The 72,089-nt window shown below is 37.4% G+C and overlaps 1 protein-coding gene and 1 long non-coding RNA gene across 2 annotated transcripts; one reads left to right on the top strand and one right to left on the bottom strand.

Annotated features, from left to right (window-relative positions):
• The first annotated feature begins 20,994 nt into the window (after positions 1-20,994).
• On the top strand, positions 20,995-26,486 carry LOC147619365 (uncharacterized). The gene is made up of 2 exons (XR_015261909.1): positions 20,995-21,154; positions 26,086-26,486. It is a non-coding gene; the product is annotated as an uncharacterized LOC147619365 (long non-coding RNA).
• Positions 26,487-28,223: 1,737 nt separating this feature from the next.
• Positions 28,224-30,759, bottom strand: LOC147619364 (cytochrome P450 78A4-like). Its single transcript, XM_086772990.1, has 2 exons — positions 29,450-30,759; positions 28,224-29,163 (listed from the first exon to the last, which is right to left on the bottom strand). Exons 1-2 carry the CDS (start codon positions 30,479-30,481, stop codon positions 28,531-28,533), a joined length of 1,665 nt encoding a protein of 554 aa, XP_086629116.1. The 5' UTR covers positions 30,482-30,759; the 3' UTR covers positions 28,224-28,530.
• Between the last annotated feature and the right edge of the window lie 41,330 nt (positions 30,760-72,089).

The raw sequence follows: 72,089 nt of genomic DNA, 5'->3' as shown, positions 1-72,089 counted from the left end.
AACTCTTCATCTTATGTGAGAATTTACTCATTTTTGGGTATTTTTTTTATTTCTTCCATTTATCTCTTCCACACATTCGGATGAATCTTATTGGCCCATAGGAACCTTAATTTAAATTTTTGAAAAAAACTTGACCCTCAAGATAAGGCCTCTTGAGCAGATTATATTTGATTCCTAATGCACCTTCTGGAAATCTTTTTGAACTTCTGTTTCAGGGGAACTTATTTTAATAAGATGAGAAATTTTTCTATCCAAAAATATTCAAAATCTGAATAACCTCTCTCTAGAATATTTTCTCTCTCTAGACTAAAACAGGCAGAAACAAGATCTTTTATATTTCTGAAGAGGGGATTGAATACAAAGGAAGATACTGGACATCTTGAGAGGCTGGGGAGGAATCTTACAGTCTCTTTATGTTATGATTGTAGAGAAGAGAAGAAAAAAGAAGAAAACTCAGCCATTGTGCACTTGTCTACTCTTGTGTGTGTGTGTGTGTGTGTGTGTGTTTGTTTACAAAAAGGAGCTCAAGCTCAGCCTTTCCTGCACATTTTTCTCATGGTATCAAAGCATGGGTTTGTGTGATCATGTGAAGATCTCAAGAGGCAAGAAAAGGAAGCAGCATATGGGTAAGAGTAGCTTCATCTCTTTCCCTTTGATTTAGAAGCAAATCTCTACATAAGGTAGTTACTCAACAAGAGCAGCAAGCAAGTGCACAAGTAACGTGCATTGTCACATCTTGAGGCATTGAAGAAGGGGTATTATATTGTGTAGGTGTGCTTTTAGTAAGACCTCAGTGTGATATTAAAATTTGGATTCGAGGGCATTTGGGCCCCATTTTAGCTCTACAAGTTCTCCGTGGTTTGTGAAAGTGCTGATTTTGATACGTATGCCCAATTTCTGGTTCGGTACAAAGTTGTGGAAAAACTTTGGTTGTAGGACAATCTCTCTAGAGAATCTAAGATTTGCAAGTGATTGGTGGATATATGTTTATGTGACTGTTACATATGCAGTTACAATATAACAAGTTTACAATGTTGTTGTGTTAAAGATTGTAGGTCTACTATAAGTGAAGAATCTTTTGCACAAGTACTATTTGGTAAGTTGCTCTGTAGGTAAAGATGTCAGACACCTTGTCACAAACTATGAGTGAGAAGTTGGAGAAGAATAATTTCTAGGCTTGGAACTTCAGGATGAACAATTTTCTTATGGGAAAAGGATATTGGGAGTTCATCACACATGATAAAAAGAAGCCAGAGATTGCTGAAGAAAATCCCACTTCACAGCAGGTGCATGCATATAAAGCATGGCATAAAAGATCTAGAAAGGTTTTGTATTGGTTGTCTCTATGAGTGTGAGAGACTCTATGATTATTGTACATATACAGGATGCACAAAATGCCTAAGGAGGCTTGGGACACCTTGGTGAAGATGTATACTCAAGCTCAAAAGATGCGGCTAAAGCTAGGGTTGTATAATGTGACCAAAGGGAAGCTGCGTATAAATGATAACTCAGTGAAGATTTAAGGGTTTGCAGATGTCCTTGCTTCTATTAGACCATCACCACAGTAGGTGATGATGATGGTATATTAATGAATGGTCTTGGCAAGGAATACAATTAGATTCAGACGTCCATTAGAGTTTAAGAGAACTTTCTAAATTTTCAAGAGCTGATTGCTCTCCACATCCATGAGGAGATGAATATTGGGAGAGGTTCCACCTCTATAAATTCACATAAACAAGACTTCCACTTAGATTTAGGTAGTGGTGGAGGTAGATGTTCATCTAGTTTGTAATGCAGCACATGCTTAGTTCCATGATAGGAGATGTTTCAGGAGGATCAGGAGATATTTGGTATGTAGATTTTGGTGCCTCTATCACATGATCAGTCATTGGTGAGTGGTTTAGAGATATGTAAAAAATGAAAAACCTACGGCATGTGGAAATAGGAGATGATACTGCACACCCCATTATTCATGTTAGTAAAGTGCTATTGTTTATGCAGGAGGATGGAAAAATGAAGGACCTATGGCAGATGTACTTCATATTCCTAATATTATAAAAAACATAGCTTCTGTTGGACATATGGTTGAGTAGAGTCTACAAGTGAGGTTCAATCCTCAAGGGTGCTTCAATTCTCAAGTGAGGTTCAATTCATAAAAGCATGCTTGAGGTTCGATCCTCAAGGTTGCTTTGCAAAAAAATTCAATCAGTGCTGCTTAGTTGCAAAGGGTAACAAAAATGGTAGGATGTTTAGTGGGATGCTAATATGCATGAGGTAAAGGCAGAAATGGCAAGATGTTTACTGAGATTCTAATATGCATGAGGTAAAGGCAGCCATGTTTGCACATGGGACAGGTGTCATCGAAGATATTAACATATGGAACAAGTGCATTGGTCATGTTAATATATAGCAAAGCTGAAGTCCATGTAGGCCGAAAGTATTATTACAGGTTTGCTAAAGTTTAAGGTTAAAGGAATGCACAAAATATTGTTTATAGGTTTGCTAAAGTTTCAGGTTAAAGATATGCAAAAAGTATGTGAAGCATGCCAGCTTGGTAAGAAGGCTAAACATGCTTTTCCATATGAAAAGCGTGCAAGTATAAGGCGATTGAATGCTATGCATTTTGATTTATGGACTGAGACCAAGACTATAGGAATTGCAAGTTGAAGATACCATATTGCATTCATCAATGAGATCACACTAGGAAAGTGTGGGTTTACTTCATAAAAGAGAAAAGTGAGGTGTTTGCTCACTTTCAGGATTTAAAGTCTTACTTGAGAAGTAAAAGTTATGCAAATCAAATGCCTAAGATCGGATGGTGGGGGACAATAGTTCTTTAATGAGTTCAGTGATTTCTTGAGAAAGCATGGAATCAAGAGGTAATTCATATACATGTACACTCCGTAACAGAATGGTGTTGAAGAAAGGAAAATCCCACACATTGTGGAAGTTAGAGTGTGCTTACATTATGAACAAAAGGACCCTTACTATAGTTTTTTATAGAATGTCACCTTAATAGAAGTTTACAGGTATAAAACTAGATGTGACTCACTTGAAAGTGTTTGGATGTATTTCATATGTGTTTGTTCTTGATGAAGTGAGAACCAAGTTGGATCCAAAGGCAGAGAAATGCACCTTCATTGGTTATTCTTTAGAGCCTCCGATATGGAGGCTCTAAAGAATAACTTGATGTGACTCACTTGAAAGTGTTTGGATGTATTTCATATGTGTTTATTCTTGATGAAGTGTTAACCAAGTTGGATCCAAAGGCAAAGAAATGCTCTTTCATTGGTTATTCTTTGGAACCTCTGATATATGAATGCACTAGAGGCCCACCACAGTGGATACGGAAGCCTATACCACAGTGCCCCCTCACAGTAGGCCCATGGGGGTCACATCACATCGAGCATGCACACTTCTCAAAGCTAGATGCCCTCATCTCGTCAGACCCCGACCACCCCCAGCTCATTAGATGTCCCAATTTTAGGAGATCCTAGCCCATGGCCTCATCCTCACAATAAACTATCAACATCTCTATCCTCCTTGCATCACCCATGGTGGACATCATGGGTGACCATTGTCCGGTATATAGGGTTAATTGATTGTTTTTATTTAGCTCTCCCATATCCCATCATTTAATATCCCCTATACCGGGTACAGTAGGTTCTAGATTTTTCATCTTGTAAAATCTCAAAGTTTGATATCTTAGCTTTTAGTTTTAGTTTACTTTTTCTTTTTTAGTTTGATATCTTACATGGCACAGTAGTTTCTAGGATTTTCATCTTGTATAATCTCAAAGTTTGATATCTTAGCTTTTAGTTTTAGTTTACTTTTTCTTTTTCTTTTTTTATCCATGAGACGAGATTTCATGGGCACCATCATTTTTGGTCTCATAGACCCTTTGGGTCTTTTGAAGACGTTAATATAACTCTCTCTCTCTCTCTCTCTCTCTCTCTCTCTCTCTCTCTCTCTCTCTCTCTCTCTCTCTCATGCACACCATGGCTATCCATTATCTACCATAGTGATGGCTTGATCCTTCATCCCTCACTTTGCACATGCTCCATCATGGCACCATGAATGCTAACATGGTATCAAAGCCACCTTAGCCACATCTACTTAATGTGTTTTTCATTAGAGCTTCTTCCATCATCATGCCATGTAGCATTGTCTTTCCATATGAAGCTTGTGTTTTTCTCATACTCTTGTGTTTTTTTCTCCATATGAATCTCTGCATTTTTCTCAACCTCCTATAATGCATTTTATTTTCTACGACTATGTGATGCCCCATATACCTCTTCATGAGACACTTGTTGTTATCCACATAGCATGCAGCCATCTCTTATTAATTATACACACAATAGGGTAGCCTATAGAGTAGAAAAAACACCATCAAAGGGTGACCATGTCATAGCTATATCATCTAGTTCCAAACACAAGGCAGGGGTTCTCCTGGCATCTGCACAGCAAAAGATAACACATCACATCAATGTAGCCAATAGTGTAAAAATGAAGCCCATATTCAATGCAATAAAATGACATTTAAATGTAGAAAGTAGGGTAGTCATCTAGGGCATCCAAGTGCATGTACATTTCTCTTTTTCTTGCTATTACATCTCTCTCTCTCTCTCTCTCTCTCTCTCTCTCTCTCTCTCTCTCTCTCTCTCTCTCTCTCTCTATCTATCTATCTATCTATCTCTCCACACACTCACCATGGCTATCCTCCATCCACCATAGTCATGACTCAATCATTCATCCCTCTCTTGCACATGCTCCATCTTGGCACCATGGATGCTAACACATAGTGAGATGATCGTGAATGATCAACATGAATGATAAATCATGAAGATATGTAATTATCACATAATAATCCACCACCATAACCCATTTTGAGTACTCTGGAATGTAAAGACCAATTATAAGTACTTCCACCAAGGGTAAAGATCAAGGGTAAGGAGAACTAAGAAACTAAGACGTTCAACTTGTAAGAACACAAGGAAACCAAAAGCATGGGAAGAGCTAGGGAGGTAGGGATTCCAAGTCAAGATAATCCCGAGACTTGAGGCAATAAAAGACAAGGAAAGTTGTATGATTAGTTTTAATATTGGTAGAAGAATAGGTACCAACCTCAACCCAAGATCAGTTTCACATTCTATCTTCTCAAATGCATTGATGCCCAACCTAATAACATCATTCCTTGGGTACTTCAACAACATTAAGATAGAGGCACCATAAAAATGAAACCAATTCAACAAGTAAATATAGCTAAGGATAGAGCCTCCCAAATCTAGTTGCCTTCATTGGTTTGCTTCATTGATTGACTTCTATCTTCTTTACTCACTTTGCTCATCTACATGAAAGTTGGCCAACGTATAATTTGTGTCATATTATTGTGAAGGAACATAAGTATCCTAAGCACTCCATGTAATTCTAGTTGCACAACAATTACAAAGGGGAGTATGATATGTTGGGCTTGGGAATAGAATAGTATGCCAGTTGTAGTCATTATCAAGGGATTGATGTTTTACAATGTAACAACAAGGGTCAAACCTCTTCTATAAAGGTGCTAATGCTCATGATATATAATGATATACATCAATAATTTATTGCTTAAATACCTAGCAAGCAAAAAACCATGTTATAATTTTTAATACTTACAATTAGTGGTGCAAGGCCTGTGAGAGGCTTGACTAAAAGAATAATGTTCTTGTGACTTTTATTGATGGAAATATTGGCTCTTTTATGGAATATCCCCAATCTATACCAAGATTCTATTTGATCATATGTCCTACTAATAAGCCCAAACTAGTCGATTTTTCACCTTCATAAAGCTAATGAAAGAGGTCTAAGCATGGAGGGAAGGAATAACATTAGAAGAATTCAAAACTCATTTTGGGGCCCTGTAAGAAATTCTCAAGTGGGGGGAATTAGCCACATGCAAAAGTGTTGACGAAACAAGACACATGCAAAAAAGGCATCTTCCTCGAGATCAACGAATAAAAAGTGCATTTAATGCTTGCACATGTTGCTCGCTTTTTTCACCGTGATTCATGCTTACATTATCATGATTTCAAATTGAATGGACGTCGTTATTCTCCCATGCAGGTCATTCTTTCTCACACCTTTTGCTACTCTTCCACCACTCATGCTCACCATCTCCTTGCATTAACACAACTAGACAACCAGCTCACCAACTGGACATCCACCTCCCAATGCCTGGGCTGACTCTAGATTGACATCCATCTTAATCTGTCTATCAAGGGAGACATAGGTAAGCTCCTCCTCAAGTTTTTGCAAGATCTGGTGATAGTCAAGGATTGCATGTGCTTGTTGCATGTATTCATGGTGTTCTTGGATGCATTGGAATGGTTGCACATAGGCTATTAGAGAAAACAATATAAGGAGCCACACATTGCATAGAGTTTGGTGAACTGCACAGTTAGTTTTCAAGTTTGATGTAGGATGCACAGATTAGAAAGTGCTAAAGAATGCGATATAGCACTTGCAAGGTCTTTCAATCACTGAAATCGTGTTCTTTGGCGTGTTTCCAAAAAGACACTGTAGAGCAGAAGGCGATTTGGGCATCTGAAATCAAATCGTCTAGGCATATTGTGTTCTTTGGCGTCAAATACCAAAACTTGTATGTATTTTCTCTCATAGGTACAAGTCATTTTCTGTGATCAATAGCAACAAGGACTAAGCAAACAGTTAGGGTAGAGGGACAGGGTCCTCCTATTGCAAGGGTTTCCACATGAAGGGCACCAGCACCATCCAATTTTAGAGCCCCCACATTAGGAAAGTCCATGCACATCCTTGGTTTACACACTACAACTTTCATAGAGTCAATACCATCCTTTTTCCCTATCACTTAGAGTAAGTGAATGCTACCTATCATCTTGATCTTTTTACCAACTCTACTTGAAGAATGACTGATTTATGTCTTTCTTGTAGTGGGCATTTGATCTTTGTATGCATTGATGTCCAGTATCATGAATGCTTTCTCTTCAACTCCTTATATGGGACCCATGTCTATATGTTTCCCTTCTACAAGTTTTGTTATATTTTGGTAAGGTTATTTTGGAATTGCTTATAAGTTCATCTCTCTGTTGTAGATCCTTAAAGAGACTGTTCAATGCTCTTGATCACATTCCCCCCAATGTCAATCTTCTAGACTCTGTTAACCTCTTTTCATGCCTGTAAAGTGTTGCCCTTCCCTCTACACATGCTGGTTTTCACTCAATATGATGTAATAGATTTCTTATGATTTTTAATGCATATCCATAGTCCATAGCAAAAAGTTGGGTACTCTTGTGGGATGGAGGACCTTGATATATGCAAAATACATGTTGGACACTTATTATGATTTTGAAAGACCAGACATTGTAAGTTCAGACACCCATTCATTTATAATGACACTATACACACTGATCAATATGGGATCAAAAGGTAACTAAAATTCATTAATATTGATTACAGCTTGATGAGGACAATTACAATGTAGAGTTTGTGGACAATTTTAGAGCTAAAATTGTAAATTCTCTCCTAAACCATGCTCATAGAGCACCAAGAGAAGAGGTGCCTGTGTCAAAAAAAGGAGAGACCTCAGGTGAGAAGATCAAAGAGAAGGAAAGCATGGCATCATCTGATCTAGAGATAGGGGAAATTTTTGAGGAGGAGACCACAGAAAAAGAGCCTGATGCAAAAGAGGGGTCAATGGAACAAGAGCCTGCTCTGCAGAAGAGGATCCCATGGTACATGAAAATGCTGCTCAAAAGGAGTTCATGGAAGAGGGGAGCCCTTGGAGCATGAACCTGTAGTTTAGCTCTATAAGTCTTTGTAATAGTGGCATGAGGAATGGGCCAATCCATACTATGCCATTCTGGAAGATCTACCCTTCTCAGGGCACCATGGGTGTTTCCTTTGTCCAGTAAGGTAGAAATGATCTAGAAGAAAATACCTGATTGGGCTAACTGGGTGGCAGATCTATTTTGGTATTGTAACTCTCCAATGCTAGAACATCCACCAATAGTCCCAAAATGCACTCTACTGGCTTCCATTCTTGATAGGATGATGGATGAGTATATCTACAACAATTAAATTCTATGGTTAGAAAGAAATCAATAAAAATTCACCCAAAATAAAAACATTAAGGTTTACAAAAAACACTTACAATTTGGTCTATGTTGTTGGAAGATGGTCGGGATAATCATGCAACACAAGTTCTTTGTGCATGTACACATGCTGGATTAAAATCTCCCTAACTTTTTTCTCCCTTCTACAGTTCTAAAATCCTTCACCCTACTTTTGCATGCTGCCAAAAATTGATTCTTTGATCTTTACTTTTTTCTCCTATTTGGTTGCATCAAAACCTAGCTCCCTTTTGATACAATAAGCTTTTGGCAGCAACACCCAATTGCACAACTTCTATTAGCAATCTCAATAAAGTTAATAGAAGAAGCAGGTCGACGGGGCAAAGAACTCACCTCCCTTCTTTGATCCTCTGCATTTGGCTCTACACAGCATTTTGCACAAGCTCGGTGATAGTTTTCTATTGATTACCATATTGAAGAATTTGGAAAAATCCCAAGACTTTGGGAATTTTCTTGTCAACCTACTTTTTGGTGTGTCTTAAGCATATCAACTCAAAATTTGTCAGAGGATGTGCATTTAGAACCTACTCTTTAAGCTCTTTCCAATGATATGTCACATGAGGGGGTTTTGACAAAAGCTTAAAAAGGTTCACCATGGTCCATGGGAATTGGGATTTTTCCAAATTCTCCAATATGGTGTTGTTGCCATTCTTGAGAGCATGAGATAGTAAGAGAGATGGTAGAGTGTAGAAAATTGAAAAAGCTAGAGGAAGATGTTGTTCAAGCAAGAAAATCGATTTAGGAGGGAACCTTTTTTTGTGTCTTTGATGATATAACTGTAATCCTGTCGTCAAAATGGAAAAGGATCTCTTCATTGAATGCAAACGGTTGTATATTCAATAAAATATGATTCTCATTTCTTTTTTTGTGAATTTTACTTTGTTTTTGCAATTTCCCCAACGTTACGTTGGCCTTTCTCTGATTGGTGGAGAGGGATTTTTCGTTTTGGGCAAAAGGCCCCAAAATGACTCCGTTTTTCTCTAATGATGTGAAGACATCTTGTGACAAAGCTAACAAGGACGTCGCACCTAATATATAAAGAAGATATACGAGCATATATGAGAAACCAAACTGAAGAAGAAGAAAGAAGAAGAAGAAGAAGAAGAAGAAGGAGGAGGAGGAGGAGGAGGAGGAGGATCATGAATAGAAAAGGAAAGAAAAGAAGGATAGGAAGAGGAATTGAAAAAGCAAGGGGATTGGTGTCTTCTGTCGAAAAGTATTCCTCTAAGAACAATCACAAATAATTTTAATGTATGGACCTTCTAGAACCAAGGAATCTAACTGAAATAAAGCATTGGTCTTTGAAAGAAATGTGGCATCTTAGAAGGAGGGGGATTTTTTATCCCTCCTTTTTAGATTTAAATATGACTTCATCTTAGTGCAAGCTAAGCACCTCATTAATGATATTAGGACAATTCTTTTGAGTCTACCTTATCTTCTATACATTTGTGCATTAAAATAAGCAAAACATGTATCTTATGTTTTCTTTTATTTCATCAAGAAAATAAGTGTAGTGCCAAAAGGGAATAACAATAAACAATAAGAAATGTAGCTCATAATTTGTTGTAGAGCAAACATATAATAAGAAATGTGTAGTTCAAATCAACAATGAATTTCGTTGTGCTACAAAAATTTATGCCTCCCACAAATTGAGAGCTTCCCTAAAAAAACTTATTAACTGACCAAATATTAATGCATCTCACCATGCTCCAAGGATCTCTCTCTCTCTCTCTCTCTCTCTCTCTCTCTCTCTCTCTCTCTCTCTCTCTCTCTCTCTCTCTCTCTCTCTCTCTCTCTCTCTCTCTCTCTCTCTCTCTCTCTCTCTCTTATTATTAAGTTGGATGAGATCTCGCAAGAAACAAGGCATTGGTGATCAAGGAATTTCAATAAAAATGTGGGAGGCTAAATATTGCAACCAAGCATAGGTGGCACACCTAGCTCAAGAAAAAAAGACTATAGTTGTATATTACAACCAAGCATAGGTGGAACACCTAGCTCAAGAAAAAAAGACTATAGTTGTATAACAAGATGAGCATTGACATCAAAAAAATAGGTGAGGACTAGCGTGGATGTGTGATTGGATGTAACTAGGCCAGAGCACACATGTGGGTTGGAAGCACAAGTTGGTGGAGTTAGAAGTCTAGCCAAGCTGGTTTGCCACTAGAAAAGGTGGTGAGTGCCTTAAGAGGACACAACAAGGATGGCATGATGAATTAGCCTAATGAGAAAATGAGCTTTGTATTTTGATGATTTTCTTATTCTAGAGTGAACATATATCCTAGTCATTATGGTGCTAATAGGTCTAATTTCAGTGTTGGGGTTCAAAAAATATTTTTTAAGTTTTGGTCTTGATTATAAGCATGTTTAAGGCGGCAATGTTTTCCAAGAAGCCATAAATTGAGCAAAACATCTTTTACTATGACTTTTTAATGAAAAATACATTGGCCTCAACAATAAGTAGGTTTTTAACATTGTTCAAAGTCTAGTGTTTTCAAGTTAACTTATAGATTTGGGGAAGGTTTTGCTCTTCCTAAATCAAAAAGTTTTCTTTCATGGTTTTCTTAATTAGACATGCAATTTGTTTCACCACATTCAAGCAAATTACCTTACACACATTGATGATATGTATGGGAACCGTGTGGATTAGGTTCGACTAAGAGGGTAATGCTATATAATGGGCATGATCACAACATGATGCCCAAAAAAGGGAGTGTGAGTCAAACCTAGACACCTAGATATATAGAGTGTGTTTCTATATCCAAGACAACATTACTCGGTAATTTATTGTTTCATATTTCACCTAGCTATTTTTAATTTATTGTTTCATTTTTGACCTCCCTAGATCTAAGTGTGGTTAATTCAATATTAAGTGGTGTAAATTTTTTACACTTATTGATAAATAACAAGTTGGTAGATGATGTCAAGCCCTCTTATCAAGGTATGATGGTGCAGGGAAAGGCCATGGGGAGGCCTTTCCCTGGAGCAAAATGGGGAGCTGGTGCTAGCCAGTGACTCATTTTCCTAGGGAAAGGCCAACCCATGGCCTTTCCCGACCATCATGGTCTTGGAGAGTGGAACACTTTTTTTTAAATTCTCCTTGTTGATGTGTTAAATTTTTATTAGCTCTCTATTTCTTAACATTCCACGTGCTGATGTGGCAAGGTTTTATTGGCCTTCTGTTTTTTAACATTCTCACTGCTTATATGTCATCAACTCATTCTTACTTTCATTTGAGTAAAATTCCCAGCGCTGATGTGTCAATATCTTATGGTGTACTCTTCAAAAACAAAGCTTGCTGATTTGATGGCTATGATTTATTTTCCCAAGACCCAAGAAGACCATGATATTGGAAGAAATGGCCCCCAAAGTTCACATAACGCGGTTTGTAGTGTAATTTTTCCTGTTGAAATGTAAAAGTCTCGGTGAGGATTCGACATTGCCTTTAATTAAAAGGGTTAAAATTGGTAAATTTTAGTTATAAATCACAGCATTTGTACGATGGCTAGTGATTTTCTAGCCTAAGCATTGTCTTCAATTTTAAAGGGCTGGAAGAAGAAAGAAAGAAAAAAACTCTTTTGGGGAGAAGTGGGAATGGCGGCTAAAGTGACAACGTGCTCGTCGGGAGGGAGGGGGAAACTCTTTTGTGACTAAATTACAAAACGACATTTTTTTAAAAGGTCGTCATGATGACGAACTCATCGTGTTGTGTGTAAAGCGAGGCTAGTGGTGATGCTTGTGATGAAAAAAAGAAAAAAAAAGAAAAAAAAAGTGGGCTGTGAAAATGATGGGTGAGAGCGAGCTGAGCTTTACTCTCTTGCATGAGGAGGAGGAGGAGGAGGGCCACGTGAAAGGAAGGTGGTGGTCATACGCTCCTCCCTCGCAAAGTCATTTATAATTTATGTGTCGCTAATGATATCACCCGTGCTCCTAATTCGGTTTTGTACAATGAGAGGCCCCACTTTATCCTTTGCTATCGTGGGCCTTCATCCTCCCCTCCCCCCTCAGATATTTTTATATGCATCACCCCTTTTATCATGGGTGCATAATTGTCATCCCAATTGCATGCCCCTTTTAAGATTGTGTGTCTTTACTTTCACTTAAAAGTGGGCCTTCCTTGGGGCCTCAGACTCCTCGGTCAACATCATCAACCAAAGAAGTCAGCATCATCAACCATCTTTGGTCCTTGATTTGGAGACGAGGAAATCGCAAAGTGACATCCAACATGTAATTGGTTATTGAGTGCTTTTACTCGGTGTCACAAGTGGTATTGACCCTTTTTCCTTTAAGATGAGGCTCATTCCTTATCCTCATAACTATCGGCGCACCATCATCAATGCTTCAATTTTCTAGGACTACTCTCAATTGGTACCTTAGGCCATCACAAGCAGCAATAATTTGAGTTGTAATATGCACCATTGTTAACAATACCTACATCAAAAAGAGAACTAACTTGTTTTCTTAAGGGCACACTCAAACATGCATTGTGCATGAGATTCTATTGTAGAAGCTATTTCATATGGTAATATTTTGTGCTTTAACTAGAATTATTTCATATTTACTTAGCTCTATAGCATTCATTGTACATGGACCTTTATTCTTATCACATGGATGGTGAGTGATGAGACATTCCAAGATTCTACTTGCCCACAGATAACACTTATCACATGATGTCATAACATCAACATGTGCATGAAGATAAAACACACGTTTGTGAAATTATTACCCTAAAAAAGGGCACCACTTATTTGTTGAAAAATGCATTACTAACTTGTCATCATGCCAAAGTTATACATCCTACTTCCGACCATAAATTTTATTTCTTTTCCACTCTAGCAGAATGCTAAGCATAAAGGAAACGATTTACATTTTTAGATAAAATCCTTAGACCTTTTATCTTTTTTTGGTTCTTGTGTTAGTAATCATCTCAAAAGTCGAAGAACTTAGAAATCCTCTCAAAAGATGTATAAATATCTCAAATGAAAGTTCTTGGACCCATTATCTAGAAAAGTTTATCCATTTACCTTAAGCTATTAAAGTTTTAAAATTCGTTTAGATCAAGGTACATGTATACTGTGATGGTTGTGTTTTGGACAAGTACACTATAGCAAAGAAAAGTGAGAGAAAAGTAAAGCACTTTAATGTAGAGCCATTATGAAGTAAATAAAATTTGATGCAAAAAACATATTTTTATAATACATTGACATTTAATTATAAAGAGCAACTTAAGTTTATTGATTCACTTTTTGTATTGCTTATATTTCTAATCAATCATTGGTAGAAGGGTGAATTATTTTGTATTGTATCACATTGATTAGCAATAAATAGATAAATAAAATATCCAAAATTATTATCAAGCAAAGTGATATTTTATTTAATCTAGAAGTTTTAAACATTCTCTATGAAAATGTGGATAAATGAATGTAGATAACCTAGAACTACAAAAAAAAAAGTTGATACCTTAATGATTGAATACCAAAAACATGCAAACTTTGTCATATTTCTTTATTGTATATGAGACTCACTTATCCTTGTATTCTTCATGAACATGATAAATGGTAATGAATAGCTCTAGGCACTAGCATTTCTTTATGGCCTTGACATTTTAGTTGTAAAATAGCATATGAGCTTACTTACCTGTTTTGTTGGAGCCCCTTGTATCAGATAAGTGAAATCTAAATATTTTTTATTCAACCCATGGACTATCTTGATTATTTTAAAAAAATCATGTAAATGACTCATGGCAATTAGGTTTGTAATATGTTAAAACCATAAAAGAAACAATAAATAGAACAACATTGTCCCTTTTGGTACGAACTCAACTAATAAGCTCTTTGATGTACTCATATATGGTTGTACTAGGCATCATCCTCATCAATACTATGCCAAGCTTCTATAATACTACATTATAGTCTAATCTTGTCATAGTCGGATGACGATGTGGTCAGTTGGTCATTTTGGACCGTCATGGGTTGGTAAGATGTACAAGTCTTAGCTTATTAAAAAGATATTTGCACATGATGGCAAAGCATTTGACATCCTAGAGACTTTTGCCCCCATAGCCACATTGACCACAATTCATATTATCCTTGCCTTAGTAGCACAATCAAGTTGGCCAATGTATGTGAAGTCTAATTTCCTCAATGAGAACCTTAATAGAGAAGAATCTAATGAGAAATGCAGTTCCTCATTTTCAAAAAGCATTGCATGGATTGAAACATACTTTATAAGGGTCAATGGTTGGTGTCACTAGAGCCCTTTTGATGTATTTGTATTTTCTATAAGAAAAGAAATTACATATGTATGTGGATAACCTCATCTTGACAACGAATCATTAAGGGGATCCGCTCATCTAATGTGTGTGGCATGGAGAAATAGTATATGTACAATGGGTAAGAAGAAGGTTGTTATGTATAAAACTCTTGGGCATCTCATTAATAAGGATATTTAGTTGAGGGTTCTTTCATGTAGAACATAGAAACTAGAAGCTAGTTGTGTACACAAGGGTATTTTTCAAAGGAGTTGTGCATGTAGGTAGTGTCCCTCACATGTACTAAGTGGATCTCATGGGGGAAACTTAAAGAAAACATGTAACGCGTGCTTGGTAAGAGGTTGATATGACATGTCTTAGGCTCATACACTTATTTTTAGGGTTCAAAGGATGGTAAAAGATATAGTAATGGAGGTAAAATCTACACTTATTTTTAGGGATCAAAGGATGGTAAAAGATAGATGTAGGGAGATAGTGATGGACTCGGGAGGTAAAATCTAAGTCATCTCCCACAATTTATTTTTAGGGATAAAAGGATGGTAAGAGATAGATGTAGGGAGATAGTGATGGAGGTAAAATCTAAGCTATTCATTTGAAGGCATTTCCTAGTGATGGATAAGTCATTGTATACTGAAGGTTTGTGGGAAGCCTAATGTTGTAAGTTATGCTACACAATGCCAACTCACCCAAACATTAACTTTGTAGTTGTGTATTGAAGATCCCCTTAGAGGTAGGTATGTTCTAATTGTACCAATGGTACGATATCATGTACACTTGGGCAAGACTTGATTTAGACACCAAGTGCTCACTCTTGATTTAGACACCAAGTGCTCTCTCGCCTAGTTCCATTCTTATGTGATCTTGACATGGATGGAGAGTCAAATATGGTCTACCATCCAAAATGGGTAATTATGCATCTTCATGAGACTCTTGGAAGAGATCCACTAAAGAAGCACGTCATCAACTTGGCATTAGGCTGACAAGCTGAATTTTTAGAAGAGGGCTTTAAATTGATGCCCCAAAATCTTGCCACATGATTACATGGTAGATTATGTTTGTAAGGTCCTACCACCATGTTTGAGCTACTCAATTGCCTAGTAGAAACCAATTTTTAGAGAAAATGGCCACAAGGCTTTTGATAGAGACTTCTAGATCAGTTTAGCATATTGCCAAAGACATTCACATGCAAGTGTAGATATATATTCCCATATGAGCCACACCAAGGTTGTGAAAATTTTTCCAACACTTCTTATTCTTGGGGTGTGGGGTTGAAACAAGCATAAATAGATGTTCACATGGCTTAGAAGCGACACCAAGGCCGTTCCTTATGTTTAATCTAGCGTTACCCCATAATGATGTTGGTCAATTGGGTTATTATGGACACAGCCATAATTAGTCACCATGGCTAATTTATATTTAGCCTAGTTTTTTGTCTACATATAGCCCCTCTACCATCACAAACACTTATATACTTTCATTGTATGTGCATCCTTATATCCTCTCCGCATACATCCTCCATCTTAGTATTTTTTTATCAATCATAAAAGCTTTCTAGATAAGATCACAGAAGTGGGAAGAAGAACCCATCTATTTTAGTTACTTTCAACAACAATTATTTTAGTACTACTCTCCATAAGTGTTCATTTCAAATTTTGATCGTTTTTTTGCTCTAGCAAGTTTCTACCTTTATGAGTTCAATTGTGTGTGTAGTTTCTTACATCTGCAATATTTTCAAACATAAAGAAAGTAAATGATGAGACCGTGTTTATAAAGAAAGTAAATGATGAGTCTTATGTTGGTGTTAGCTTTTATTATCCAACCCTATTAATTATGCACTTTGGAATATAGAAAAAATACATAATTTCTTATATCACATGTGGACTACATTAGGGGCCTCATTTAGGGTAGTAAAAATAATGTCTTTAAACATCGCATATTGGTCTTGGCACGCACTGATTCTTTGGGCATAAATATAAATATCATTTCCCATATGTATACACTCATTTTAAGATGAATATTCAACATCCTTATTAGAAAGAATAGAAATATAAAAGCATTTAAAAAATTAGAACCTACATGTCTAAAAAGAAGGAGAAGAAGAGCTTTCAAAACACAATCCAAAAGATATATGTATTTAGTTCTTGTTTTAAAAAATGCAACCTAAATCTTAGAAGGCATATTAGAAACATAAATCATAGAAGACATATTAGGAAAAATAATGCAAAGTGAGCTATGCTCAAGACTAGCCTTAAAAACCATTCCCTCTTTCCTTGCAAAAGTTTTGTTATGTTGACACATCTATTCCAATCAATGGTATATGTCCATATTAATCTTGGGATGGATTAATCTTGGAGTGTAGTAGTCCCCACTATCAAAATGATTGCCTATGGAATATAATTAGTTTCTTGCGTTGTATCTTTGCCATACTGATCTTGGCACGTACCGATTCTTGGGTCATGTTAGTGTATCAATTATTACTGGTACACTGAGTTTGGGACATTCTGTTCCAAATGACTTGGCCTCTTTTTACCCCATACATAACCCTTGGGTCCATTCTAAAAAATGTATATTTGCATATCATTTGGATGGACATGTTTATATTGAAGGTATGTTTTGATGAATTTTTCTATAGGGATCCTTATAATTTTGAGACATTGTAAAGATGGCATGGAGCTATTCATTGGTTTTACTTTTTAATTCATATACATAAATACACACATACACACACACACATACATGTGTGTGTGTGTGTGTGTGTGTGTGTGTGTGTGTGTGTGTGTGTGTATGTATATATACTCACACATATACATAAATATGTGTGTGTGTGTGTGTGTGTGTGTGTGTGTGTGTGTGTGTACATACACACACACACACACACACATATATTCACTAATAAAAAAGAAACAAATAAGTAACTAAAAGGATTTATGTTATTTGTATTGCTTTTACAAACATTAGGGGTAATGTAAAGGGATAAAAATAAAGGTATTTGAACAAGTTAAGTACACGGCAAGTACATGCCACCTTGTCTAGATAGAGTGGAGGATGAAATATATATAAGTAGTTAAAGAAGATGAACCTATAAAAAATAATTAATATTTTTTGAACTCAAATGATGATAATTACAGTTAACCAAGACAAAATGATGTTAATTAAACTCATAACTCCCTAATGAGCTTAAGTGGAGAAAATGTGCAAAACCTTGATTAGCAATGTAATATTTGTTTATGGTATCAAAGATCATATATTTAGTCTTTAAAGATCATATATTTGTTTGTGGTATCAAAGATCATATATTTAGTCTTTAAGTGAGTAGTTACACTCATGGAAATGTGAAAGACATTAATTGATAGTAAAACAACTTCTCTTGGGGAAACCAAGAGTAGAATAGATCATATACCAAATGGTTATGATGGGAGATAAGCACACTCAAAGAAATGTGCAAGACCTTGATTGACACACCACATGTTTCTTTTTAGAAGAAAATGGTAGAAAAGGTTACATATCAAGTGGGTATAAGTAAATCTAACACACTTTTTGCCTCTCAAGCTAAAACATGGAGATCTCAAATTACAAAGCTATTAGTTGATATTATTTGAGATCATTAAAGCTATTTTAGTTCAAATGATGCTTATAAAGTTAATTCAACTCAACTAATATTACATGAGTGTTAAAGAGGTCATGTTCATCTTAAATTATAATCAATTTAGGTTATTTAAGCTTGTTTGAGATCAATTAATATCCTTCAAACTCACATGATAGTAATTTGAGCTTAATACATATCAAATTATCTCAAAAAAATCAATCGCAGTTAGGCTTGATATACATGAATTTAACTCAAACGATCTCAACTAAGCTTGCTTCCATGGCCACTTGATGTGAATTAGCTCAATTCATCTCAATGATATTGAGCTCATTCGATGCAAATTGATATCATTTAGAGTATATATTTAATCTTTATTGATACTTGACATGCATTAATTTCTTAGTAATAAAATTATTTCACACCAATCCAATTAACATGTCGAAGTTTTGATAGCTTCAAAGGTGGAGTTTCATTACAACGCCCGGACCTTTATGAAAGTGCATCTCAAATAAACTGGTATGTGCCCAAGGGTTTCACTTCCCTTAAGTGTTAGTGGAACTCCTCCAATACATGTTTGACTTTTTTTCCAAAAGAAATATATCATCTATCAAGCATATATTATAAAATATAATTCAATAAAGATAAGCAAAATATAAATCAATAAAGACAAGCAATTGCTTAGACTCAAAAAGACAACTCAGAGATCAAAGAATGCTCAATGAGATCATGAGATGAACATGGATGATAAAGGTCGCATGCACAAGGTGTAGAATGTTCACATTCTCTCATATAAAGCTCGAATGGTTACACACTAGACAAAAGGACAAGCAACACATTGTCTCACATAGAGATAGAATACTCACACTAGATGGACGAAGAAGCATACATGGTCTAAATTCTCATACTAAATCATAACAAGCCAAAATACCCACAATAGACAATAACAACATACCACACGTACTAGAATATTCATGCTACCATGTGTGGATACAAAATGTTCATACTAAACCAAAATTGTAGAATAAATATTTTTTTTGAAAACAAGCAGTGCTTATAGTTGTGAATATCCACATCATCTCATATATAAAAATTAATGGGCTCACTAGACTAATTGAAAAACATACAAACAAATTTTAGAATGTTCACATTCTCTCCTATTAGAAAAATGTTCACATTGTCTCCTATCAGATAAAATGTGCACAGTCTTGAATTAGACAAATGTTCACCCCCCCTTGTCTCCTATCACACAAAATGTGCACAAACTCCAATTAGACAAAATGTTCACATTGTCTCCTATTAAGACAAAATGTGCACATTAATAGAGAGGATAGTATTGTTTTTCTATTAGAAAATGACTTCAAGACCTCTCAATATCTTGCATAATCCGAGCTTTAAACTCCTCATCTCATCATGAATATACTAGTATGCTATAACATGGAGAGGAGGTCCAAAATTAAGTAGATCTTAGGGTAGTCAAGCCATCAAAAATTGCCTAAGCATGCCCATTGAGCTTCCTCTAGATAGTCTATATACTTCCACTTACAAATATGATAGTCCTCACTAAATTAGATGCTGAGACTCTTCAAGGCATTGGACTAATTTCCATTAACATGTGAGAACACCACTGTTCTCAGAGCATCAATTCCTTTTCCTAGAACAATAGGCTCCACAAACATGCGCAGATGATGCCATTTTCAAGAGGTGCAAGATATCCTTGCTAATAAAATGAACACGGGAATAAAGTTAGCCTTATAATTCAAAATTTTAAAGAAGTAGGTAAACTAAGCTCCATCTAATACTATGAAACAACATTATAACATGCATGTAATCAATCATTGGTGAAAATATGAAAATACAAATAAGGTGGTCTCAATACTCAAAATGCTCGTTATCAAGAAATAAGGTATTGCCAATATTTAGAAGAAATAAGGTCTTGCCAATATTTACAAATTTTTTGAATGTGCCAATGAAGCCCACAACCTCTTTGTGTCTATGGCTTGCCCCATCACTTAGGTAGGTGCAAGCCACTATTGTATTTTTTGCCAAACACCAAAGCTCATCACATACCACTAGTAGCAGACACATGTAAAGCACTAACAACCATAGCATTCACTCAAAATAGCACCAATAACTAGTGTATAAAAACATTCTAACAATTGAGACTCTATCTCGAAAGCACCAATAATGTTTGCTATTATTCGAGGAAGGTGGTGTTATAGATAGTGACAAGGGCACGTGCTCCTCTAGTCTCTTTATTCCCTCAAGGCTCCCTCTTGTCATGATTTGTCTACTTCTATAAAAGGATTTGCAACATCTATTTTCTTGAATTTCAACACAAAGATGCTATATCCTATATCAAGCTTATGTCATGATTTGTCTACTTCTATAAAAGGATTTGCAACATCTATTTTCTTGAATTTCAACACAAAGATGCTATATCCTATATCAAGCTTATGTCAAACAAAGTTTACCACTCTACACAAGATTTGAGGTATGTAACTCCCATCTACACCAAGGTAAATATCATGGTTCGAATATAGGTAGGTTGGATTATAAATTTTTCTATGAGCTTGAAATCATAAAATTATTGGGCTGGTCGAACTGCTGCTTTGTGAAGGCATCCAAGAATGCGTGGCACATCGGGTGGTGCATGCTCGTTTTGAAACCCTAGCTTCCTGGTTCGTGAAGTCGCCAACCTAGTTCAGCCCAGAGAGCAGAGGATGTGACCCCAACAAGAGGGCATTGCCCGTGGTAGTGCGGAGGGCTCTAGTCACACGTGCAAACCAAGTATGGAACGGTCCACTGTATAGGCATTGAAAAGCTCACTCAACGGCTCACCACCCACCACGATTCTGGGTCCCCTCAGCACATGGGGGCAGGTGGGACATGAGGGATATGATTTCCTCCCAGATGGCCTACAACATTTATTAGATGGGGAATAGCATCCCAAGGCCATTTACTTTCAACACAATCCCGCTCATGAAAAAGGGAAGAAACGACAACGTTGCGCTGGGGTAGCAGTGACTAAAAAGGACCCCCAAAGCTCTACATGGCAAAGACAAACACTTGCAGCCAATGAGAGGTGGTTCAAGGAGAGGGAGATGGACAAGGCAAGGAGCCCCCTGCAAATATCTCAAGGAAAGCGCCTTCAAAGTAATTCCCTCACTGTTAACCTCCCTGAAAATATAATAAGGGATACAGTGTCGGATTACTAGAGTAGGGCAGTCATAAGACAGGTCTTTGGCCCTAGACCCCCTGCAGAAGTTCTTAAAGCCTAGTTTCGTAGAGAATGGACCCCAAGAGGTAATTTAGCCTTCCATCTCTACCCCCTCATGCAGAGACTGGTTGCCCCTCTTGGCAAAGTGTTAGGGAGAAAAGGCCCTCCCTGGAGCTCAACCCCCTGTGGCATCCACAGATCCTGGTCAAAATTGACCTGAACATGGAACTCCTTGATACCCTAAGCATAAATGTAGGTAAAGGGGTGTACATCACCCAATTAGTTTTATACAAAAACCTTCCCAACGCATGCTTTCACTGTGGCACCGAGGGCCACTACATCAAAAACAGGCCCATCAACCCCCACTCCTAACTCCCTGCCTAAAGAGGCCTCCAAATCTCATGATGATGGCTTTACCGCAGCAAGTAAGAGAGGTAAACCCCAACCTAAGCCAAAACCTAAGCCACTTATGAATAAACTTGCTGCTCTGCTTTCAAATGCCACAGACCCTCTCCAAGATGTTTCCCTTAGCTCATCGGAGGGAGACTCAAGCAAAGCAACTCGGAGGATGATGAAACTGTGAATGAATCTCAAGCCAAACATTCCCTTGAAGATGAAGTAGCCCAGATAGATGACATGGAAGATGTCCATAAGGAAAACTCTCCCCCTCCCCATGGAATCCTTTCTAGCTCTATTAACCCTGCCTTTAACCCTTCCCCCTCCCACCCACTGGAGGGAAGCCACTCTAAACAACAATAAAGAGTAAGTCTGCAAACAATGGCGATGAGAGCTCAAGGTTCTCCCATGACCCCTGGTAACCAGGGGAAAAAGAAAATCAAAGGACATCATCAAAGCCTCAATGTATGGCTCTCAGTCATCTCCTAACTTCATCTGCTTGCAAGAACTCAAAGTGGCTGGGGATGAGCTTTTTACTAGGCTCTCCAAAATTTCAAGCAAATGGGGGATGCTCCCTAGCCATTCATGAAAAATGGTCTCCCCTAGTTCTGGATGTGCAAATAAGCCCATGCCATAGATGGGTGGCTATCACAAGTGGAGGAGATTCCCCTAGGACGGTGGTATCTATGTATGCCTCTGGCCTGTCCTGTCCTCCAGACTAGCTCTATGGGAAATCACTAATAAGGTTGCAAGGTCCTCTCTTGATTATAGGTGACTTCAATATGGTGGAGAACATCTCATACACTTTTAAAGGTCTAGGACACAGCCTCCAAGGCAGGCAAAAAAGATGCTGGGAGGATCTTCTATTGGCTCAAGACCTACTTGACCCAGATATAAATAAAGAATACACATGGTCTAATGGTAGAACAGGTAAAGACCTCCGGAAAGCAAGACTGGATAGAGTGTATGTATTTACTCACATATGTAATGCCTTCCTCAAAATCAAAAGTAGATTCATCAGGTCCCTATCCCTCTCATCCCATTAACTTTGACAAAGAAGGGCCTCCTGGTTTCACACAGACCCTCACCTCTTTGATCTGCCTTCTGTACAAGAGGGTATCACTATGATTTGGGAATCCAATTTTAGTGAGGCTAGGTTTCTAGCAAGACAATGGTCAGCTGTTAAAGAGTCCCAAAGTTTCTTGGTCTCTATCAAAAAAAAAGTTACAAAAATTAGACAGAATAGGAGAGAATGTAAATATCAGGTCCTATCTCAATTAGAGAAGGAGGTCCTATCAGCCCCAACTTCTTGCTCTCAAAGAGAGTCTCAAGAGGGAAGAACAAATCAGTTGCTCCCATCTCAAACTATTTATGAGAGACTAGAGGGCTGGCAAGATAGATAGACCCACAAAAGAGATGTGCCAAATCCTCAAAAAGAAAGCTGCAAAGGAAGTCATCCCCATGCTGAAAAACCCTCAGGGTACCTATGCCCAATCTCATGAAGAAAACCTGCAACTTGCTCAGGAGAATTTTGCTCAAATCTTCTCTCCAAAATCAACTTCTTCTTAGTACATAAGGACATGTATGCAGCAGGTTGTAGATGCTAGACAAAAGGTGGTCCCGCACTCCATCTTTATGCAACTGGAAAAAGAGCTAGCTAAACATGAGCTTAAGGATGCTTTCTTGGAGAATGTGACTGACAATAGCAATAAAGAGGCTTGACCAAGTACGAAGCATATATTTTATTTCGACGCAAGAGAGGGAGAACTTTGAATGTTCTCTTCATTCCTTGATCTTATTCTTCTTGTCTTGCTCTTCTCATCATCGTGTCTTCTTCTTCTCTTTTTGTTCCTTTTTTCCAAAAATAGCTACAACACACCAATGCTCGAAAAAGTTGTTTCCCAACACACCAATATATTAGATAGCCATTTTGAGCTATAAAAGAGAGAGCAAAAACAATCAAGCCAAAATTATGTGGCAATCAGCTATGTGATTTGTTTGTCATGCCTGTAGGTTCGATGGAGGAAATTGTTGGAATATGTGATCAATGTCATGGCCTAAGATTAAGGGAACACAATGGTAGCATAATGAGGAGCTTCACATAGCATAGAAATTCATGTTTTTCTCATTAGGAGGGCCATCATTTTATAGCCAAAGTGTACAAGGTTGAGTGACATCATTGCTTACATATCATCAAGGGCATCCAAGGCCATCTCCCCCCACATGGCTCCCTAGAATATAGCCTCCAGAGGATCTTCTCATAACACCACTGGAAAGTTTGGAATGAGGCCATCCTCTATAAAGACTTCCCAAAGTCCATCAATGAAGGAGTGATCAAGCTAATCCATAAGAGAGGGGAAAAGGATGACCTCTCCAACTGAAGACCAATCACCATGCTCAGCACATCCTACAAGATTTATGGCAAGGCTCTAGCAAATAAACTAGCTAACAACCTTACTACTTGGATTAGAAATGAACAAAAGGTTTTTGTGAAGGCAGGTTCATCGTGGATGCCATAATAGCCCTCTGGGAGGGGATTGAATATGCAGAACAGAGCCACCAAGACTTCCTCTTCTTTAAGATAGATTTTTATAAAGCTTATGATAACAGGATAGATGGAATGAGATTTTACCTTGGAATCTCTGAAGAATATGGGCTTAGGCCCCAGGTTTGTCCACGTTGTCTCAACTCTTTTTGGAAATGCCAAAGCAAGGGTTAGCATTAATGGGGATATCTTTCCTCGTTTACTCTAAATAGGTCTATTATACAAGGGTGCCCATTGGCCCCCTTACTCTGCCATTGCAGTAGATGACCTAAGCTAGCTGGTGTGCAGCAGAGGATGGATAAGGGTGAATTGCAAGGTATCACCCTCCCCAATGGAAGGAGTCAAAGGTGTTTACAACAATTTTCTAATGACACCAATGGCTTGATTAAGAATAAAGAAAGCTCCATTAAAGCCTTCGGGCATGCCACAGTATCTTCTACACTGCTTCGGGCTCCTTGATAAACCACACCAAGACTGGGATTAGAACCCTTCGAGCCCCCCCCCTCCTAATTGGCTCATCCAGAAGGATGTCGGCGGGAGATCCCCAATGGGAGAATATTCAGGCTACTGGGCATCCCAATGGGATTTGGGGTAACCATCCATCAGAGGTGACACTGGATTAAAAAAAGATTAGAGAGAATTTAATAGATGGAGAAACTGTTAGTTATCCCTGGCAGGAAGGGTTATGGTGCTCAACACATTTCTAATCCCAGCTACTGTTTACTTTCTCTCATGTTGGAGGCCTTCACAAAAAGCCATAAATGAAATTAACTACATGTGTAGGAACTTTATGTGGGCAGAAGATCCTAGACAGTATAGGATTCCTAAGGTCAAGTGTGACATCTGTATCGTGCCTAAACGTAAGGGAGGGCTTGGGAATCATTAACCTGAATGACATGGTTGACAAACTTGCTTCAAAATGGATAATAAGGAGCTTGTCTTGTCCTCATGAGGACTGGTCTCGGCTACTTCTCCGAAATCTAAAGAATTTTGCCTTACAGAGTCCTCCTAGATGGAGAAGACTCCGAGCCACAACCCTCTTCTTCAGCAAGCACCAAGCATGGAATGCTATTAAAGACAAGCTCTCTCCAAACCCTAACCTCAGAGAATCAACTAGTGTTAGCAGAGCAGACTTAGTTTGGTGGCCTTTCCTTCATCCTGAAATAGAACTAGCACAGCACAGTTTGGCTTTAGCCCTGGCCAAGAAATGTATTAACACTTGGGATGACCTTTGGAACTCTCATATGAATAGATGGTATAACCCTCAAGAACTCAAAACCCACTATTCAGTCAATAGAGAGGCCATTAGACTTCTCAACCTTAGAACCTCTCTGTGGGATCCTAGAGACTTATGGACTCTCCATTCTCCCCCCAGGCATGGCTCTCCCAGCATCTGTATGGAAAAATAAGGTTCCCATGTTCCCCATTCCCCACTTTGACAGAGCCCCCCCAATACATGTTAAGCTAAATGAAAGGTGGGGAATCCAACTGGATAGGAAACACTCGTATTTCAAATTTAAAAATATGTGGGCTCCAGACATTGAAGCAAAACAAATCTTTCTTAATGTGGCTAATCCTTCATAAAGCTATTTGGTCTGATCAAAAGGCAGCTTCTTTGGGTATAGGTTTAGCTCTATGTCTAAGGTACAATAGGGAGGAGGAAACAATCCCCCATATATTTGCCTCTTGCTCTGCAAATAAAGAAGCACTCAACTTATTGTGCTCTGTAATCTGCCCACAGTTGCTCAAAAAGATCTTACTTGGAAACACATCATTCTTGGGGACAACCCAAGATGCTCCACTCCTTGATGGAATAAACTCAACGCTAAATACCTATGGGCTGTATGGCTTTAGAGAAATAACAAGGTGTTCAATAACCTGCTTCAATCAACCTGCCTTGCTTTGAGATTTGGCCTCACTATGCAGGTAAGGAGCATAATTGGGTCCAAGAAAGAGGAAGCAGAAAAAGCATGGGATTCAGACCATCAGCAATGGATAGTCTAATGAAGAAGATTAAGGCTACAGAGAAAAGAAGTATCTCAAGGAAATCTCCAAAGCTACGTTCAGATATGATGAAGCTGCATGGGCCACCCACCAAGCTCTCATACAAATCAAGAAAGTTGATGAAGCTATAGATGACCACTTAATGGGGGGTTTTTTTCAGATCTCAATGTAATGGTAAATGGTTTCAAGAACTCATCCTATGTAAAGTGAAGAGTCTCCACTGTCCCAAGTATCAAGTTTTCCTCTTTTGTAAACAGCTCCTATCTCATTTTGAGATCTTGCTAATATAAAACTTATCACCTTTATTTTAAAAAAACATAAAATTATTAGGTATATATATCAACTTTTATATCTTGTGTATAGACATGCAGTGTAATCTTGGCAAATTGATCCTTTTAACCCAACCAAAGCTATCTATTTTGGGACTTTTTTATAGCTAAAAGTTTGGGGGTTCAATCCTTCTACTTATGACAATATCTTAATGTAGCTTCATATAAGAAGTATTGCTAATCATTGTTTGTGAAGAGTGTGATATATCGATTATTCTAACAATATAAATGGATGTTTTTGTTGATAAGTAGTCAACTTGCTCTTATATAAGTAATATGAAGTAATATGTTGTTCACTCACTTTTCACTCTCAAGAATAATTTCAAGCATAATTGAGTCAAGAGTCCTTAAGTTGGATACTCAAGGCTCAATTTACAAGCTTTTGATAAAGATTGTGTGGCCCACCCAAGGATCTATTGCAAAACATTACAAGGTCAACAAGCAATGTTACTCTTCTGAATGTGAGAATATGCTAGTCAAAGCAATAATGCACTTCAAGAGATTCAAGGCCATCACTATGTCAACTCTTTCAATAAGTCTAGTCAAATATTTTCTACCATGAATCAAGCTTAAGGTTCAAGTTTTTCATGAGAATGCATTTTTGGCATATAGCGAATCAATCAATTCCAACATAGCCATGAAAACAAGAGAAAATTATGCACATGTACTACACATCTCAAGGAGGACAAAGTGCAAAATGTTCTAGAAAAGAAATCTGCACCATGCAAGTATGTTCAGCCATTGTATGTAATGATGTGCACCTTAGGAAACCTTTGTAGAACTTAAAACTTAATGTCACTCAACTCCTTTTCATGCAATGTGATGTTCTTACAAGCCTTATGTGCATAATACTTACAATGCATTTACCCTATATACAATGGTCTTGCAACATTTCTAACGAGTACAAATTTCATTTCCTTTTCACCATCTATGCATGTGCAATAAAAGAGACATTAAAGAATTGTTTCAAATTTCCCACATCTTTGCCATAGGACGCAAGCTATATACAGCAATTCCTTTTATGAAGAAATAACATTTGTGTAAATGTCCAGAGTTGGTAAATTTTAGCCATTTTTGTTGTATATTTTTTCACCATATTACTTTACTAAATAGAAATTGGAAGATACTCTCTTCATGGTGTAAAAAAATTAGGGAGGAGAATAATGATCACTTTTAAAGAGCACACTTGTCCATTTGAAGCTATATAGTAAAAAACTACTGCTAGATTATAGTTTCAAATATACCACACAATTGCAAATTTCAACTATTAACTTACATGGACTGGTAAAATGCTCACGTATCCCAATTTGTAGTGTCATATTTCCTGCTGAAATTTAAAAATCCCGGTTGAAATTGTGTTTGATTTTGAGGGTTGACATTCGTATTTTAGTTATAAATCCCAACATTATTAACAGTGATTTTCAAGACTAAATCACGGGCAAGCCTACGCATAGCTTTTAATTTAAAGGGATTTTCAAGCACTGGATACATACGTATAAAGGGGTTATTATCCGGAATCTTCTAAAACGTACAAGAGATTTAGACATTTGCTCACGTTCGACACAGAGGGCATTTTATGTCAAAATCTAGAAAAGACTCTTCAAAATATATAGCTTGAAGAAACGTGTCACTGGAAAAGACACTTCAAACAAACAAACAAGGAAGAAAAAAAGGGGGGGGGGGGGGGCGGCGGCGGGGGGGGTGTGTGTGTGTGTAATAGAAGAAGCACACTTGTGAAAAGAAAGAAAACGTAAAATTATGGGTACAGGGCGGTCCACCCTTTGGGAAGAAAAAGAAAAGGGAAGGGCAAGACCGCGTACAAAACTACTTTTTTTTTCCTCTCTTTCTTTCCTTAGGGTGTATCAAAAGCTCTTTGAACAGTCCCCCAAAAAACACAAAAACAAACACAGCTGCGACAGTCATGTCAAAATTGTGGGAAGTGACTCTAACTCACGAGACGCGCTCTCCGCGTACACACACCCGTGGGAAGACAGCACACGCTTTACCCAAAAGTATCTATGTAAACGGTACCCCTTTTTCACCCTGATGTGAATGCACCTCTTTCCTCCACACGCACCACCAGAGCCGCCTTCATTTCACACGACAGCTTCAAACACTCGGCCAGATCCACTTCATTCCTCGGATCTGCTTTAAACTCGAACCTCTGAATTAGCCTCGCTAACCACAGATTAACTGTCGCTAATCCCAACGCTCGCCCTGGACACACCCTCCTGCCTGCACCGAAGGGCGCCAGCCTCAAATCGCTTCCCCTTATGTCAATGTTGGGAGGTCCGCCCTCGCCCTCCATGAAGCGCTCTGGTGTGAATTTGAGAGGGTCGGACCAAATTGTGGGGTCGTGTGTTATAGCCCACATGTTTACCATTGCTGTCGTTCCTGCTGGTACATGGTGCCCTGCAATCTCAACATCGTGGATGGCCAATCTTGCCCATGAGAGAAGAGGGCCGGGAGGGTGCAGCCTTAGGGTTTCATGCACCACAGATTGTAAGTATGGCAGCTTGGCTATATCAGAATCACACACATTCCTACCCTCCTCAACCACTGCCTTTATCTCTGCTGCAAGTGTTTTTTGAACTTGAGGGTTCAGAACAAGCTCGGCTAGAATCCACTCCAGCAATATGGCTACACTGTCTGTACCCCTGAATATCATTTCCTGCAACAAAAAAATCATTCCATTGAAGTGTTGCTCCCAATAAAGTACCTCAAGATACGAGGGAGATTAATACGTGCTACTCAGATGACAGCAAGAAGGGCAAATTTTAGTAAGAATTTATCGCTAGTCTTAAAAATAAATGGATATAAATTTGATGGTTTGCGAGCCAGATATACTAATGAGCACAAGACCTGTAATTATCGCAAGCAATAAGGCTGATTGGGAAAAATTGGAGTGCTTAAGAGCGTATGGAGTTAGTTGCATTCAGATTCATAGAGGCACTTACCCACAAAATGGCTATTATGTCCGCATCATCGAGGTTCTCTTCACATTGCATGCCCAGAAGTACATGCACAAAATCTGAACATTCATCACTCTCTCTGAGAGCTTGCCGGTGCTCATGAATGATCTTGGATACGAAGGCATTCACTCTTGGGACAAGAGCTTCACAGCGTTGCCTGATACATTGTGTATCAAAAGCCTGAAGAGCAGGCAAGTGGTCAGCAAGGTTAAACGCCCCTAGAAGCTCAAACCCTTCTCTGACCATCGCTTGGAGCTCTCTTGCCTCCTCACATTGGCTGCCAAAATCATACCTCCTCCCGAACACAGTAATCATCACATTGTTGAGAGCAGCTCGCTGAAGGAAGGGGCGCAGCATGACACTCTGCCGCCCACTCTTCGAGCTCCTGGCCATGCTAGACAGCATGGCTTGAGCCTCTGCTTGCCTGTGCACTTCATGCTGAGCAATTCTCCTCGGAGCAAAGAGATGGGTGGCTGCTATCCTCCTCAGCTTCCTCCAATAATCGCCATAGGGAGCAAATCCGATAGCTCTGTCGAAGAGGAGCTGCCTTGCAGACTCTTTGAGGGGTCTATCAGCAAAGCAAGAGCTTGTGAGGATCTCTTTCGCAGAAGAAGGCTTGCTAGCGACGACGACACGGGTGTTACCCAGGCTAAGGGCCATCAAGGGGAGGGCATGGTGGCGGGCGGCCAAGTGTGCAAGGGAACGGTGGGCGAGGCGGCCCAAACTGAGGAGGCTACCCACCACGGGCCAACCGCGGGGGCCTGGGATAGGGGCATGAGAGGAGGCTCTGAGAGCAACTCCCCATGCAGGGCCACCGGGGGAAGCCCATCTAACGAGGGCAACAGCAGAGCTTACACAAATCAAAACGCCCAGAAGCAAGCACAGAGAGCACACATTGATGGAAGAGCTCGCAAGCTCTTCTCCCACGACGGCAGAGGAGCTAGAGCTGGTGATGAGGGGCAAGGCGTAGAGCCAGAAGCCCTGCTCAGACAAGTGAACATGATGAGGGGAGCCCATGACGGGTAGGCACGTTGATAGGAGAGGGAGATCTAGGCTTCGTGCTACTTGCTGTAGCAGTGAAGGTAGTGTAGGAAAGGGGAAGGGTTAAAGGACGAGAGGTAAAGGTGGTGACTCAAGCGGGCGGAGGTGAAGATGAAGCTGAAGGAGGTGAACCGTAATTTCACAAGCGCCGCAAGGCCGCATTTGTAGTAGCCCACACGTGCCACGCAGAGCTCCTACATTCTAAAACCCTTAATGCTCTGGGTCTGGACGCCTGCCCCACCTTGCGGCGCCCACCAACAGATTCCAGTCATTCTACGTGGCGCGCGCTCGCGCGCACACACTCACAGTACAGTACATAAATACACCGCCGCCTTTCCTCTTCGTGAATCGTAATAACCTTCCTCTTCGTGAATCGTAATAACCAGCCCCAACTTCCAACGGCTGCTAAGGCCCTAGCTGGCTAGCTCCCTTCAATGCCTCAGGCTCTAATATGCACCCAAAACGTTTTTTTTAATTAATTAATTAGTTGGTGTGTACAAACCTTGGGTTCAAGGCATCAAAATTTGGTTATGTTTATTAAGGTTTTTTAAAGGTCAAAAATAGAAACGGTGTTGGGTCTACATGCTTTCTATTTTTGCTTTCTATCTATCTATGTTAGCCTCCATTACATTCTATTTTTAAAGGTTGATGTCCTTCATAATGTTTCTTTTTTTGGGCTCATGATGTCCTCCATAATCTTTCTTTTTTTAGACTCACTATTTTCTTTAAAAAGGCAAGAGGGCTCATTCTTTTTCACTTCTAAGGGAGAGGTAGGGAAAGAGGGACACCCTAAGGTATAGAGTATGTATTAATTAAAACTTTGGCTATAGAAAATGTAAAATTTTTAACCATAGACTTTAAAAGGTTTGTAACGTTATAAAGTCTGAAGTTTGAGTGAATATGCACGACATAAAAAATTTAATTAATAAGTTTGAGTGAATATGCACCCAAAATATTTCATTTCATATCACACAGTCAATAAATATATAGAGTATGCACCTATATATTTCATTTCATATCACACAGTCAATAAATAAGAAATAATGACCTTCAAACTACAATGTTACAAATTTTGAATCTTTAAAACTTAGGGCTAGGCAAATTGCAACCGGTTTTCTCGATTTGAGCCATGAAAATTACACTAAAGGATGGTTTTTTTCCGACACTCTTGGCTTTACTTTAAACATCTATATTCCGCGCTTTCTTATCCTTTTGATTTTCAAGGTGCCTGATATTTAGAACCACCTCCTCCCACCAACAAGTTTTTGGTCCAGTTTCCAAGCTGCTCATGCTTGTGTACGGGGGAGCAACCAATTTTGAGCTCGATGTATCAAAATCCTATGTGTTGAGTTCACAAACACAAGTTGTGGGGCCTATTCCTCATTTAATTAGCAACCAATTGGAAATTTAGAGAGCGCGAAAAACTAGCCCTTAGAAATTCATTATAACTATGCTATGAGAAATAAGAATGCAAGGAAATGAGCTTTTGCTTCCTTCCCCCCTTCCTCCCAACTTAAAAAAGGTAGCATTTATGGAAAAGCCTCATGAAGAGAGAGAGAGAGAGAGAGAGAGAGAGAGAGAGAGAGAGAGAGAGAGAGAGAGAGAGAGAGAGAGAGAGAGTAGAGGACTCAGTCTCATGAAAAGCCTCATGAAGAGAGAGAGAGAGAGTAGAGGACTCAGTCTCATGAAAAGCCTCATGAAGAGAGAGAGAGAGAGAGAGAGAGAGAGAGAGAGAGAGAGAGAGAGGTATTAATGTCGGTAGAATGCAACACGAGGGCATATACGACCAATAGTTGGACTTGAACTCAGGTGGATCATGGCCTTTTTAAGGGCCCTTGCACTAGCCAATCTGACCCACTTGTGGGTGGCAAAAAGGTAGTGCAAGGGTCCTCTTTTATTACACATACACACTATAGAGAGAGAGGTATTAAACGTCGGTAGAATGCAACACAAGGGCATATACGACCAACAGTTGGACTTGAACTCAAGTGGATCATGGCCTTTTTAAGGGCCATTGCAAGAGAGAGAGACAGTAGAGGACTCTGTCTCCATATGGAAAAGGTAGCATTTATGGAAAAGCCTCATGAAGAGAGAGAGAGAGAGAGAGAGAGAGAGAGAGAGAGAGAGAGAGAGAGAGAGAGAGAGAGAGAGTGAGTAGAGGACTCTATCTCCACATAAATAAAGTCAACACATCACTGAACTATTTCACTCATCAAACTTAAGGGGCGACTCCTCAATTCAATTGGTTTTCATTATGAAAGTGTAGTGACAATATTCATTCCTTAAAATAAGGGACAATAAAAAATCATAGCTTCATTTTTTAATAAGAGCCAAAAAAAGCACTATAATACCATTGTTTCTAGCATTAAGCCAACACATTGGAGAGAGAGAGAGAGAGAGAGAGAGAGAGAGAGAGAGAGAGGGGAACCTTACTTAGCTTTAACAAAATCTAATAAGTTCACTATTCATGCGATGTAATTCTCTCTGATAAAACGCCAAATTTCTCATTACCCTTATGGCCTCCTATCTTATTAGTGAACAAATGATATATAAGATATATAAGACCATGTGTATACTTTACAAGATTCCATGAACACCTTATCCAATTCTAGATTTTTCTTCATTATGTTTGTTTATGTTCCTTCTCCCACCATTTTGAGGACTTCAAACAAAATGAAGGTATGTTTTTCTTGAACCTTGTTTTGGGACCTATTTTTTTTGTATGGAAAAGAAAAGAAAAACTTGAGCTATTTGATTGTGCTGCCAAGTAATAGAGAGAGAGAGAGAGAGAGAGAGAGAGAGAGAGAGAGAGAGAGAGAGAGTGAGTGAGTGAGAACAATTGTGTGAGAACTCTGCTATAAGAGAAGTCTGGACATGCATTTGTGTGGTGATCAATGTAGTGCAATGGCTATGATTTCTCCATCTTGATCAAAAAATTCACATCCAACCCAACAAGAAGAGGGAAAGATAACTAATTGTATTAGTTAGAGAAAGATAACCAATTTTTAGGCTTTTGGATTCAAAACCCTCCTTTGATGAGAGGTCTCCCCTTCTTAAATAGTCTATTGGTCCATAGTTTGTTTGCCAATCTTGTTGTTGTTGAAACCTTCTCTAGCTCTGCTCTTATTTATCTTAGTTGAGATGGTGCTATCTCTACTACTTTTCATCTTAGTAGAGATGATGTCGTCTTTGGTCTTGTTTATCTTAGTTGAGATGGCGTAGTCCCTATTACTTTTCATCTTAGTTGAGATGGTGTCGTCTCTGCTCTTGTTTATTTTAGTTGAGATGGCGTAGTCTCTACTACTTTTCAACTAAGTTGAGATGGCATAGTCTCTACTAATTTTTGTCTAAGTTGAGATAGTGTAAGCTTCACTATCCATAGTTGTATATCCTTCTATAGCCTTGACTACCTAAGGAATGTAATTTAATTTTATGTTGGCATGCATGAAAAATACATCCCGTCATCATGCTTTGATTATTCTTAGCATAGTGACTCAAATCCTAATTCTATAACAACCCACGTATGAGAGGCAACTCTAGTGCTTCCTTGTGTTTTTTCTTCTTTGGATATGTGATAAGAACTTCTTTTGAGATTGTAGTAACTTGTAGCTCACATGCACGCACGTGCGCGTGCACACTAGGGGTGTCCATCACAGGAGACAAAAAAGAGTTAAATGATGAACCTCAGGGTTTACTTAAAAATATGTAAGTTTACTATGTACGATAAAATATGTAAGTTTACTATGTACGATCATTAGGATTGGTTTTTTAAAGTAAGATTTTGAAGAAATTTACAAAAATCTACCTACATAAGGGGGTTTTAAATGGCATTAAAAAAAACCTATAAATCAAAATTAAATCAAAATTAACAAAAAAATGTATTTTTTAATACCCTTTAAATGCACGCTGTATGTAGGTCTTCCTAAAAATACACCCCTCGAGTGATGAACAAGCCTAGCAATGAATGTGTGCATGGAACACAAGGTTAAATATGAAATTGAGGTGAATTTCCATCCAAGCATGTCATTAAATGTTTCTTGAAGCAAGTCAGATGAAGTGTATAAAAGATCACAAGGTTGATGAAATTAAGGTGAATTTTCATCTAAGCATCTCATTAAATATTTGTTGAAGCAAGTCGGATGAAGTGCATAAAAGATCACATATTCCACCTGTACGCCATATATTACACCTTTATTTACAAGGGATAAAAATATTTTTCTATGGTTATTCAATATCCACATATCCTATGGATTTAAATTGAAGTCCTTGAAAACTTACTTATGCGTTTTTCACATTTGAAAAGACCCCTTAAAATTACGTGGAATTTTTCAAATTATGTGTGTACATTTTGTGTAGGTGTCTCCTATTTTTCTCGATTTTAAAAGCCCTTAGGCTAAATTGACATAAGACATACACACATATATTTGGCCCCTCTACAGCTACTATGTTTGTATGCTTAGGCTATTAGTTGAATCAAAATTATAAAGTCCAAAAATATACTTTGATAACACTTAGATTTCATATAGTGGAAAACATGGATAAGGGCAGTGTGAAGATTAGCTTTTTGTCTAATTTAACTTGGCATACAGAATTGGTTTCACATCAATGATTCTATTCTTAAGTGTATCTCTATTCAAATGAGTAAGAAATATTGTTGTGGATCTTCCATTGACACTTCACCTCCTCCTCCTCCAATGAGTAGCAAAAAGTTATAGCCGGCCCTTCCACGGTGCTTTGCATATAGAACTCCTCCAACCAAAAGTGTATAATTGGCAAGCCATGTCAAAAGATTTATTGAACAGCCTCCATCAATCCATTTTTAGCTGCTTAACATTGATGTTCTTCCATTTCACTCAATAGGTGTATAGTTATATATTTATGAAGCTTGTCCCGAGATGTATACGTTAGAGGAGGTTGAGTAACTTTGGTTGATGTTGTAATCCAAAAAAAGCTTTGTTTATTGAAGATTATAACCAATCTGGTAGTGTAAAAACCTAAAGTTCATGAAGTGTATATGTAGTATGGGTTATAGTGTCATGTGTAATCTCTCAAAACTTATTGATCAAAAAGATGTTTTCGACTGATCTATATTTACATTAATTCATCTTGACTTTTAATTGGCTATTAGACTACTTATAATGAATTAATATTTTTTTGTTCTTATCATATTCATCCCTCCTTAAAATTTTATACATGATAGTTTTGACTTTTTCAAGATAATTCATATAGCAACTTTAATTTAAATAATGTGTGCAAGATTTGCTTGGTTATAAAGAAAGAGAGATTCTTAATGATAATGATTAAGGCTTTTTTAAAAGTGATGTAGAGCATAATATCACAATAACATTCTAAAACCTTATTGAACATCATAAGATTGCACAAATAATATGTGTGTGTGTGTGTGTGTGTGTGTGTGTGTGTGTGTCTTACATTTAATTTCAAAATATATGTATTTCGATATGCACTCGCAACTTCTAAAGTTGATGCTTCATGAGAACCTCAAAATTTGGGCTTCTCTTGGCACCCAACTCACTACATAATTATTTGTTGTTTCTAACCATTTAGACTCCTTTTCCTTCGCCCTTTCTACCTTAAAAAAGAGAAGCTCTTGAGTTACCATGGCCATCATAAACCTCTTCACTTCCACTTTGGGGGACCTCAAATTTTATTACAACTATAACTCTAATCTCAATATGCAATAGTTATGGAATCACACTTACTATAGTTAATCGTCACATGGAACATTAGGAAATCAATATACCATTTGATTTTATGGCCTTTAAAAAAATCATTTAAAAGCATATATGTAGACTTATAGGGAGTAACATGAGCTATCTCATTAGTGCAATCTCATTGGTGCAACCGCATGTTTTATTACCTAACTACCCAATCCAGTGGCTAATTTAGAAAAGAAATCAACTCAATATTTTCAAATATCAAAGTCTCATCTAAAATTTGATTGATGTTGCTTTATTATAGGATTAGCTTCTAAAAATATTAGAAATTTATATTATAGGAGTAGCTTTTACTCCTATATTATAGAATTAACTTCTAAAGATATTAAAAATTGGCTTAAAAATATCAAAATCTCATCTAAAATTTGATTGATGTTGCTATATTATAGGATTAGCTTTTAAAGATATTAAAAATTATGTTATAGGAGTAGCTTTTTACTCCTATATTATAGGATTAACTTCTAAAATATTAAAAATTGGCTTAAACATGGTAGTTTTTACAACCATAGATGGGAAATTTTATGTGCACTACATACGATCAACAACTTTATGTGAGGATAAAGGAAAAATTCCCATGCAAATATTTAGCTTTATCCTTGTGGTAACCTTGCCAATGACCATAATCATTAAAGAACTGCACATCTTTGTAATGTATGGGATTGACATGTACACTTTTCTTAAAACCAAAATCTAACTAGAAAATCCAAATTTACTCAAAGTGAAGTAGTTTAATCATTTATAGGAGTGCATTGAATAGAATATGTTGACTATAGAAAGTACTATGTGATTTATGTAATGACCAAAAAATCCTAATGTCATTGAAAGAGCTAGTACTAATTATAACAAAAGAGCTAGTACTAATCATTGAAAGAGCTAGTACTAATTATAACAAAAGAAAAATAATGTCATTGAAAGAGCTGATACTAATTATAATGAAAGAAAAATAATGTCATTGAAAGAGCTGATACTAATTATAATGAAAGAAAAATAACTTGTTATTTGGATTTTGACATGATCATAATATAGTCTTTGTTTGATTGTATTCATCTAGTATCTCCTTTGTAAAAGAGACAACATAGTGACGCTCCTCTTCTCCTTTTCTATGGTGACTCAACCAATGGGTTAGAAATAGGTATTGCAATGTCATAGTAAGGTGGTAGATGACTACATTGTCCATTAGTTTATACCTAGCCTCAATCAATGCAATTAGAGGCTCTTACTATACTAGTGCTTCTTGCAAGTTTGAAATGAATGCTAGTTGTAGGAGTCTTCTTCAACTATAAATGATTTTGAGCTTAAGTAAAAGCATCAATATGCTTCCCATAAAGTTTTGCATCTTAAAACTTATAAAGCTATCCCAAATACTTTGAGGGCTTTTATTAATATGTACTATGTAAAGACATAATGCATTATTGTGATAAAGGCCTACATAAAGGCCATAGATGTAAGAAAACACAAAGTATGGTGTAATTTATAGTCAAACAAGCCTACATAAAGGCCATGGATGCAAGAAAACACAAAGTATGGTGTAATTCATAGCCACACAAGCCTACATAAAGGCCATGGATGTAAGAAAACACAAAGTATGGTGTAATTAATAATCACACAAGTAAGCTTTTTCACATCATTGATACACAATATAGACTAGAGATGGGAGCCAAAAATGTTGATTTCTAGTTGAATAGCTTAAAGAAGATGGTGCCTTCATCTATGTGCTCTTGATATGGGAGATTACATAGCACGCATAATATATGATGGAGGCTAGATGTTGTGGTACAAAAGAGGAGATCTCTAAATGAATTTGTTAGTGCATGAAAGAATACCAAATCATTATAGAGTCCCCCAATTGGCCTAGTGAATATGCTGGCCAATCGCGAAATTGAGGATTTGGCCCCCATACACCCAACTTTTACCACTAAGTTTAGTTCTAATGTGCCTACAATATGCTTATGATTGCTAATACCATCTTAGCTTTTTTAGCCCCTAGAAGGGGGTGCAACCCCAAAATAAAGTATATGTGGTTGCACCCCTCAAAGTTTTTTTTAAGAGACTTTTGCACATAGTACCCACATAACCATAAGTGGACCCACCCCCCACATAACCATAAGTGGACCCACCCCCCACCCCTTATGAGAGGCACACTTTTTCACATATCCACACAACCATAAGCGGGCCCACCCCCCACCGCTTATGATGTTACACCCAATCATATGCAATAATATTCACCTTTAGTCTTTGAAGCTATGACCAATTGCCAACCAATTGGGGACACCCCCCAATGTGCCTCCTTGTCTCATCGAGTTTTAAACATGCTTATGGTTTGTAACATCAGTCCATGGATGGATGCTACCTATTGAATGATGATCACAAAGTTATCACAACTGCATCTTCTTACCCCATTCATTCAGTATCAAAGTTGGGATGACAAGCTCTTGACTACTCACACATATTTGGTCATCACATAAAGGCATCCTTAAAAATAAGAGTGAATTGGGATTGAAATATAATGATGAGGGGGGGAAATCATGTTTAAGAATAGACTTCTTTCATATTTTATATGATATTATGGTAGTGTATACATACAACAAGCTCATGCTAGAAATTAGGAGTAGCCAACTTAAAGAAGCTCGTGCTAGAAATAAGGACCAATGTATACATATAAAAAGCTCGTGTTAGAAATAAGGACATGAAGAAAGAATAGTTCTAGATCTCATATAAAATGAATTCTTATGTGTTATCCTAGAATGTCCTAGAATGGTGTGTCAACTTTACAAAATTTGATTTCATGTAACTTAGGAGTGCCAATCATACCTAATGCTACACTATTTCGCAAGTAAATGATTGTAATTATAGGAAATTTTTATTGTGAGAAAGGTATACTAGTAGTTAAGCATGTGATTGTAATTATAGGAAATTTGAATTATGAGAAAGGTATACTAGTACTCAAGCATGTGATAATAGCTTTAAAATTGGAGAATGTAATCTCATCCAATTTTATAAGTAATCCAACAAAATCACATGAGTTAAAAATCAAATATATGTGTCCAACATCTTCATAGTAATGTCTTGATTCATGAATGTAGTTATTGTCAATAGTATGCAAAAGGGATGCAAAACTATACATGTCAAAATCGAAGCTCAGTCTTTGTCGAATACTATGTTATAATATTTTAATTTTCTTAATATTGATTTGTTCTACCTTATCTAATTTTCTTTTTAACTAATGTGCATTTTAAATCATGTGATTGTAAAAGCTACATACTTTTAATTAAAAATGTAAGATAATATGATGTTTTCAATTCACGTAAATGCTTATATACTTACCTTTGTGAAAAGCATGCATAAATATTTTTTAATAATATATTTACCTTTTTGATAAAATGTCAATGATTGTGACACTATCATTTTTAATTTCTTTGGCTTTATCTAGTTTTTTTTTTCAAGTGAGGAGGAGATCAAGATCATACTTATCACAATTATGATCCTCCTAATTTCCACCAATATCGTAGGCTATTATCCAGTGATTAAAATTCATAAAAGTTACTTGATATGAAAAAGAAAAAATGGAATCCCTACTATATATAATACTCAAGCATTAGTAGGCTCTAATTGTGTCCTTTTAACATTTGTACAAGGAAAAAAGGAAATTTCAAATTATACAACAACTCAAATGACCACTAACAATTAGTCAAAGAATACTTTATGTATGCATGAATCATGAAAAGATAATGTATAAACTTTGAATGAAATAAAAATAAAAACTTAAATTATCCATATAAAATAGTGCCCCTCATCCCATGAAGCTATGATCATAACATGTGCTATGTATTAAAGCATAGAAATCTTAATATTTGTAGAGTGAAAAGTCATTAAAAAAATCTAGATTTTGACACAAATATGTATCACATGCTACGTGTCTAGGAATATGAAACATTCTAACATATCAATTTGAAAAAAATATAATCAATATGAAAGAGTGGATTCTTGTGCCTAATTAATATGAAAGAGTGGGCTCTTGTGTTTTACTAGAATAAGTTAAGATAATTGATAATGTTTATGTTCATGTAAGTATATAATAATAAATAATAAATAGCTTTAAATGTTATGAAAAAACTCAATCTTATTTGGTGATCAAACACACATTTTCACATGAAATAGAAAATAATCCAAATCTTGAATTAAATAATCCAAATAGCTTTAAATGTTATGAAAAAACTCAATCTTATTTGGTGATCAAACACACATTTTCACATGAAATAGAAAATAATCCAAATCTTGAATTAAATTAATGTCACAATTACTACTTCACATGGTGAATGTAGGAATGAGAATATTAAATTAAATACATGCCGCAATTACTACTTTGTATGGTGAATGGGGGGAATGGAAATGTTACTTCTTTGTATGGTGAATGGAGAAATGGAAATCTTACTACAAGATCATTTTCACATGCATATCTGGTGTAGTGATGATTTGGAACCTTCTAAGTGGTAGCAAGGATTTCTTCAAGGGAGTTAAACAAGGAAATTTTAACTTTCTTGATTTGGAGGTATTTTTAATTTTGATGTTTGTCAATGTTAAGCCTTAACTCGATGTCATAGGATTCAAACGAGGTAGATTAAATGTTCTTGATTTGGTGGTACTTTTAGTTTTGATGTTTGTCAATTTTAAGCCCTAACTTGATGTAAAATTAATTATAGTGCGACCAAGGATAACTAGTTTGGTAATAGGTAAATAAGGTGAAATTCATAGTTATCACTTTGTCCAACTTCCTAGTATGACAATTCACATCAAAAACTCTCTACGTTATGTGTGTGATGTGTCTTTGAAAAAAAATAAGTATTTCATCCAAGTTGAAATACATGATTGAACTTACCATAAATTTGAGAAACATTAATCAACAAAGCTTGTCCCTATTCGATAGAACTTTTAGAAACAAACCCAATATTCTACTTATTTTGGTTCTTTTCTTCCCATACTTTGATCAACATCAAAAAAAATATGATTCCCTTGTATTGAATTTATTCCCTACAACATCCCCTTACAACTTATTTTCAAGATAGGCTCTTTAAAATTTTGCCTCACAATAATATTAGTGAATTATGAATACAAAAAGAGCATGAAAATATGCTAGATTATCCCATAATTTTGCTCAATAAAAGGGGATGGTAGATATGTCATGTTAAATATTACATTCACTTTTTAAGTGGATACTTGGATAATTTTCATGTAATAATTGACCTTTGTCAAACTTTTCTTCCACAATGGAAAGCCTTAAGCTTTAGGACACTAAAAGATTGAGTCACACCTTTGTCAAACTTCACTTCCACAATGGAAAGCCTTAAGCTTTAGGACACTCAAATATTGAGTCATACCTTTGATGTTTTCATTATAAAATAAATTATTATATTATTATAGTACATGTGACGCTACATGTGAGTGGCATAATACTAAAGCACTTGATTAATTTATGTTTTTGTAACAATTTTTATATATTTATCATATTCTATTCATAAAAGGATAAGTAGGTCTCTTGATCAGCAAATCATACACTTGATATTTCATGAAACACTGGCAAAGAGAGATGGGTACAAGCATTTTGCCTTTACTCTATTTTATATTGCTTGAAATTTTGGGGAAAACCAATATTGAATCTACAAATATTTGTACATGCACGCTTGAACAATCTCTCTCTCTTCTTTTTACCATTTTCACCCACAATTCTATGGAACAAACAACATGCCCCCCATGTTATTTACATGTCTCCCAAACATATATAGTCCATCCCTGTGCATGAAAGATGAGAGATGGCATGCAATGTAAGGGTAAATAAACTCTTTATGTGCTACCACACACCACCAGAATACCTTGCAATCAATGACTACCATTCTTTTTTATGTGATAAACCAATTCATGTCCATCACAAGTCCTTATTATGATCCCATTTATGGCTTTCAAATTGTGTATTTCTTTCTCTAATTTCTTTGTTCACCTACTAATAGCTAGCTTCAATGTGTCGTAAGTGAACCTACAATCACCAATCACCGAAATCATGCTAACATGGATAATTTTATATAACAACACACTATTGAAAAGTATAGGAGCTTCTCCCTTGAGTGTTAGAAAAGTGATGAGGGGGATCATAGTTCGTGGGCTGTATGTTTCATTGTTTCTAAGGTTGTTTTGTAACTATGAAAGAGCATGGGAGGGACTAAAGGACTCTCTAGAAGATTCAAAAAGTTACAGTGGTCATCGTAACACTTTTGGGCCACTTGTTTACAACTCTAAAAGTTACGGTGGTCATTGTAACACTTCTGGGCCACTTTTATACGGTGTGTGAAGCTCTAAGGAGCTAATACAGTTATACATGACCTACGCTATTGGGAACTTATTTATTGGAGTAATTTATTTGATTAATCCCTTGTGGTGGGCCTTAATATGTAATTAGTGCTTTTAACTACATTTTACACCCTAAGCTTTGATCCACCATGAGTCTTAACATGGTATCATAGCACAAGGATAGCTTAGGATTAATCAATTACCCCACTATTTTAGCTTAGGGTTTCCTCTCTTTCCTTTCCCTCCACGTAAACTCAGTAGATTAAGAGATTAGTGCCAATTTCTTCATGACAAGTTATCTTTAGCTTTATTGTTTCTCAAAAAGAGACAAGAGATAGAGCATGGAATATCAACAAAACTAAGGTTTACAATTGGGCAACCAAATCCTTAACATATTTGTGCACACCACCTCCTTGGCAACATTGATGTTGAGCATAGTAGCATCCCTTGCAACCCCTAACCAATCTATAAGATGAAGGCCTCAACTCGACCATTCAATGCATTGGAATTCTTCTTTATAGGTAGAAATTGTGAGCAACAACAACCTACTACTACTATTTCTACTGTTGCTACCACCATCGTCTCACTGTCCGTGCTACCAACCTGCTGTTATCCTCTGCTACTGCTAGTACTACTACTACTACCATGTATATGATGGGCTCTAGTTTGGACCTAGTGGCGACATTGACATGCAAAGATGGTTCCTTGGTGGTCCCTTGATGTCTACATTAGTCTCTTCTAGCTCAACACCACGAAATAGTTTCTCCTCTCAACAATTGAAGTAGTCTCTCCTTGGTCCACAAAGAAAGAAGGAGAGAGGCGATGACCTCTACACACATTATCTCCTACAAACAAACATGATGCATAGAGTTGCAAGACGGTTCTCATTTTTGCAAGATAAAGTTACTCTAAATTATTTTGCTTTTAGATTTAAATTCTAAGGGTAAAAATATTATTACTTGGGGTGAAAAAAAGCTTCCCTTAAATAAGGGAGAGTTCACATGCAATTATACTCATAAGACTAAAAAGGCACTTTCATAGCTTCACTTAGCTTAAGAGTGCCATTTCTACATTGAAGTTGTAATGTCAAGCTAGACATTGGCCTCATAAGAATGTAGAGATCATTAAAACTTCCCATCTTTTGCATCATGTTTACTCCACTACTAATTGAGAAATTTAATAGGGATGGGTTCCACACATGGAAAGTAAAAGTTAAATTCCTTCTTATGAAAGGAAATATGTGGGGCTCTTAAGTACGAGAAAGGCATGAGCTCTTAACTACAAGAAAGGCACGTCCCAGCAGTGAGGAAGCTAATTCATGGAAAGTAGCACTTAGGTTGAACTATCTATGGAAAGTAGCACTTAGATTGAATTATTCATTTATTCCTCACATTGTACCCATAACCATATTTAAAGAAGCTTGTGACTCAGATGATGTATTGTTTGGGGCTAAAGGGAAGCATTAAAAGATAAGCCTTAGAAATCAATTCTTTGGGCTTAAAATGAACCCAGCAAACTCTTATACTACACACATAGGGAGCACATCTTTGGCCTTTGGGGACATCTTTATTGGCTCATTTTAAAAAATTTAATCAAGGTCAAAGAAAGACTCACCATATGCTACACTTTCTCTACACGACTCTATAACAATGTAACTCTTTTTTTGAATCATTTTCTTGCTTGAGGTTTGTATGCACTGGTTCTTGCCTCAATATTGAAGAACTTACCAATTTCACATTTGATGGTATTGAAAGTGCTTTAAGGAAGGAGGATGAAAGGCTCAAAGGAGAGTCTTCTTCATTAACTTCAAAGATGGTATAGTTCCACACAAACAAGCAGAAGACAAAAGGGAAGTGTCACTACTGTAGGAAAGTGTGACACTTTATAAAACACTATTTGGAAAAATTATAATCATTCATCATGTCAATGTGATGCAAGTGACATGGAAAAAGTGTCTCTATATAATGGAGAGTGTGAGCATTTTTTTAAGCATAGCTCCTCACTCTTTTACCTTGGATGTGAGGTATCCCTAGTTAGTAAGGGTGGCCAAGGTCATGGAGCTGAGGCACTAGGGTGGTGCATTTTAATCATGAAATCAAAATATAGACCCTAGCACATACTGACATAAGGGAGGCACACCACCAAGGGGGAAGTGTTGAAACCCTGGTGATGAAAGGGGAACATAGTTACGGATTATATAGTTAATTATTTCTAAGGATGTGATGTAATTGTGAATGGGGAAGAGGTGAAGAAATCTTTGAAAGAGTGAAAATGTTATCATGGTCACTGTAACACACTTTGGGCACTTGATTGGCATGAATTTGGACCACTCTTAGTATGGTATGTGAAGCTTTATGGAGCTATAAAAGTTGTATTTGACTAATGCTAACATGAGCTTGATTGTTGGGAGTGATTTACTTGATTAATCCCTTATGGTTGTGTTATGATTTATTAGTGCTTCTAAATATGTTTTTTTTTTTTGCATCCTTAACTTTGATCTACACAAATCTTAACATTTGGAGCCTTTTCTGATATTAATTTTCTAACTAGCAATTGAGGGTAATCAATGCAAAAGCAATTTATGTCTTTTCAACCATTACCCAAGTTCATTTTGATAATGTGGAAGACTTATATGCTAGTGGGGGCCATAGAAATAACTTGAAATTTTTGAGAGTCCTTTTTTCCCAAACTTTGAAAAGATCTAACCTAAAATATAACCCAAGTCCCAAACACCTTGAGTTTTAAAAGTAGAAAGATCTAACCTAAAGTATAACCCAGTTCCCAAACACCTTTAGTCTCCAAATTTGAAAAGATCTAACCTAAAATATAACCTAGGTCCCAAGCGCCTTGAGTTTCAAAAAATAAAAAGAATTGAGAAAATAAAGCAAGTGAGAATGAAAACTTTGCCAACATGACATCAACTTAGTTGGATAGAGCGTTCGAGTACCCAAAAAGTGATGCGGGTTCTAATCACATTGGCTATAGTGTTGTGGTGTCTCCTTGTACAAATGGTTGGGTGTGTGGGTTGTAGACTAATGCTAATGTTCAAAACATAAAAATAAATAAATACATAAATGAAGATGTTGCAACTAGGCTTGATTTTGATGGGTACCCTTGCCCTTCATAATAGACGGGTTTGGTGAAATAGAGCAAGTTTAAATAAAGCAAGTTTTTTTGTACTTTAGTGTAATTTTTGGTGGGATTTTAAAATTTTGCAAGTAGTTTATGATCAAAATGCTCAGAAACAGGCGTGACGCGTGTCTAAAAGCAACTATGGTTCACAGTGTGTGTCATTGCGTACTTACTATGAACACAATTGCAAAATATGTGGAAAGCTGTCATAGGCTATACCCTTTTTTGGGGAACAATGATATGTATTTATAATAATATCTACAAATTTATACCTTTATACAAAGCACATAGGAATACTTATATAGGCATCAATAATTATTGTGCTAACAATTAGATTCTAATGGGTAAATAGATACTAACATTTATTATATATAACACGCATAGTGTAAGTGGTGGTGAGTTGGCCGCCGCATGAAAATGGCGTGCGAAAAGGCGAAAGCTGGCGGACTTGCCAATATATTAAATGTGGCAGAAGATCTCTTGCAAAATTCTCAGGAGTAAATGCGAAGCCGTGGCAAAATGCCAGAGGCTCAGTTCCCCTTCAAGGCTCGTTAATGGCACCTTGCGCCGTCCCACTTTAATACCCTTCGCTTATCATTACCGCTCCAGCCCCCGAGAGCTGATTCTGTGGGACCCCCCTTCATGTGTACAGCCTCCACGCAAGCACAGCATGACCATTTCTCCTTGACCGATGTGACTTGACCAAAGTCTCCCTTTGAGTCACCCCCCCCCCTTCCTTATCCATTCATTATCTTACTATATAACTTCTATCATGGCTCCTTGCATCATTCCAAGTGCATAAAATTTCCCCTTTCCACTCCCTTTGCATAATGCCACTCCTCCCTCAGCTACCACTTTTGAGGGGCTCCATGGATCTCTTAGCTCATATCTATTAAACTATCCACAAGATTTGACTAGCCAGCTTATCATTTGCCTCATGATGCTCATATCTCCCCTTCTACTCCCCCTCTTTCTGCAAGTTAGTGCGTTCGATTCTATACTATTCTAATTTCCAGGTACTTCTCACATGGGCACCATGAACTATACTCGAAGATGTGGTAATACAGATATCGAGTAAAGCTAGCATCACACTTGTACAAAATATATCATGCAAAATCATAAAAGTGTAAAGTTTCTGTTGGCCCTCCACAAAAGTAGGAATATGTGGAAATGCTAGGCTTTTGTAGTAGAAGGCTTTACCTAGGCCTCGATAGTCAAAGATTTCAGAGCCTATGTCTGCATACATACACTTAAGTTTCTATATATAGCCTTTATAGTCAAAGAAGACTTTTCAATAAATAATCTTCAATGTTTTTTTACACCTACCTTTTGAAGGCTTACCTTAAAGGCTTTTCTACTTAAGGGCTTTCATACTATAAAATGGGTCCCTCGTCGCATGCTCCAACTTGACACCTGTTAATAAAGCTACCTTCAATAAATACGAACAATACAATTAGAGAAAACAAACATTAGGTTTTGATGACAATTCTTTATATACATGTGTATTCTTAATTTTTGTTTTCTCTTATATCTAGATAGTCTACATTCTACAAAAAATTCTTCGAAAATCATTTAAGCATGCATATTTTGGTGAATCTATAATGTGTTGTTATTTGCTTGTTTTAAAGATGCACACCCCCCCACCCTCCCCCACTATTGTGTAAACTTCAAACACTTTCTTAGTAAAGCTACATTTGTTGAATACGAACAATATAATTAGAGAAAACAAACATTAGGGTTTGATGACAATTCTTTATATACATGCGTATTCTTAATTTTTGTTTTCTCTTATACCTAGATATTCTACATTCTAACAAAAATTTCTTTGAAAATCATTTAAGCATGCATATTCACGCTACATATATATAGAGTTTTAAGGTTTTTGACTTACTATGTGGCCTCACTGAGCAAAGCCAGAGAGTCACTTTCCCATCTAGACAAAATCCTTGACATCACTGCCATTAGCTTCTAGAACACTTGATTGAGCTTTGTCTTTCCAGTTCTAGATGACGAGTTGGTGTTGTTTATGATGTAGTGCAAACATGGGTCATGATGATATTTTTGAACCTTTGGGTTGCTTGACGGTGCCACGAAAGCATGTGCACAGCTCTCCTTAGGGTTTGGCATTATGGGTAGATCTTCTTTGATGGGAACAAGGATGGGCAAAGACCACTGCACGTGAAAAAGGTATTACCTCTCGCTGCTCCACAAACTCCTCTCCAAATGTGGTGTGCAACATATGAGTTAAGGTCGAATGCACTTCTTTGCATTCCTTCTTTAGCTTTAGGATTGGCATTGGAGGCATGGCTTTTGGTCTCCACTCAATCTTTGGTCTAGCGTTTGATGGCATGGTTGTAGAGGATTGTGGTGCAAGTTTTCTTGACTTCAGAACCCTTCCCTTCGTAGAAAGCCTTGCGCTTCTATAGCAACCTCGTTATGACCCAATGAAATGTTGATAGTTGGGCTTAAAATGGGGTGCGAGGTGCTATTTGACTCTCTTTGGCTTTGGAGATTAGGGAATGATCCATGAGGTTTTGGGGCCCAAACAAAAGGGTCTCCATTGTTGAATCCTTGAGCTTATAACACCTTGACGAGGATCCAACATGGCTCAGGGTGTGGGTAAAACTCTATTGATTGGGGCTTCCACTTGGTAGATCTAATCTCATGGGTATGATTCATTCTGACCAAATGATGGATGCTACCAGGTCTTTGCTCAAGCATCTAACTTTCCCTAGCTCCCACTCCTTCTTGTGGTGGCCTCCCTAAAGGGTTGTTGAGGTTACTGTTTGGGGGGCATTCTTCATCTTCACTGGTGAGGTTTTGGATCTCCATAATCATTTGAGGGGGTGGTCGACATGGCAAGGTGAGAGGGTTACCGAGTGTTAGGAGTTGCTTGAGATGATGGCTTGTAAGTGGAAGACGAGGCTTTGGATATTGATAGGTTTTGAGTATCCTCACCAAGGGCATGCTGTTTCGATTACCATCATGTTGGAGAAGCTCGAGTATTTCAATTATTTTTTGTCAACTAATTACACAATCATCGGTGGCTGTAATCCATCCCTTCCCAAGATGATACTCTCTTTCATTGTACCTAGTATGGGGGTTACATAAAACTCACTAGATGCATGTTTAGTTCCAATTAGAACAACCGACAATCATAGACTGGGAATTGTTTATTATGGTGATGGTAGCTACGGATGGGCCTAATAAGGTCCATGTCTCCCAAGACAAGACGTTGTAACTAGGCTCAATGTCAACCAAGGTAGGCCACATAGCTAAGTGGTCTTTTTGGGGGAACTCTAACTCAAGGAAATCTTGTTCCATCATTAGTTCTATTGAGCATGAATAAGGATGTGATTTTAACACTGTTTAGTCATGCAAACCTTGTTCCAAGCTTATGTGAAAGAGTGTCTATGGTTGTGAATCCAATCCTCGGAGTTGACAAGCTCTGAGAGGGGATCATGTTCTTGGTCCTCATCGTCACCATCCAACATCTTGATCAAAATTAATGTGGTGTAAGCTTCTATGTTGAGATTCTATGTTACATGCTCTGTAGATATCGCGAACGACTGAAGCTATTTGAGCAGTTATATTAGACTCATTGGGCAAGAATACCTCAACCTATGAAAAGAGTCTTCCCTATTTTCAAGTTTATTTTCAAGGAGTGGTTACCCTTGCATATATAAATATGATTGGTTTCCCAATCTTGAACCAGCCTTATATCTCTCATGTAAGTCCTTTTGAGGATCATGGTATATGACCCTCTTCTTTGAAAATCCATCACCATAAACATATAGTTGAAGCTTAGCCCAAAGGTCTTAAACTTTGCATCCTAAATAACGCCCAAAGGATTAGCTATGTTCCTATCAGCAAGCTTGAACCATGAGGCTTGTGTCTACTAGTAGTGGACTTCTCCAGGCCTCTCCGCAATCCTTGGGTTGATTATGCTAGCACCAGCACCCAACATCTAAGATTATGAAAACTGTCATTTAAATCATAAGTAACATAACATTTATTTCAACGCTTTTGAAATAGTGTGTTAGCTTGTTCATGGGAACTTTTGGTTGTTCCTTTGTTTTGGGTATGGAGGGAGGGTGCTCAATGTAGCACGACTCATCCTCCCCCTTTTCAATTTTAGGAGGGTGCTCAATGTAGCACAACTCATCCTCCCCCTTTTCAATTTTAGGAGTGTTCTCATTTCTCTCCTTGAGAAGAGAGAAATCATTTTAAAATTCAAATCAAAATCCTTCTATTTTTAAACCTTAATGGTCTTTTACCCTTACAATCTTGTGAGATAAAAGGGATCATTAAAACTCTGCATATTAATCATTATCCTTTGTGTGTGGGAGAGTAATTTACACATGCATTCTTTGTGTGACAAGCATAATGTACATTCTCTAGAGATATAAAAAGCACATTGCATTCTTTTGATTTCTCATTAAAAAGGGGTCAAGGGTTCATAGTGTGTATCCCATATTGATTGTGCACACACATGATGTGTGATAATGCCTAGATTCATCAAAACCAAAACTAAAGCCCAAGTGCATAAGTCAAAGCAAACCATTCAGTCTAAGCAAATCTCCAAGGCTAAATCAAAGACAAGTTACCTGGAGTGGTAAGTGTTCATGTGAACACATGTTCATCTTTTTGGTGAAGGAATTCTTGAGTGAAGTTCTTTGTTATGACACCCATCTCCATTATAAAGTCCTAGAGCTATAAATGACTTCCCTATTTGTGTGTATGTAAGATTGAGTACCATGGAAAATATGGTGGGAAAAATGTTTGATAAGACATAAAACTTTGATGGATCCAAATGGACCAATTCTAGACTCCAAATCTTTATCCCTCATCATTTGTGGGCTAGGTGATACCCGAATCTATCAAGTGAGCTCAACAAAGACTTCTAATAAAGCATGGCTTAGGCTCAAATCCATTTTTGGGCAAATCAATGCATTTGCTAGGTTCTTCTTATTGAAGAAACATTATAGGATGGAAAAGGATGACAAAACCAGTGTTGTTTCTCATGTCAATGATATTAAATGCATGATTGATCAACTAAGTAGTGCAAGTGTTACCATTGATGAAGAGGAGGCCATCTATGTGTTGCTCTCCAGCATGCCTCCTTTATTATGAGCAGTGTGTTTCAGTGATAGCAAATCAAACAAATCATACTCTAACCTCAGTGACTTCTGGCCTCAAGAGGAAACCCGCATGGAGCGTTCTAAGCCTCCAACTTCTTCCACACAAGTTCTAATAATGGAGCTTGCTGATTCATCAGCTACAGTCAAGGACAAAGCAAAGAAGACCAAGGCTGGACCTGCTATTGCAAAAAGAAGGGACACATCATCAAGGATTGCTATAAAAGGAAGAATCATGAAGATGAGAAAGATAAGGGCAAGGAAAAACAATCAGAGAAGGAGGTGGCCAACTTTTCTAACACATTATTCTAGCAGTTGTTATGTATGCCATTTTGTAGCCCGTGGGGAATTTTTTATCTTAGTGATGTCTTAGTGATTTTATCTTAGTGTCGTAGAATGATCCAAGCACACCCTGAGTGGTATGGATGCTTGATCAAGGGAGGGTGTTAGAAAATATGTGATCTAGCATCCATTCTTAGTATAAACCTTTGTGGGAAACCTTAGTGGTACCTTAGAAATAGTGTTCTAAGGTTAGAAGACCTTTGTTTTACTTGATTACTGTGTGTAGGTCAAGTAGGTGACTCGGTGATTATAGTCATCACCTTTTAGGTGAGTCAGGTGAGAGATCTTAAAGGAGGTGGAGTGATTCTAGGCCTTTAGGAGTCCCCCTCTCATAAGCTTATATAAACAAGGCATTCTACTCATTCAATATAGTGTTATGTGGAGATACTAGAGTCCATACTTTGTGTACTTACTTAGTGCTTAATATACTAAGTGGTCCTTTGTGGAAATACTCTCCTCATTAGAATTTCATTAGCGTGTGTTTATCCCGGGGGATTCATAAGTCATATCTTATGGTATCACGTGAGTGTAAGGAAGCCTAGAGGGGGGTTTTGGAAGGGGGGGCTTAAGCTTATAAGTTAGGGGGTGAATGGGGATTTATGGTGGCATGAGGGGGGGAGGACACGGGATCACGAGAGAATGAAAGTAGGGGTTTTGTTTCTTCTTGTAGTTTACAATATGTGATCTCATTAGGGAAAATTAGAAGTCATTTTGGGGCCCTAAGAAATTCTTCATTTTCCTATTTATTTGATGTCAAGAATATGTAAAAAGGAAAAACACGATCCAAAAGAAACATTATAATAGCCCCACATACTGAAAAGGTGAATCTATTTAGATCCTTGTGCATTTAAGATGAATATATGATGCTAACTACATTACACATCATATTAACTAACACTAACTACTGTACACACCATGCTAAAGGTATTTTCTATTTAATATCAAACATTAAATTCACTAAAATGTTAAAATTTTAAAGTGTAACAAACAAGTTTTGCACCATTAGTCCTAATTCGATATAATAAAAGGTCTCGTTTATATCATCTTCATATAGATCTTGGAGTAGATTATGCTCCAGTTTAGAAAAGGAAAAAGGGTCCATGCATTGGTGCTATTTATGGAGAGAGAGAACATGAGGTCATTAGGATTGCCGCATATTGATCTATGGTGTGATGGCTCAATTTATCCCAAATGCCCAATCACAAACTCCACTAGGCTCTGTTTTCAATCCAACATCACACTTAATCTTTGTAGGGGATGGTTACAAAGTTCTACTCGGATATATATCAGGTCACTTGGCAATTTATAGATGTGTACAAACACTTATATCAACAACAAGAAGAAAAAGACAAATATGAAAAGATTGCTGAGTGAAGGAACTATTTGCAAAAAGTGAGGTTGAAGAATTGCAAAATACAAAAGAAAAGCAAGAAGCAAAGAAACTCTATTCGGCTAAAGACAAAGAAAGAAGAAAGTTTACAATCTTATAGAATTGAAGCAAACAATGGAGGATGGAAGCGTATAGTGCAACAGGCAAGGTAAGAATTGTTACTAATTTTTTTAATTATTATTCAATGTAATTTTGAATGAGCAATACTTTAACGAGATACTGTTTGTTAGATATTGAGAACACAATTTATTCTTTAGGAACATATTGGAACCAAACAAAGAAAACATGAATCCTAATAACCTTCCAATCAAACAGATAAAAGGATTGGTACCTTGTAGTATTGCAAAGGACATGATTGAAGAGAAAAAGTACAAAAAGGTGAAAAGGAATGTTGTACAACAATTTCTTGGTAGCAACAAAGTTGATGTTTATGCAATTCAGGAAGCATTAGATGAGAGTGGTGTTACTAGAAAAGGGTATACTTCTATTTTAAAAACTATATCCAAAAAAATACGAGACCAAAAATAAAACATGTGCTTCTGCCAACACCTACATAAGGAGTACATAAGTATGCAGACTAAGAAGCCTCTTAAATCAACACAATAGGTGGATGACTATATTAGATAATGTTTCCATATCGAAGGAAGGTGAATTGCTTCATGTAAAAGGGAGATGAGATTTTCAAGTTGAATGGTATCTTGTTGGGGACCTCAAAACATTGAAGTGTATGTATAACATTAACAAAGGAGGTTATTCGAAGTCCCCATGCATATATAACAAGCCATCATCAAAGTTGAGGCAAAAGTGGTGGAAGAAAGCCCCTAACAGAAATAAGTTTAATGCTTGACATCCCTTTATCTAACGCATGTATTATAATGAGCCATCATCAAAGTTGAGCCAAAAAGTGGTGGAAGAAAGTCCCTAATAGAAATAAGGTTGATCCAAAGTACAAGCCTATGCTTGACATCCCTTTATCTAATGTACACATATGCACATTACATGCTTTATGTCAAATCATTGAAAAACTTGTATTCCTATACATTGGATTTGCTTAGAAACTTCATCCAGAAAAGTAAAGAAATTAGGTGATTAACGCATTGGAAAAAGTACTTTCAGACATTGGACTTCATGGTGGTGATATTAAAATTACTAAAGACTTGACCTAGCATAAAATGGATGAGAAGAAATTTTACTTGTAGATTCCCAATCCAGCAAGGCAGCCTTTTGTTTTGAGCCCCATCCTCCCTGTCAAAGAAATCTAGGACTTAAGGGATGCAGATAATAATAATCAGATACACATAATGGATGTAGTCCCCCAGAATATTCTCATAATGTTGCTAGCTCCCAAACGTAATTCGGGGGCCTAGAATGCATATGAGGGCCTTGAATTGCATTTCGGAGCTATCACCAATTTGGGGGCCTGGAATGCTATCACTGGGTGTGATAGCCCCCAAACGTGATTCAAGGCCCTCATGCATTCCAGGCCCTCGAGAATCGCATTTGTGAGCTATCAATATTTTTGATTATTCACTAGAAAACAAATTACCTTTCTCGTCTGGGTCCATTGCAAGAATTCTGCTTCACTCTGTGAACATAGGGAAGAATCTAGCTATTCAAGAGAGGTGGGTGCAAAGATAGGTGGCCATAGCTTGAGGAAGTAGGTGACTGGTGTTGATAAAGGAATCTGGTTGGAGATTAAGAATCTATGGGGGTAATTGTAGTAGCAGATGGGTTTCCAAACAAAGCGGTGGATCTGGCAGTAGATGAAGTAGGAGACGTGAAGAGGCATGGAGAGATATTAAAAAAATAATGAAAAAACTACACAATAACGTCTCATGCACGGTCACTTTTCTTCGATTCTTGCACTGCTTTTCAGTACAATTTTTGAGACACGTGGTCACAGTTTTCAAGAAAGATACGTACCTTTTTGATGCAATTTTTGAGAAACCCATTGGGAGTTGGACTTGTATATGTATCGTGTTCTGGTTTTTGAATTCACACATACTCGGCTGGCCTACTGTGCACCTTGTTCAACAGGCTCTCCTTAGCTCTCCATCTTTAGCAGGATATCTATGCTAGCCTACCCTTCTAAGCCAAGCTTTTGCTTAACAAGAAAACATGTATTCAGACTTCTCATTGACCCTTGTTTTCTTTGCCAAAGAAGAAGCCTCCAAAAGTGATTATGTTTCAAGAGACCTTTGACATAAGCTCTTTGCTTTAGAAGGCTATTGTCACATTAAGGCTTTGGTTTGCAGTGAGCAGCCTTGCAAAACGACCTCATCACCTCTTCTACCTTGCTATACACCCAAATCTCTTTTGAGTATTGTTAGTTAGCTGGTTCTTCTTTGAGTTGGTTCATGGCGCAAGAACAAAGTCAACTGCCCCATGAAGAGTGAAGAGGGTCCTCCTATTTGCAAAGGTTGCTATAGCTAGAGCTTCACATCCCAACAAGGGAAAGTAAATGCACATCCCAAGAAGGGAAAGTAAATGCACATATTGAACCAGGAAGAGTGAAGAGAGCCCGCCTATTTACAAAGGTTGCTATAACTAGAGCTTCACATCCCAAGAATGGAAAGTAAATGCACATATTGAACCAAGAAAATATCAGCTTATAAAAATGGTCATAAAAGAAAACATTGGAATGTGCCAATTGTATTTAATATCTACCTCTATATTGTAGTTCTCCTATTGTCCCATGCAAAACATCAAATAACCCTAGTATGCATTGTATAGGCTGCCATTCTTCATAAGATGATGGATAAAAATATGTGTCAGTAGAAACAAAAATGAAATTATAGCTAGATCATTTTCAAAATTAAAACAGTAAAGATAACATGTTTATCTATCAATTTTTATTCACTTTTACAGTTTGGTCTATGTTATGGAAGACATTCTGGATAGTTATGGACAATAAGCTCTTTTGTTGAAAATACAAGTGAATAGGGTGTGTGCGGGAACAAGCCCTTGGTTAGAGGCTGTAAAAGAGAATGAGTAAATGTGAAAGAACCTGTGAAAAGGTGAGAAGAATCTACTGGGAGAGAATAAAGGGTAGCATGAGAAGATTTAGGAAGTGTGGAGATATTCTGGGAAGTGTGGAGATATTCTGGGAAAAGTGAAGAGGTGGAGAGAATCAGGGAAAAGAGGTGGAGTGAATCATGGAGAAATCAGTGGGATTTGATGCTTGGATGTAAACTCTATAAATTGAGGCATTGCCCTAATAAGAATTTGCTGGTTTTTGAGTATCCATGCCTACATTAATCTATTTGCTAATTATCCACTAATTACGTCTTAATTATTTACTAATCACTTTGTTAATGATGTTGATTCTAGTGTTTGATCCACCATAGCTCATCGTTATGATCAAATTTCAACATGGTATCAGAGCCATGCCTAGAATCCATCAGATTTATGAGCCCATTAGTTAATTAATCAAGATTAGTAGATAATTAGTAAATAATCAAAATTTTAGTTAGTTTTCACTTCCCCCTTCACCCCCAGCCAGTGGAGGACTCCATTCACCTTGCACACTCACAATTAGGGCAAGCCCTTCTAACACAAGCTAGCCAACTCACTTGGCTTGAAGCTCATCAAGACGGCGCAGCAAACCGCCAAGCAACGAAGGAGAATTCGCGATTTTCGCCGGTGCCTTTTTTCTGTGCAGTTCTTGACATTGCTACTTCATCAGGTCAAATGTCTCTAATTCCTCCTAGCCCAAGGTGTATTCAAGCATGCTCTACAAGTTGGTGAAGACAGAATTCAGTTTCATCAAGTCTACATTGAGATCCAAGCTCTTCATCAAATCTGCAGGTGACTTTGGTAAAACAGAGATTAAGCTTTTAATATTTGGTCAAATCTTGTGTTTCTTGGCTTAATCCTCTACTAGACTCATTGCTATTGATGGCTTTGAAAGCATTTGAGCTCATTTGAAGTCTAAGGCACCAGATCTGGACTCCCCGCATACTCTGTTTTTTGCACACAAAATAGTGGATTAATTTGCTAATCAGTGATTAATCAGTACTAATCACTATATTTTGGTGCAATTGAGGGTTCAAATTAACCATTAGGTATCTGATACAGATCCCTATAACTTCAGATTGCAATTCGGAGTTGGTTTGATACTCCAACCATTCGGTACAAATTGGTTAACCTTGATTTAATGTAATTTTTGGTAAAATTGTGCTGATAAAATTGTGATAATCATCATTTTGCATTCAACCCTTGGTTAATGCCTGTAAATCTCACTCAAAATCAAGATTATTCACAGCCAGAGTTGCATTTGGGAATGTGCATGAGAATGAATGCTATATGCATTATGTATTGGGCACATTGCATCAGTGTAAATATGGGATCAGACACTGCCCTTGTCCAGAATAAGGCAAGAGGTAAGACCTCCCACATAAATTTGGGTTTGCATTGCATAATGATACAAGATAAACATCAAAAACCCAAAGGAACTGTCAGCAAATCATTTGAACATGTTGCTCACATGGAGCAAAAAGACCCGACTGGCCCCAGCCATGAAAGAAGAAGAATATCTCTTTCCAAGAAGAGGATCCACACCAAGAAGATCTAAAGGAAGCATTGAAGGAAGACATGGACACGAGAAGAGAAGCTACCACAAGAAGAGAAGTTGCCACCACAAGAAGACTGAAAGAGAAGATGGACGCGTGGAGAGAAGCTGCCACACGACAAGAAGACTGAAGACAAGAGAAGATGTGAGGCTCCAAAGAGTGAGGAGCCATGTGAAAATCTCTGAGAGAGAGAGAGAGAGAGAGACCCCACTTTGAGTTTTTGGCATGTCGTATCCGAAAAAATGTTGACTCTCGATCCGCCATCTAGCATAACTTCTACTATGTCCACTGGTCTTGTTCATAATGCACACAGCATTTGCCTACTACTTTTGCCCAAAAATAATGTGGCATATTCTTTTCAAACATCAAGGCACATGCCACTTCTGCAATGTGCCTATTTTTTCTTTAATGTAACACTATTCTACTATGGAGTGTACCTGCCTTTAAACTGTCTCTTGATTCCCTACTTTCTCAATAAATCATTGAACTCATTGGAAAAATACTCTCCCCCATCACTTGATCTTAGGCATTCTACTTGTATGCCTTTTTTCTTCTCGACCAAGGATTTGAATCTCTAAAAGTGAGCAAACACCTCAATTTTCTCCTTTATCAAATAAACCCACACTTTTCTAGTGTGATCATCAATGAATGAACATAATATCGGCAACCTGTAATTGTTTTGTAGCCTTGGTCGGTCCCCATACATCAAAATGTATAACATTTAATGGACTTGCACTCACATGCTTTTTATTTGAGAAAGCATGCTTGGCCTGCTTACCAAGTTGGCATGCTTTAGATACCTTGTGCATACCATCAACCTTAAACTTTGGCAAACTTACAACAAGATTTTAGGCATGCATAAACTTCAGTAACTATATATTCACATGACCAATGCACTTGTGCCATATGTCAATATCATTAATGACACCTATTCCATGCACAAACATGGTTACCTTTACCTTGGGTATGCTCACATCTAAAGTAAACATCTTGCCATTTCTATTACCCTTTACACAACTAAGCAACATTGGTTTTTGAAGTCTTCCACAAAACATCCTTGAGGATTAGAGCTCACTTACAGATCTTGTTCAACCAGCATCTATCCAACAAAAACCAGGTTCTTTGTAATATTTGGAGCATGAACAAGTACTTCATTTTACCATCCTGCATAGACAATAGCACTTTACCAACATGCGGAATGGGATACACAGTATCATCACCTATTTCTAGATAACCTGGTTTTTCCATTTTTTGTATGTCTCTAAACCACTCACCATGACTGGTCATGTGGTTAGAGGCACTAGAATTCATAATACCATATATCTTTAGATCCTGACACATCTCTTATTGTGGAACTGAGAGCATGTGCTGCATCACAAATACCTGCTCACTTTTGTTGTCATCACCACCGTACTTACTAGTTAGATGTTACTAGTCAGATGATGCATAGTTGCCTTGTTGCAACTTTCCAACTTTAATGTCGTTCTGCGTTTTATAGTAGTCCTTTGCCATGTGCCCTAGTTTGCTAATAATAGTACTCTATGCTATTTGCACTATGCTATTTGCACTCTGATTTCTTTCTCCCCTGTCTATAGACTGACCTCGTCCACCTACGTATGATTGTTGCTGCTACTATTGTGAATCATTGGACTATTATTATCTATAATTCTAGTTTCCATGTTAGCCACCACCTTGGCATCGACCATGACCATGACCATGAGACCATGACCTCTACCTCTGCCTCTACCTGAGTTGGAGTATTCTTGCTTTGTGAAGTAGAGTCCTCACACCAAGAGACTTTTCTTCTATGATCATCAACATAGACACTAAGTCCCAAAAGTTGGAAACATTCTCCTTATCTGCAATGGAGGTCTTGAATGGCTTGTACTCTTTGCCAAGCCCATTTAGACAGATGCCCACTAAATCAACATTTTCCACTGGTGCCGATACATTGATAGACCCAAGGGATTCATCATTGCCCTCAATCTTTAAAGTATATTCATTGATAGACATGCTTTTCTTTTCCACAGTATGCATCTCTTATTTTAGCTATAATTTCCTTGCCTTTGTGTTGGTCTGGAACATCTGCACTAGGTTCTACCATGCAACTACTAGAGTGTTGGCATCCTCCTTTATGTGTCCTATCATCATGTATGTGACACTGATTGAAAGCCAATATATGACTTTCCTTGCACCTTGGTTCTAGTCCTTGAATGCCTTTATATCCAACTAGAGTGGCATTCTCTTTGGACAACTCTAGAGGCTCCTCATTGTCATCTTCGACATAGTCCCAAAATACTTTACCCATCAAGAAATTGGTCATTCTAAACTTTCTAGCATGGAAGTTGTTCTTGTCTAGTTTTTGACTGACAATCCGATTGAGTCCGTTAGACATGTTTACCCGAACAATCAAAAACCTACAAATAGATAATTTCTGTATGCAACCTACAAATAGATAATTTCTGTATGCAACCTACAACACAACAATATCTCTTGTGACTGCTATAGTGGTACTCCAAAACAACCTATATGTCACTAGATCTAACCATAGTAGATATACGTACACCCAATGTCAACAATACATGTGCAAACACTATCTGCACTCCCAAAATGCAATGCTGCACACAGTGTAATAACCAGGTTTCGACGACAAGAGATAGTTCTCAAGTAGAACTTTCTGAAACTACTAAAAATACCTTGTAGTGACCGAACATAGACCAAAATGTGTCCAAAATTGCACACCTTCCATGCATCTCCAAGCCTATGAAGACATCTCCTTAATCAGAGATGTGTAGCTCCCGGAGATACTACCCAAGGGGTGTCGTACCTAAAACCAGAAGGGAAAGAGATGATGATACTTTTACTCGTGTACTACTTCCTTGCTCGCTTTTTTCTTGCCTCTTACTTGCCTCCTTAGCTCTTACATGAACTGGAGCTCTGATACCATAAAGAGAATGCAAGGGAAATGGAGCTCTGATACCATAAAGAGAATGCAAGGAAAATGGAGATCTTGAGTTCTTTGCAAAGTAAACACACACACAAGTGAGAGAGCAAGAAGAGAGAGATGGATGGCTGAATTTTCATCTTTCTTCTTCTCTTCTCTACAACTATATGAATAAGAAGATAAGAGTACATACTATATGGGAAAGTACTCTTCTACAATAACATACAATGGTCGGTCCATAGTGTGAACCTGGCTATATGAGCTGGCACTATAGCTATGCAATAACTCTGGTACTCCAAAGTGGCTGTCACATAGCATGTCATCCACTGGCAGCATATCAACCATAATCTCACCAACCATGCCAATGGCATAAGTACGGAAGTTATCACCTAGGCGGGTCATCAATGTCTACTACTGCAGCACTAGTTGAGCTTGATATCTCAACAATGAGAAATATATAATTGGCTAGTATATCATGCTAGGGCCAAGCACATTGAGGTATATTATCACTTTATGAGGGAGAAGATTGTAGTAGGTGTGATTTGGATTTAGTATATTTCAACACAGATGACCATGCAATTGATATCTTCATAAAGGCATTAGGTACAAAGAAACTCCACATATTTAGGAGCTTACTTTGAGTGTTAGGTATGGAGTGTTGAGATATTGAGCTCAACTAGTGTAGATATGGGTGACATGACAACTCCATGCTTATGCCACTATCATGGTTGTGAGATTGAGCAATCCCATTCTCCGAGCAACCTTCTGTGAGCGAGGTGAAAATTAGAGCCAAACTTGGCAATAAACCAAAATTATTATTTTTAGATTATATTTTACAACACAAATGTAATTAGAAAACAGTGCTTCACTTTTTGCCACTCTAATGAGCATAAGACATACGCACTTACATAATACCTCTCCGTTAACCAGTCGAAAGACACCAAAATTGCATGAACCACCAATACACAAAACTGATTTATATCACAGTGCATATATAAGTGACCTCTCTTAAATAACCACAACTACATTGGAAGATTCCAAAATTGCCTAAACCACCAACACACAAAACCAGTCCATAATAAAGGAAGAGAAAACATTGTAACCACCCAAAACTGAACCACACAAGACATTTTAACAATCTCATGTCCTACAGACCCCAAAAAGGCATAAACATCCAATGAAACATAACCACATTCAGCCGCACTCTTTCAAGGTGCGACATTTAATCACCTGCCTCCAAGTGCTTGAAATAACTCAATTTTTGTTAGAGCTGCCTGGTAAATAAACTCATGAGCAGTTGCATCCAAACCAAGGACCTGTAAGTAAACAAAGTACATGTGCTTGCATGGAATGTATGTAGAGCGCTTGCTCTCTCTTTTTTGAAAATCTTCACATGTGCATCTTGGAAAGTTGTTGATCATAGAATGTAGTTCACTCCCAATGTTCTAGATCTATCAGTGCTTACGTAGAAGATATGAGACTCATTGCATACCACTATGGCCTCACGGATTACCTGTCTGCCGTCCAAGTTCCAACCCTTATCAACATTCTCATTAAATTCTTTTGTTAACCTTGTCCTCCATCTTACAATTTTCTTGTCTCACGAAACTGTTGACGAAAAGCACTGCACCATTTCTAAGTGTATCATTCCATGTGCTTTGTAGAACAGCAATCCTTTTTTGCAAGACGAATCAATTTCTTTCAAGCATCTGCACCTCATGATAATACAAATTGGTACCTTCCTCCATAGGCCAAACCCCGGGTGTCGGTCTTGGTGTGCCTATCACATGCTCCTCGTTCAACAGCCCAAGAGTGTGTTAGAGACGAATTGCAAAACCACACATACCCTCCAAAAACTCCATCAGGATACTTTCTGTGACCCCAAAAACATGGAGTTGGCACTCTACTATTTCTGTCCAGCCCACATCAATAATTTGAGAGCCACATCTGACATTTTGTCATGGAAATCACCCAAAACAAGTTTCTTTTCTACCAAGAGTAGTTCTGCTAATTGACCACATTGTTCTAGGCATTTTAGTCTCCACACATGCACTTTTCTCCACACTCTGCATTCCACGTGCTACCATGGGGACGGTCTAATTTGGTCGATGACTGTCTTCATCCAAGACCTCGCTTGGATCCGCACACATTGGATGCTTTTGGCGTACACTTTGTTGACCTCTCTTGCCACGTTGCATCTCAAGAGAGTCAATACCCATCTCCTGCATAGTTGTGTGAGCCAAATCAATGAGTCTTTTGCCAGAAGTTGTTTTTTCACCCATAGTCATAAATCTGTCCGCCATGTCCTACATTTTTGCACCTATGCCAGAGTGCACACCTTTCAAGTAAGCATTATACTTCACACTTTGCAAATCAACAAATGCCATGTCTGCACCTGTGGCCTCAAACAAGCTAATCTGACTTTTATAACCTATAGATGCTCTCATACTTGCATGCTTCACCTCAGTAAGGTTTGGAACAAAAACACCGAAGTCCTCCTGTGAGTAACAAACCAAGAGCCTAAGTGAAATGCCCTAATATCCCATGAAGCTAGCCATGTCTCCAATGCAGGAATCTCTCCTTGCACAGCATGGCCTAAAAACCAAAACTTTCAAATCTCGTTTTTACAAGCCTTAGAGTGGCTGTCTCTGAAGGTGCATTTTTCTATTTTCTACACAAAGACTTGTGTTCCTCAGTGAAAGATGGTCGAATACACTGATGCAAGTGCCTCACCATACTTTGCTCCCAATGAAAAATACAACTTCTCTCTTAGGCAATATTTTCTTCGCCCCTCCAAAATAAACGGTACAAATAGCAATCCAATTAGCATTTGCTTCATCTGCCCCATGAACCCATGGAACTCAGGTTTATCAAAGCCGTTTTGCTGAACCACTGTATTCAACATTTCCCAAAATTCTATTTATGCATGCCGATCCGTGACTCTAAATTCGCACGTAGCTATGGTGACCAGTTCATGGATCAATGGATTGTATACATGGGCACACATAGAGGGCCATCCTGACACCTTATGAACATGGTCAAAATGGACCCACATATGTTGCAAACTGCCACTTGGCCTCATCTTGTTAAGAAAGTCTAATCCACTACTAGGACCCTTCGTAGACATCTTAAAAACATGGGCCTGATGTTTTTCCCCTAACTAGCCCCAGGAAAGAGCACACTTTGAAGAAAAGGGTATCAACACTTGTTCTTAAGTTCAAGTACTGCCTCAAGACGAGTAGCTGAAATATTTTTATTCCGCTTGGCATATTCCAAACACCTCTCAATGCGTTTCTTATTGGACAAAGGAGTAACATACTCCAACATTTGTGCAAACTCATCATCCCCAATATCTGAGTAACCATGTGCATCATCCTTCATTACCATGACAAATATAACATCATGGGCCACTGTTGTTTGCAACTGCTTTATTGTAGTGAAAGGATTAAGAGCGACCCTACTATTCACCTTCTCTTCCAAATTTTTATTAATGCATGTACTTATGCCTTCTTTGTAAGGATGTGCATGATTACCCATATGTATAGCACATCTACTTGTATTTTGATGATCTCTTGGTGGTGGATAGTAATAGATAATAGCTGGGCATGTTTTCACACATTCATGCATTTGATCACAATGTTGTAGGAAATATTACCAAACTCTAAACCAACCATTCCCTTTGGACAACTTCTTTTCGATCGGCCTTTCCATTGTGTCTCATTATGCAAGTACATCCTGGTGTAATAAGGATAATCTACATTCACACAACGTAAGTGGCCTGAGCATCTATTGAATCGAACAACATTGTTAAAACAATCAAAACTGCTTGCCAAACGTACTCAACCCATGAGTGACCATCCTACCTCTGTTCCATACCATACATTGCAAAAGCACTCTCACATGGCGACAACTCATAAGCAAAATATCCATCATATGATGGGGGTAACTTATCCACTCTATGTATATTAATGGCACTATGTAATGCGACATGCAAACTACTATTGAGAGGAAGAGCCCTTATAGCATCTAACACACTCAACACATTTTCTTTTAGAGCATTATTTTTATCCATGTCAACAAAAAGCTTATAAAATTGAAACTTATCTACATCAAGCTCAAAACCCATTTCACCTGTATTTAGCCAAACGGGGTCCAATTTCAAATGCTCAGAGCTTAGATAAAGGGGCTTCAGTGCAATTGGAATCTAGCCATATCAAAATAATCATAGACTATAGATAATTTTAGCTCAAAAAAGCTCTCATTAGAGACCATGCATAGTTTTTGTCTTGGGCTGGAGCCATACACAATAATATTCTTGTTCATTGTATCCTTCCTAGTCTCGCAACAAACAGTGGGAGAAAAATGGCACAGAACAGAATCAAAGAAGCTCAACCTAGATTTTCAAACTAGGTTGATTCTCTCCTTGTAGTACCACTAATAGCAAATAACGGTTTTTAATAAAATATCCTTTCTATTTACAAACAATTGATTCTAGAATTTCTCTAAATTTTCTTTAATTTATGAGCACGTAGTGGTGCCGTCAAAGTAGTTACTGGTAATGATCAAGATGGCTCTGAAGATACTTTATATTTCTTTACTGGACCGTTTATTTCTCATTAAACACTGAAGGGAGTAGAGGTCAGTATAGCCACTAGTTGGCCACCTAGCACATTTTTAACCTCCCCATGAATTGAATTTCAACTTTACACATTTTTAAACCTATAACTTTAACAATTTCTAGAGTGGAGAATATGATTGGTGGCTTGAGTCACCAGTTAAGTAATGCACATGGTGAACATAATTCTACAAGAGAATCTATTACTTCTATTGTAACTCAAATCAAGTAGATTATGGAAGAGGTACACTTCTATATGTTAGATTCATGTTGAGTTTTTTTGAGAAGGATTAGGTCTTTGTGATCTTGGTTGTAAAAGGACCATTGAGCTTGCAGTTTTATTAACCAAGATGAATCACACGTTTTCAAAGCATCGATCATCATATGTATTATCCTTTTTTTGGCTTTAATTAATTTCTTTAAGTATTAATGTGTTGATATCTTCTAGATTCTAAAATGTCTTAGTTTGTATATGTGGTTTGAGAGAAAGATAGGGAGAGAGTATTGAAAAACATATATCCTTTTTTGGCTTTAATAAACTTCTTTACGTATTGAAGTGGTGATGTCTTTTAGATTTTAAAGTCTTTTAGTTCGTATGTGTGGTTTGACCCAAGCCACCAATGATATGCATGATGATGACCTTTCAAAGGAAGGGTATTATTTTCCAAGAAGAAAGAGTACATAAATTAACCTATGAAAGAGTACATGTATCGACCTATTAAAAGAATGGTAAGTATCCTAGTAGAAAGAGTGCATATGTCAATCTATGGAAGGGAGGGTACATGAGAGAAAGAGTTCACATTTTAAACTACTTAAGGAAGGGTATGCTTTTTCTAAAGGATGATTAAGAATATTGCTATCAACCAAGGTCTAAGGAAAGAAAGGCACATACCCAACTAAAGATTAGGGACATTGTAATCAACCAAAGGGTAGGTCTAAAGAAACAAGGGCACATGACCAACTAAAGATTATGGATGTTTTGATCATACCCTTTCTTAAGGAAGGGTATGTTGGTCGCTAAAGGAATATTATGGATACTAAGATCAACCAAAGGGTAGGTCCAAAGAAAAATTATGGATATTGAGAAAGGGTAGGTCTAAAGAAAGAAGGGAACATAACTAGTTAAAGATTATGGATATTGTGATCAACCAAAGGGTAGGTATATAAGAAAAAAGAAGGGTATGGAGATAAAGATAGAGAGAGAGAGGGGAGTGGGCTACTTGACTAGGTTTTGTTGGAGGAAGTTGTGGGAGGAAGAGAAGATGGACACTAGCATGCACCTTTTGGAAGCCACCAACGCCTAGGTAAGGATTTTTTTCTAGTTTTCTTCTTCAACCAGGTCGCCTTGCGCATCTTCGAAGAGAAAAAAAGCCCCCAGAAACTGGCTGTGCCTGGGTTTTTTTTAATGTTTTTATAGCTTCCAAGCTGCGTCTCAGAGGTCTGAAGCTTCTTCTAGCCACCTCAGTCATCTTCAAAGAGAAAAAAACCCCAGAAATAGGCTGTGTCAGCATCTCCTATTTCTGGTGTTTCTTTAATGTTTGAAAATATGCCCAAGCCTGGGCCAAAGCTGGACCAAAGCTTTTTTATGGAGCCACCTCAATCATCTTCGAAGTGGAAAAAAACCCCCAAAAATAGGGCACGTCAGCACGGCCCGTTTTTGGGTTTTTTTTTAATGGTTGAAAATATGCCCAAGCTTGGCATTGCTGGGTTAAAGCTTCTTCAAGGGGCCGCCGTAGTCATCTTTGAAGAGGAAAAAAAAACCCCAAAAATAGGCCGCATTGGCATGGCCTATTTTTGGTTTTTTTTAAAATGTTTGTTCAAGCATAAGCTTCTTCAATGTACTAGAGCTCTAATGCATTATGCTCTTGCATGCATAGAGCTCTTATGTATTGAAAGATCCCTGCCCCCTCCGTGCAACGGATTCGGGGGTGCTAGCAGCGGAAGTAGCACTTCTTGCACAAGGCAGAGCCTCTCACTTGGGGCTTTGCCCACGAATATCCAAACAAGAGACTAATCCCTCGGGATCTTCCAAAACCGAACCAAGAAAAACTTCCCTCGCTCAGAAAGCACGGGCGAACGTAGTCAAGAGTCTTAACTAACCACTGATCTGACCAAACCTATAAGTCACTTGGTCAGATCAAGGAAGAAACTTGCACTTGGATCATAGAGACCAACGCTTTTTTCTTCATCTCGAGAGGCACAGCCGTTGATTCTTTTCCATAGAACAATTACTATCCGAGATTTACCTCATCTATCGTACCATAACAGAACTGAGTCTCATTTTAGGGATCCATCAGTCTAGCCAGTCCCATGGATTAGCCATCCACCCAACCAATGTAGTGATGGGATCCAATTAGGAATTTGGTTAGGTTTTGTCTCGAGTTCCAGGGAAAAGAGTTCCTAGGCCCCCTAGCCGGCGCTTCATGAAGATAGTCACACCACTTACACACCCAATATGAAATTGCCTGTTTCACAGATTTAGCTGACTTTAAAACAATCTTTTAATGAAACCATAGTATCACTGATCATAATCCTCCAAAATATCCGGTTGAATTCTCATTTCCAATCATTCCTTCATCGATGTACCTATGGCATCATTGGTAACCAGAACTCTCACCACCTGTTCACTCAGGGGCCTTTTCGATAGTTCCTAGCTCATAGTACCCGACAATAAATTCACTTATAAAAATCCAGATGGACTCTCCGTTAAAGATTAGCAAGATCAACCAACAGATCCATATAAAAGAGCCATGGACTCATCCGTTGAGACCAGCAAGGTCAATCAACCAGATCCATGCCCAAATTCAGAAAACAACTCTTACTCCTTGTTCCAATATCTTCCTCGATGCATGTGTGGGTATCTTCGGTGACCCAGAGCCCGAGCACCGTATGGTCAGCACCCGTTAGGATCCTTCGCAGGTCACCTAGCACTTCACTCATAGGCCGCTTCCTTGGTCCCTCATCCATCGTACCGGAAGATCACCATTTAAATCGAACCGAGGCTGGTCAAGACCTCAGATGACCTTGCTACACGAGACATCCTCCGTTGACTCTTCGTCAGCTGTTGCAACTTTGCCAGTTAGGTCTCCACGACCTCATTCACAAGATGGTCAAAATGATTTCCCAACATTATTGACATAAAACAGTCATTTAAAAATAGGTCATAAATACAGTTTCTATAAATGAACTCTCGTCTTTCCACATTGTTCCACATTAGTCCACTTTATTTAATCCACATCCAATTCATATGTATTCCCATTCTCATCCAATCACATCATTTTCCATCTTATCACATCTTTTCTCATTCACATCTCATCCAGTTATATCTACCCCGATCCACATCACATCACATCACATCACATCACATCACATCTAATTCACTTCACATCTCATCCATTCACATCAAATCTCATCCATTCACATCTATCGCGATTCACATCACATCATATTACATCCATTCATTCACATATATCCCAATTTACATCATATCACATCACATCACATCCATTCATTCACATCTATCCCAATTTACATCATATCACATCACATCACATCTCATCCATTCACATCCATCTTATTCATTCGCATCACATCCATTCACATTATCACATCACATCCATCTATTCACATCCATCACATCACATCACATCCATTCACGTCCATCACATTCATTTGAATCAAATCCATTTACATCCATCACATCACATTCATTCTCATCACCATCCCATCACATACATTCTATCCACATTACATCACATCACATCTATCCACATCATATCTCATTCATCCCATCCTCATTACACCACATCTACATCATATCTCATTCATACACATCTCATCTCATTCATCCACATCCATCCAATCATTCACATGTACGACTATCCACATCTATCCATACATTCACATCTATCACTTCACATCCATATATATTCACATGTACGACTATCCACATCTATCCATACATTCACATCTATCACTTCACATCCATATATATTCACATTACATCACATCTCTTTACATCACATTACATCTCATCCACATCCACACCACATTTACATCCACATCCCTTTACATCACATCACATTCTTTCACATACACATCCACATCCATTTACTTCCCATCTCACCCTTTCACATATCCTCTCATCTCATTCTCATCTCATCATTCACATCCACATCCATTTTCATTACATCACATCTCTTTTACATCTTATCACATCCATTCACATCTTATCACATCCATTCACATCCTATCACATCCCATTTGCATCTTATCACATCCATTCACATCTTATCACATCCCATTTACATCTTATCACATCCATTCACATCTTATCGCATCCCATTTACATCTTATCACATCCATTCACATCCTATCACATCCCATTTAGTAGCTTTTTCTACTTTGATACCGATAATGGGACTTTTTCTAAATTTTTGCCAATTGCTTGGCCTAGATAAAGATTCTTTTTTTCTCGATGACTACTTTCATATTCTTTCTCAATTTCTCAATTCAATATTTCTCTTTTGAATAAAAGAATTCATGGGATTTACAAAAATCAATTCTACCCACTTTTGATAAATAATCATAAATTGAATTATACTAAAAATTTCTCTTTTGACCGTTTAATTTCTTGGACCTCAAATATCATAGGAATTTCTCTTTTTGCATGTAATATTTGCATTCCAATGTCAAGGGAATTCCTCTTTTATCATAAAATAAATCTATCTAAAATTTTACTTTTCTTTAATAAAATATCTATTAATTCAATATGCCATGAATTTCACTTTTCCCATTTAAATGATTGAATTCCAAATGTTATAGGAATTCCTCTTTTATCATTTAAATATTTCTCATGCATAAAATAAATTTATCTAAAATTCATCTTTGAATTTAAATGAAATATCCACTAATTCAAATATGCTAGGAATTTCTCTTTTCCCATTTAAATGATTGAATTCTAAATGTCATAGGAATTCCTCTTTTATCATTTAAATATTTATCATGCATAAAATAAATTTATGTAAAATTCATCTTTGAATTTAAATAAAATTTTCATTAATTCCAATATGCTAAGAATTTCACTTTTCCCTTTTAAATGATTGAATTCCAAATGTCATAGGAATTTCTCTTTTATCATTTAAATAAAATTACCATAATTTTCTCTTTTCTTAATTATTTAATTATACATAAACCTTAAAAATTAGTTTTCCATTGAATGTGATGAAAATCATTCTTTTAGCCTAGGATATTCAATCCTAGAATATGGTAGGAAGTCCTCTTTTCACGTTATGCATAAGAATGAATTATGTATCAATTTCTCAAAAATTTTGCCATAGCTGCGTTGCTATTACTATGTTTTATTTTTGAAAAGAATAAAACATAGTAATGTAATTATGATAGTATAACTATCTTTTAGCCTTAAATCCAATTTATGGATTTATCTCATAATATTACCATAATTTTCAAGCATATAAGTATAAAAACCATTTTCTTAACCTCTAGCTTCACAAGCCTAGAGTTTGATTTATGAATTAAGAATTTCTCCATGAGAAGCATCAATTGAATAGAGAATTGGTCATAGGAATGACCATTCTTTGGGGGAGAGAGAGATAAACATAGAAGCATTCTAATTTAAGCATAAATGTAAACTTTATGTGATTTATCATTAAAATTCATTAGAGAGCTTCATTTGCATTGAAGAACCATTCAACTGAATACTTCTCAAGCTTGAGAGGGGTTGAGAAGTGAAAAACATTTAAAAGATTAAGAAAAAGACCATAAAGTCACACTTTACCTCTTGTTTTGCTTGATTCTCTAGTATTAGGAGAGGCCCCCAACCAATCAATTGGTTAGTATGTTGAGGAAAGCTCCAAGGAAGGTTGAAGAGAGAGAGAAGCTCCAATCTCTCCAAATTGTAGAGGATTTTTAGAGGATAATAGAAAATATCATTATTTTAGTATAATACTGGCATGGTATAGTTCACATATTTTTTTACAAAAGACTAAGGATCTATTTATAGGTGAGGGAGGCCTCTAACCAAGTCCAACTAGGTTCTAGAATTTTTCGTTACCAAACATCGAGCAGCCTTTTCCGAGCTAGTTGAAAATTAGAGTGAAACTTGGCAACAACCAACCCCAAAAAATAGGAGGTTACTCGATAAACTTTTATAATAAAAAACAATGCAAAGTGAGCACAAGACACAAGCAGCACATTAGAAGATCACATCAATCACCGTACAAAATTGAAACACAACTCCAACTATAATTTTTTGATTACATGGAACAATATCCAACAATATCTACATTAATCAAGACCGATCAAAACAAAATCACCAATCATGGCTCGCAACAAGCAAACACAAAAACCATGTGTTGCATTGTCCACTACATACACCAAAACAAATCAAGTTGAGTCACACTCATCGTCTATAAAAACATGATGACCGTGACATCGATCTACACGGTCCTTCTCAAAATGTGTGTCTCCAGCCATGGTTTTTACCATTGCTTCGGCATACTCTAGTAGAACACACTGGATAGAAAATAAAGAATTAAAAAATTTTAGTTTTTGAAAATTCACATGTGTTATAATATGTACAAGCTTTTCTTAATGGTGTCAATATGAAATTATAGGTAATTACATATTCATGTTTATTACTGCAAAGATTTTTATGAGCTAGGGGTTTTGAAACATCCAAAGTAAGAAGTCCACTTGCTTGTGCATCCTCGAGATGTCCATCCAAGATTAACACACATAAACATAACCAAGAACCTTATGTAAGCATATGAAATTCATGGTCATATACATACACACAAACATTATATACATCTATGATCCATAGGCTCCAAACTACCCTTGAGCAAGAGACTAATGCAACCTAAGCATAGCCCATAGCTAGAAGGCATGTGCATCCTATACCTAGACTTCACAATTATTACTGGTGTAGCTAGCCATGGAATAGCTTGGACCTTGGGAGGTCCCTCTAATAAGCTTAAGAATCTCTCTAAAAAATGAGCCATAAACCAAAATATACAACATAAAATCTATTTTGCACTATAATGAACTATTTGCTTGGCCTCTATGTTGTTTATCCCATGGGATATAAGAAGTGCCACCACCCCTTGTGAGAGTTGTTAGACCATCACCACACCAACACTCTAATGGGCCCATAGGACACAATAGAGCGATGCGAATAATACTATATTATTACTTAGCCTCTTGATTGTAATAACAATATACATAAGCATCTGAGCTGACGAATCAGGGAGAGACTACTCGGGAGCACTTATATACACTAAGTTCAGCCACCCCTAGCATTCTTGAGCAATTAGGAATTCTTGTATATAGCACATAGTGGTTCATTAAGTGGTAGCTA

The sequence above is a fragment of the Cibotium barometz genome, chromosome 33 (genome assembly GCF_041138505.1).
Source record: "Cibotium barometz isolate CiBa-2024 chromosome 33, ASM4113850v1, whole genome shotgun sequence".
Lineage (NCBI taxonomy): Eukaryota > Viridiplantae > Streptophyta > Polypodiopsida > Cyatheales > Cibotiaceae > Cibotium > Cibotium barometz.
Note: the sequence above shows the minus strand (reverse complement) of the source record. Positions and strands in the feature narration are given on the sequence as shown.

What these genes read in the sequence shown, in the direction of transcription:
- LOC147619364 (XM_086772990.1), bottom strand. Translation starts at nt 30,481, where the DNA reads ATGGGCTCCCCTCATCATGTTCACTTGTCTGAGCAGGGCTTCTGGCTC. An exon ending in ACATAATAGCCATTTTGTGG is followed by an intron (nt 29,164 to 29,449) that starts GTAAGTGCCTCT and finishes TTTTTGTTGCAG; the next exon opens with GAAATGATATTCAGGGGTAC.